Here is a 60,948-nt window from a genome sequence, read left to right as displayed (position 1 = left end):
CATCTTTCTCACGATTACAAAAAAAATGCTCCGAACGCTCACTTCGCATCTTGTTACATGAAATGTCTACTAGTTTGAGCTTGCGATTCGCGCTTTCAACATCTCACAAGGATCATTTCTCGTATTATTTTTATTTTTATTACCAGCAGAAGCTGTTATTAAAAATGACATCCCCTCCAATACAAATTATCTAGAGGTTGCTCGCACGCTTCCAACACACTTGATTCCCTGCATCTTTAATTAAACCATTTGCCTAGGCAGCAATTGCTCAGATAAAATCGAAATTAGCCTATATTGATCAGGGCGCCTATATTCTTAATGAAAAACATGCTTTGGCCCTAACACACGCATGTATCATCGATCGTTATTACTATCATTGCATAATATCGTTTAATCTTGTAATGACAGTGTTACCAAAATTAATTATTTTCATTTTCGGAAATTCGAACCTTATTTAATTTTCGGATTAACGAACCTTATTTCGTTTTCGGATTAACGAACCTTATTTCGTTTTCGGATTAACGAACCTTATTTCGTTTTCGGATTAACGAACCTTCGGAATTACGAACCTTATTTCGTTTTCGGATTAACGAACCTTCGGAATTACGAACCTTATTTTGTTTTCGGATTTACGAACCTTCGGAATTACGAACCTTATTTCGTTTTCGGATAAACGAACCTTCGGAATTACGAACCTTATTTCGTTTTCGGATTAACGAACCTTCGGAATTACGAACCTTATTTCGTTTTCGGATTAACGAACCTTCGGAATTACGAACCTTCGGAATAACCGAACCTTGGGAATTACGAAGCTTCGGAATTACGAATGTATGCGGATCCGGTTATGTCTATACTGTTTGTGATTTATGTAACAATTGGCTATCTATACTTAAACCCCAACTTTAAACCTGAGTTTAAGTTAAACCTGCTATGAGAATACGGGCCATGGAATTCAAAATGATTTCAACATTTTGTGGTTCAAGCAAGGGGGTCCTAATTGTCGAAGTTCGTAAAAATTGAAATATTGTATAATTCAAAAAGAAAAAAGGAAAAGGTGAGTGAGTGACATATTGTCTCTCATTTATCACTGAATTGAGCATAGAACTGTTTTGTGAAAAATAAGCGAAACTTTAAAATGTCATATCTATCTTATTTTACATCCGATTTTGATAAAGTTTCAGCGTTATTCATGTTTTATTTTTCTCTATTTATTTAAATCAACTTTTTTTCTGGGGTGAACTTGACTTTTAAGCCTATCTTCTTGTCAGTTTTTCTTTTCTTTTTTTTCAATATGTTTTTTTTTATTATTTCCTTCTATCTTCATCATATCATGATGGAGGGTGCACTGCTGCTGCTGCTGTGTAGCAGTGCTCTCCAAGTTTACCTCCGTGGACTTGATTAACACCTTAGATGTCATGACAATACTGTTACACCTTTTTATATAACCCTCAGGGAGTCTTTTGAAGATACTTTTATGTTTTGAACGTGCTTTTTCATGGATTATGTGACCGTTTTCGCATGAGGATATTTTGTGTTTCATGACTTTCATCTTGCTACCTACTCACTGTTGTTTGAGTACATGCAGCTACCTCTACAAGGCGCAGAACTTTGATGCCCACTCAGCCATGATATTGATTAATAACTTTTTTTTGCTACACAAAGGGAGTGTTTAGCACTAACAATTACAGTTATATAAAATACTTTCACTTCTGCACCACATATACTCAATCATCTACTTTTGGCGTTTGGATGTTCTCTCCTATTTTTGTCTACACTTTTCTGCACACATTTGTCTATGCACATTATTCCTCTCACTTCCCTGCTTACACTAGGACTATTAGCATTCCGTTATCTTGATGACCTCGTCGATATTGTTTTATTTTCTCTCGCTCTGTCTCTCTACACATGTGTGTTCATGGACCTACTATTCTGTGTCCTACAAGCTGTAGTCTTCCGCATCAGGCGCATTTCTTGTGTTTTTGAAGAGCATCAGATTGAATTGTATATACACTTGCTTATATAGCGCTTTATATCAGAAGTCTCTAAACTCTTCAGTAATGCAGCAGAACTACCCTGGTTTTGGCAGAGCAGCTGTTACGTGTTCAGCGTTCCAAGGAATAAATTCCTGCCAGCATGGTTACCCATTTACCTCACCTGGGTTGAGTGCAGCACACTGAATGTGGATAAATTTCTTGCTAATACAAAAATGCATTTATACCAGCTACAATTCTCACTTTTGGACATGGAAGATGCAGGCGTATACTATACAAGTGCTTCATGGACCCTCCAGGACATTATTTACTTTTGTTGAGTCAATGAATAAGATGTAGGCCTAGACTCGTTTGTGTGAGTGGGGAGTGGGGAGGGTTGTAAGGGGGTGTGTGTGTGTGCGTGGCTCATATTTATGTCATGAATTTTGTTTTCTATTATTTGTTAATTTCATTTTTATGTTCTTTCCATGTCTCATCTGGTTTTGAATATGTTACTATCAAATCCTTTAAGCGCGTAAAATACTTTCGCTCTCGGATTTTATATTATCATAATTCCGTGGCCACCTTTCAAACAGCAATATATCAGGAACATAATCAAGTCTTTTTTCGTGTTTTATTGTCTGGCGACGTTGAAACAAATCCCGGTCCAAACTATAAATTCCCTTGTGGTCATTGCGAGAAACCCGTTAAAAATAACCAAAATGGACTGTTGTGTACGACTTGTCAAAAGTGGTATCACACTAAATGTCTCGAGATCTCTTTAAATGAATATACTAGGCTGTATCAAAACCCAAATGAGAATTGGATATGTTTAACCTGTTCATTGCCGCCATTTTGTGACTCAATTTTTACACAATCCTTAATTGATGTTCAACACACCTCAACAGTTAATGCACCTCCTATCCCTGAATTTAACACACCTACTGGAATTGATAAGGCTATTTTATACAAATCATTTAATGATATATTTAAAGCAAAAGGGTTGCATTTCGTTCATTTAAATATCAGATCCATTTTACATAAAATTCCTGAACTACGCGTCCTTCTCTATGAAAGTAGAATTTCAGTAATTGCAATTACAGAAACATGGTTGAATTCGTCCATAAATAATGAAGAAATTTATATCGATGGTTATTCTATATTAAGACGAGATCGTGCAGGCGACCATGGTGGTGGGGTCTGCCTTTATATTAAAAATGATATTGCATTTAATCTAAGAGAAGATCTTACACCTGATGGTATTGAATCATTGTGGATCGACATTCTATTACCACATACAAAGCCTATTACTTTAGGTGTAGTCTACAGACCCCCCAGAGACAATCACTTTATTGATTCTCTCCATGATATATTGGACATATTAACAAAAGATGATGAGGTTATTCTTTTAGGGGACATGAATATTTGTCTATTACAACAATCAGCACTGACCAAAAGATACAAGAATATTTTGAATTTATATGGTTTTAGCCAACTTATAACAAAACCCACCCGAACTACACCTACCACTTCTTCATTAATAGACCATGTAATTTGTAGTAAAGAAGAAAATATTTGTCAAAGTGGTGTCTTTGAAATTGGCTTAAGTGATCACTTTTTAACGTATTGTTCAAGGAAACTTATCAGGCCTGTATTTGGGCAGCATAGAACTATAAGCATTCGATGTATGAAAAACTATTGTGAAAATGATTTTAATTTCGCTTTATCTCAAATCAATTGGTCTGTTATATTTGAATGTAATGAAGTGAATATTGCTTGGTCACACTTCAAAAGTATTTTCATGTCAGTAGTTGATAAGTGTGCACCTTTAAAACAAGTAAGAATTAAGCAAAGAACAGAAAGATGGATGACCAGTGAAATTATTGGTTTGATAAGACAACGAAATATAGCTTTCAGGAAAATGAAAAAAGATATTGGTAATTTAGAACTCGAAAGGAAATTTAAACTATTGCGAAATTCGGTACAAAGGAAAGTGAGGAAAGCTAAAGACGAATTTTTCCAAAATCAAATTGAAGACAATAAACATGATTCTAGGAAATTATGGAAAAATCTCAAAGAGTTAGGTGTAAAAAACAAACAAAAAAATATTCAGAAAAGTGTTATTAATATTAAAGGGGAACTTTGTCATGATAATCTAAAGATAGCCAACGAATTTAACAATTATTTCACAACAGTGGCCGATAAATTAGCTTGTGAGCTCCCCATTACGGACAGAAGTGAGTTTGGGGCCGACAGTCCTAATTTAAAAAAACTTTACGACAATAAAGGTATACAAAAAGGCTGTTTTAATTTTTCTCCTGTCACAGAAAAGTTTGTATTAAATGAATTATCCAAGTTGAAAATATCAAAAAGTACCGGACTTGACTTGGTTCCTGCTAGATTTTTAAAGGATGGTGCAAAAAACGTCTTTATTCCTTTAACTTACATTATTAACCTATCTATTTCAACTTGTACCTTCCCTGATGAAATGAAAATCGCTAAAGTCACACCATTACACAAAAAGAAAGACAAAACTCATGTTGGGAATTATAGACCTATTAGTGTGTTAAGCATAGTGTCGAAAATTTTGGAGAAATGCGTGTATTCTCAAATTGAGAAATACTTTAAAGAATACAAAATCATTTATGAATTTCAGTCTGGTTTTAGGAATGGTTATTCTACTGAAACATGTTTAATTCACTTGTTGGATTTTGTTAGGAATGAAATTTCCGAAGGCCGTTATGTTGGAATGGTTCTTCTTGACTTACAAAAAGCATTCGATACGGTTAATCATGAAATACTCTTAAAGAAATTAGAAGTGATGGGTTTGAATTTAGCATGTTTAAATTGGTTTAGGTCTTACTTGACAAATCGCCGCCAAGTGGTATCCATGCGAAATGTACTCTCATATTCTATGCCTATAAAGTGTGGAGTTCCTCAGGGGAGCATATTAGGTCCCATTCTTTTTATGTGCTATATCAATGATATGTGTATTTGTGTTAATGAAAGTAAATTACTTTTATATGCAGACGACAGTGTTTTACTCTATTCTGATACAAGTCCTAAGCTGATCGGTGAAAAACTTAGCTTAGAATTATCAAATTGTGTTAAATGGATGACAGATAATAAGCTTAGCTTACATGTTGGTAAGACCGAAAGTATTTTGTTTTGTTCGCGGGCTAGGTCTAAGCATACAGATGATTTCAATATATACTATAACAATCAATTAATTAAGAGACAGAATTCCGTGAAGTATTTAGGCCTGATATTAAATAGTGATCTCTCATGTACATCTATGGTTGACTCTATTGTCAAAAAAGCTAATGCTCGCTTGAAATTTCTATACCGGTATCAAAATTGCATGAATACGAAATCCAGACGCATTTTAAGCTTTTCATTAATACAGTGTTTATTTGATTATGCTAATGCAGCATGGTACTGCAGTCTTGGAAAGGTTGATCAAAAAAAGTTTAGAATTATTCAAAATAAGATTGTTAGATTTATTACTTGCTTACACCCAAGAACACATGTTGGGAAGAATGAAATCGAAAAAGCTGGCCTTCTTCGCATAGACTTGAGGTCGCAACAACTTATACTTCACCATGTTCATAAAATTTTCTATTCAAACGAATATCATTACATCTCAAAAAACTTTACACGGTCATCTAATATTCACGAGCATGAAACAAGAAATAGTCTGTTTAACTTTGTTGTACCTATGAGAAAAGGTCAAATTGGCAACACATTTTATTATAATGGTATACATTTTTGGAATTCCCTCCCTAATCATGTTAAATCGGTTAAGACTTTTACACAATTTAAAAGAGTATTGAAACAACACTTAAAAAATGTCCCCACTCTGTAATGTTAAATATTCTTTCTAATTTCATGTGTATCATGTAGTCTTATATATAACTATTTAGTTATGATTTATTTTAATAATCAACTTGTTTTACATTTTATCATCATCTTTTGTTGTTTGCGTGAAAGTTTGATGTCAAACTTATTTGTACTTTTTCATATCTTAGGTTTTACGATTCATGAATCTTGTATTAGTTACGATGCATTTAGCGCTATTTAAAAACTGATTATAGTATAATTTTCATATGTAACCTAGAAGTAATGATCGTTTACTCAACCTGTTTAAATTATTTTAATCATATTTTGCGTAAATGGTTTTCATGGCAAACTTATTTGTTTTTGTCTTTTCATATATTAAGTTTTACAATTCTTCGCGTAATTTCAGTGGTCTAGACTTAATTGATGTAGTTTGTAGATTTCTATAGGTGTTTTTCATATATGTACATTGTTGTCAATTACTGATGTAAGGACCCCATTGGAAATAAGCCATCTCGGCTTTCATGGGCAATCCTGTCAAGGTATACACTACTGTTCATATTTTTCATGTACTTGTTCACAGTTACCTGACAAATAAAATCAATCAATCAATCAATCTTTCATTTCTTTTTTATTTTCTTTCCACGTCTGATTAAAAAAAAACCAAGTACAAATTCATATGCAGTATGCAATAAAAAATACATTAAAATGAATCATATTCAGTTTGGAATCATAATAGTGGGAATCGACAAAGGCCAAAGGCCTATCAGGGTTATTCCCAAAGGTAATCAAATTTAGCATAAAATGTTTCTTAAATATATACAAAATATAACACAAAACAATAGAAAAAGAAATGGACATACATGGAATTTATTGTGACCAATGATTTGTGAATATGTCGATCGGACTGTATAAAGCCACTGTAAAACACACAATGAAAAAAATATCAGTTCCCGCATTTTTCTACACAGTTTTTTTTTGTGAGGACCTGTAAAGAAATTTATCAGTAAAAGTCACAAATTAATTTCATTAATTTGCACTATTCATTCAATAAAGGCCTTTCGAGATATGCTGTCCCCATTATTCCTCCCGACCGGTACACCTTTTTTCATAAAATCATGTGTTTCTTACGTCCGGGACCCGTCGCCCAGCGACAGTAGGGTAAACATTAGGGAGTTTTCGCATTTGCTCTGGAGAAATACTCTCTACGACGCATTGATTCCTTTGAGAATGCAATAAAAATCACAGTGGAGAGCTGAGAGGCTTTTCTCGAAAGTTGGTGGACTGCAGGCGGATCCAGGGGGATGGCTAATTATTGCCGGAGCAAAAAAAGGGGGGGGGGGAGGAAAAAAAAGAGAAAAGAGCTAGAGTATTAAAAAGAAGAGGAAGAAGGCGAGTGAGAAAAACTAAGATGAAGGGAAGAAATAAAAAAATCATGGATCTTACGTGTATAGGCCTAAACTTCCCGCTGAATTACATGAGATGAATGTATTTTGAAACCCATCTCGACAGGTTATATTGATATCTGGAAACACAAGACTGAGAGAAATCATTCGTCACTATCTTGGGGTCACTGACAATAGACCCTACTATAAATTTACAATAAATGTATTAAATCCCCTAAATCACAAAAATACTAGTAAATTGCCTCAGATATAGTTGATATTTATATTTTGTCTTTTTAATTTTGTAACTTAGAAACACCTTACAATATCTCCGAAATACAATTTAATCTAGATCCATGCGAATTTACCGGGAAAACTGCAGAAGAAATGTCAAGTTACGTTGGTGCTCGAATTCAAATTGAAACGAGGGAAGGAAAATATGAAGGTATACTTCATTCTATCGACCCTGTAACAAAACTTATTTCCCTTAAACAAGGTAAGTAAGCAATATATTATATACGAATTTCAACCAGCAGGTTGGTTTCCTTGCTTGTTTGTTGAATGGTCGTGGTCCCACGCCATTAAGATTCGTGTGTGTAAACTAGTTAAATGAAAGATGATCATGAAGAAGAGAGGAAACTACCGACCGTACTCCAACTTCCAAGACCAAGGAAGTAGTCAAGGCCCCCCGGCTCAGCAGTTGCAAGAAGAGGCACAGGAAAAGGAGGGATAGTTACGGAATCTACATCTACAACATAGTACAACATAGACAGCTGGCAGCCGTTTGCAATGCAAAATCCCCCCGTCGGGGCTCTTCAATTTTTGTCTTTAATAAATAAAAAAAATTGAAAATTAACGCTACCAAAATGCAAATTTATATTCCCTCTAGGCATTAATTGCCAAAAAAAACGGAGAAAAATGAAGTTAAAAGGAACAAAAACAGTGACTTACCTCGGCTGTCGCGCAAATCCACTTCCCTGTTTTATCCAATTTTAAGTACATAAACATATGGCCATTGAGTACCCTGTACAGATCGCGCTAGAACTTCGGTCTCTGTATTTGGTGAATGAAGCCAACAGAGTTCAGCTGAACAACCAACAAAACAGAGACCGAAGCTTTTGGTCTAAGTACAACATAGTTCTACAACAGGACATAAATACTCTGTGTAATTGGGAAGCTACATAGTACATGGCAAATGAGATTTAACACCGATAAGTGTCATGTTATGCACATCACTCATAAAATGAAACCCCTTCTAACCACCTATGATATGAACGGGAAACGTCTAAACGTTGTCACAAGTCACAATCACTTAGGTGTCGAGATAAATAGCAACTTAACCTGGTCCGACCATGTTAATACTACCATATTTAAAGCAAATAGGGTTTTAGGCCTCCTTCGAAGAAGCTTGTATAGTTGCCCCTGAAATGTAAAAGAAACGACCTATAAAGTGTTATTACGTCCAAAGTTGGAGTACTGTGCTTCTGTGTGGGACCCATACACGAAAGACCAGATTAGTAGACTAGAAGCAGTTCAACGAAGAGCCGCTAGATTTGCCTGTAAAGATCACAGAACGTGTTTCCCAGATGCTGAAGTTACTTGAATGGAAATCTCTCGAAAAATAGAAGGGCTATCTCAAGACTTACACTTTTATATAAATCTATAAATCACAGTGCTTCGGTCAACGTAGGTCGATACTTAACAGTTCCCTCTCAAAATTCTGTCAGGACACGGAAATCATCGTCAATCTCTTTTTCCCGACCAACAACAAAAAAAGACAGCTTCAAGTACTCTTTCCTTCCAAGGACCATGGCAGAATGGAATCTGCTACCAGTAGACATACGTGAAGCTAAATTGGTCGATGGTTTTAAGACTAGGCTAAACAAAATTCAAATGTCTACTTTCATCCGGGGGGCACATCATTAATTCAAATTCACCACTAGCCACACACGCCTGCAGCAATTATATCCCAATTTAGGAGTTTGCCTGCGCTGCAGTAACAGGAAGAAGAAGTAGTCACAAGCATTCGTGCGGACAGATCAGCTGGTGAGCTGGACGTAAAATTTTGCACTGCAGTGCAGTGAATGCCGAGCGTATATAACACACACTCACAGTTCGCTCCACTCGTCACTTCGGCTGAATGCTGGGGTAGCATTTGGAGAAGCTTGAAAAAAAAACAATCTGTTTCTTCCTTTACTTTTTATTCGGCTGATTTTAATTGGTAAAAAATTCTTGTGGTTGCTTCGTATTTTTGGTAAACATCAAAAATATACAACATGGAGTTGCACCTATCTTCATGCGATGGAAAGACCTAATATTAAGCTATTTCTTTTTCTTTGCTTGAAATCGCCTTATCGTAATGATCAGATGTTAGTAAACTCGTTGAGTAATGAAATTATATATTTAAGAACACTTTGTGAAAGTTTGATTGAATTTGATTTGTAAAGAGCCAGCGGTTATGAACTTCAATTTTGAGTGTTGTGAGGTGTTTGCGAATCTGACTCATCGATCTAGCAGGGTTGTTTTGACCATACGAGATGGTGTGAGTTACGTCATCCGACGGGCATGCCATGGAGATGTTTTTAAGCTACAATTTGAGCTCTGTTAATTATGAAATTTTAATTGTTCTTTTGAAAAAAAAATTGTAGAATTTGTGCGAAATAACTATTAAGAGGAAAACTGCAAGTAAAATTCAAGAATTTTGTTTGATAAGTGATTTTTTTTAGAATGCATCTGAATGTCTAGAACAAGGTATTGTTATTGGAAGTCGTATTCTTGAATGGCACAGAAAGCCCTGTTCATGAATTTGATTTAGATATAGGTCTACATGTTTGAGATATGTTTCATGAATTTGATATCTGATTATGGACCTTTGTTATTACTTATAGTGTTATTATTTTAAAGATGTTTTGAAATAATGAGGCAATAATGATAATGAGACAATGGTAATAACATTAATTGAGACAATAATGATTATTACTTTGATAATTATCATAAATATAATTATAATAAATATTATAATAATTATCATAAGAATTATTATGATTATGATGATTATAGTTGTTCAAATGTAATAATTATAAAATTTATAATTGTAATAATTGAGATAATGATGAGATAATAATTATTATTATGATAACAATAAGTATAATAATTGTAATTATAGTACTTATGATAATAATAATTATATTATAATTATAATAATAATGGGAAAACAATGAGACAAAAATTATTGATAATATTATTGAGACAACAATAACAATAATGAGATAATCATAATAGACAATCAAAATCTTTTTTTTGGGGGGGGTCTAAAAAACCTAAGATTATCATTTACTTCTCTTTCTTTGATTTTGAATTATATTCAATGAAAATTTAATTTCTAATGTTCAAGCAAAAGAAATCCATATCAATTCATGGGGAAATTGTCCAGGGGGGGGGGGAATCATCCAGGGGTAGTTTCCCTTGAACCAAAGAAATCATATGCCAATATGTCAAAGAAATCTGAGTAGTTTTAGGCCCCCCATTTTATTTAATTCTCCCTTTGAAAAGTAAATTAAAAGGCCATTTCTTAATTATGTCTTTTTGTCTTAATAGTAATTAATTAGTAATTATGAACATTAAGAGTCTGTAGACAAGTATAACTATGATGAACAATGACTAGGTAGACCATTAATATGTCAAAATCATTGCACAAAAAGGTTTTGGCAGATTAAATGAAAAGCATACATTTTCCATAAGCTATGTAGTGTGCCATGCCCAAAACAAAGAGAATAATAAGTTTACACAACTGTCTTTTTGTCCACAAAAAACCCTGTTTTGTATCACAAAGATAACAATAACTCGACTTCTGGATGTTGGAATTTGAAAATTCAAACAGTTTTGTGAATTGTAGATATTGAGCCTCATTGTGAGCATATAAAGCAACAGCCTTTCCTAATTTTCACCTGAAGTGCCTACTATAGGCTACCTCGGGCGATGGTTCATATAGGCTCATACAGGCTCATATACTCTCCGCTCCATCTATCCGAACCATCAGGGGAAAAAATACTCCTTTTTACTCGCTCTCAAAAACCAATGACAAATTGTGGCACTTTATGGTAACAAAGGCAACATATCATGACCAAAACATACATTCAGCTTACTCTACAGCGACTAAACTTACTATCGGACACAGACTCACTCCTTGTTCTTTCTTGTAAAGGTCTCAAAATTGGTGATTTGAAGCCGGTTCGCAGTACCCTACATGTATTATTCACCTCCAAATCCAAAATGGTGATCACAAACACAAATAATTGTCCCCGGGTCGCGTGCGCAATTCGCGTTCGCCATTTTGGATTCGCCGGTGAATTAATACGTGTAGGCTTAGTGTAGGGTACTTAATCCATCCATGATGATGCGAAGTATCTTGGAGTTGCTCTTCAAAGAAACCTCAGCTGGCAACCCCATATCAGCTCCATCTGCAAGAGAAGTAACAGCACTCTTAGCTTGCTTCAAGGCAACCTGAGGAAATGCCCAGGTAGCATAAAGGAGCGAGCTAATTAGTCCTATGTTCGTCCAATTGTTGAGTACTCTTCTTTTGTTTGGGACCCTCATACCAAAGAGCTTATCTCTAACACCAAAATTTGTCAGCAGCATGCCGCTAGATTTGAGAAAGGTGATTACAACCGACAGAGCAGTGTGACACAGATGAAGAAAGTATTACGGTGGCAGTCTCTTCGTGAACAACGAGTTCACAACAAAGTCGTCATGATGTATAGAATCATCAACGGTCTAATCACCATCCTAACTGCACCACCTTTCCTGTATGCTTCGTCTGAACCAACTAGAGGACAGCCCCTACAATTCAAATAAAAGCATTGTAGAATCCTCTCCTACCAACACAAGTACCATCTGCTTGTGGAACGTCCTGCCTGCATTAGTAGTTTTAGCTCCGTCAACTGAGTCTTTCAGGAGCCACCTGGGACCACTCACTCTCTGTTAGCTCTCTAGTCGAGATGCATTTTTTTTACATGCAATTTAGTTCAGTTTTATTCAACTGCACCAAATGTCATGTGTTCTTGTGATTGCGGCTTCATTCAAGTACAACTGTAGTCTACAAAGAGGACTGTACCCAACGGAACAAGAATTGCTCTTTGTTTGGATTCACAAACCATGATTTGAAACATACAATCTGACCTAATTTGATCGGTTAAATTCAGTTTATTGATAAAGACTAAAAATTCATGGCAAAATAGGAATTCAGTCAAATGTGAATTAAGATATCTCATTAACAGTTACTGTGTTGTTTATTCCTGTTTTTCTTTAGCCACTGCAGTGCCGTCTGGTCAAAAGTACTTAGGGCTTCTCAACTTCTATGGACAGGAAATTATTGAATGTAAGTTCAGTATTTTATGCCTCCACCTAGTGCTCCACCAAAGTTGGAGGCCATTTGCAAAATGTTTTCTGGCTGATAGGCTGACAGAGTGATTAAACTTTGAACTTGGCAAAAAAAAAAACAACTTCTAGATGTTTTAACTTCTGGGCTATTCCACGGTTACTCATGTTACATTTGGAGACACCTTGACTCATACTTGGAGCTGTAACTCCATTATTATTGATAGGAACTAATAATCTCCTTATCACAACAAAGTACACAGTCTGACTATCCTTCGTATAAAAACAAAACTTGGGAAATTCTATTATGCTCCTGGCAAATCTTTGGAATGTGTCGGTTACTCACGTTACATGATTTGGACATGCATAAAATTAAAAGTCAACATAAGTGAAAAGTCTCCTCATACAAGGCTTTTATGAAAGTTGATTATATCCATTTCAAAGAAGTGTATTAGGGAGACAAACTTTGTATATAATTAAAAAAATAAAGAACACATGGTTTTTACTTGGGGTGCAGATAATATGGTTACTCACGTTACGGTTACTCACGTTACATTTTCTCTATGTATGGTTGACAACACACATGTCATTACAAATTCAATAATGTGTGTAAAATTCATTGCTAGGAACATCTAAAAGAGATTTTATACCAAAAATTGGAACAATTGGAGCTTTATTAGGGAGTAGGAGGGAAAAGTATGATTTCGCTTACTAATTATGCATTAATTAGCATAATTGCTTAATACCAATTTGCATGAAATAAATTACTGTATAGTATTGTAGATTATGTCCAAGACAACCTGCACGCAAATTTTCGGCGTGATCGTGCGGCCAATGGCCGAGATCTCAAGGGGGGCCTGCACACCAGGGCTGCACAAATTGGTCCATGGTATATTGACTCTTAAGAACTTTTCAGCAATCATAATTTTAGTATTCCACACCAAAATATAGTCTTGAAATGCTATGACAACTAGACAGTACCCCCCAGTCCAAATTCAAACAAGTCTGAATCACCACAAAAATGTTGCCCCTAAGCAATATAAACCTGTCAGATCTGCTCATTGGTTTTATAGTCATATAATGGTATTTCAGCAGTTGATATGTGAAGTATGCAATATCATGCAACCCTATCAATCACATTTTACAGTTTAACAATAATATTATTTTGGTTGTGAGTTGATTTTATCAATGAAGGTTTTTTTTTTTTTACAGTATTGGTTTTGGAGGAGAATGAAACTCCACAAGTTGTGGAGAGCAGTCATGAACAGAAAGACATTGAGATCCCACAAGCCAGGAGCTATGATGATCCAGACATCCCAGAGATATTTGATGATTATCAACAAGGAAGTCAACAGGTGATGATTAATCTACACTTTACTTGTTAATTTCACCTCAATGCTCATCCTCTGTGTTTAGGCTAGTTGTCAAAGCAAGAGTGGGAGGATGATGGTCTAGATTTTTCTAAATCTTTTTGTTTAATTTATCATTTTCCTTTTTCCAATTACTTCTTCCAAGACAGCCAATGTATATTTCTTTTTAACTAAAGCTTAGTAGGCTGAGGAAGAAAGAATATGTATTCAACACAAAAACCTGTCATATTTTGTCTTTCAAATATTGTATATAATTTATGAAACAAAGTTTTTAAATCCTAGACTCATGATTTAAAGTTATGCAGTCTTTATTATTCCAATGTATCCCAAATTGTTAGCATGAAATTTATTTATTAAACTATTAATTCAATCTTTCTGAATATATTTTAGAATCTGGAAGATCAGGGGGTGTTTCACAAAGATTTAAGTATGACTTAGAGTCGCACTTAAATACCGAGTTGCGTACGGTATGAAAGGCTTGACGGTATTGGTCAGATCATGTCATGAGGACGCGCACAACTGCGTATCTATCAATAAGATTGCACGTTACATATCATGTACGCATCAGCATTTACATGTAAGTGCGATTTAAGTCATATATATGTACTTAAATCTTTGTGAAACACCCCCCAAGTCATGAAGCCAATTTTCATGGATGATTGTATTGAAGGAGCGGGGTAGATGGACTGGGAGAGTTGATAGATTGGCATACTTGGAACTTTGTGATGGGCTTAAAATTCAAGACAAGATTTTATATAATACTGAGAATTTTCTTCCAATTTGTTCCCTTTGATCTTTCCAATGTAGATAAACTCCTATGAAACAGGAGATTGGGGTTATGATCCTGGTCCTCCGTACAGCGAAGAAGTTACTCTTCCTCAAGAACCAGAAGATAGTAGGTATGTATCATGTCATCACCAAGAAGATCATTACTTTTCATCCACATATGACTTTACGTAGTCTATTATTATGAAGCTGGTATCATGAGTACAAACGCCCCTTTTGGCATTTTATACATTATCGCATAAACTGCTTGTTTTTTATAAATTGTTTATCTTCTAAGTAAACTCTGATAATATTTGATAACTGTGTTTGGAAATATTTCTAAGCTATTTGATATTCTAAAAAGTCCAGATTTACAGAACAGTATCCTTTTGATAATTGCTGTTTATGAACCACTGTTCTTCATTTTATTATTGCTCTATTTTTATGCTCTGTTTCTGCCTTAGGCTAGATGACTATTCTCAGGATCAGTCACACCAAGCTGTATGTGAAGGAATAAGTGATCTGAATCTAAACAAGATCAGTCCTTCCCAGCAGCCTCGGCATGAAACTGCACAATCCCCTACTCCAGCTAGACATCCAGGTAAGTACATTTGATACAGATGACTGCTTCACATATCTAGCTCCTTCAGATATTGTAGCTCAGCGAACCGTTTGTTCAGATATGATGAGATAAATCATAATACTTATGTTAATAAATGCGCAATATACTTTACAAGTTTAAGAGAGGGCCCACAGTTGTGCAGAAAAAAATTCTGACATGATAATGATTTCCTTATGATGTCATGACTCATGGAACATGATGTCATTACATACTCTGGAAAGCTTATATATTTTCTCTTTTTTTGGTCTTTTTAAAAAAGAAAATTTGATTGGTTCACAGGTTTTCTTGTCTTTAATAATAAATGAACTTTTCTGTCTATTTTGTTGATGCCTCATATCTTAACTTTGTACATGAAAATGTTTCTGAGTTTGTCATACCTTGTCATAACAAGCATTTATGATAGTAAAAAAGACGCTTCAATAGGAGGAAATTATAATTTGTAAACAAATTTTCGGCATTACTCCTGTATGTTTAAGATCACATGCTCGATCTGTAATGAAAATCATAAGTCAGAAAAAATTGGAACCAGTGGAATTTGAACCTGCCATCTACTGTTGCTGCCCGGAAAGCAGTAGATGGCAGGTTCGAATCCCACTGGTTCCAAATTTTTCTGACTTATGATTTTCATTACAGATCGAGCATGTGATCTTAAACGCATAGGAGTAATGCCGAAAATTTGTTTACAAAGCATTTATGAGTTAAGTAGTACTTGGAGGACAATGGAACAGCTCAGAACCCCTGCGCATGATCAGACCAATGTGATGATGTGCAGTATACATTGGACAGCATGTACCTAGGAATTTGATATAATTTGGAGTCTGCTGCATTGTTTGTGAAACACCCCCAGTTTAGATAAAATCACATGCCTTCACAAAATGTAAATAAGAATTGCTGACCAAGACATAATCTATGTCCAAAGCTTGTGGTCTACAAAAGCTAGAAAATTTCTCAAAGGTAATGATGGAAATACAGGGAAAGTGACCCAACACTAAATCATGTGTATGGTTTTCACCTTGTCTTATTTTCTCATCAGAAGTGACAACAGATAGTAATCAGAAAAATTATATTCTCATCAATAACCCTGGTGACGTCTTTGACCAAGCTGTGAGTATATATTTTCTTCTTGAATGAATTTTAAGTTTCTTTGCCATACACCGACCAACCCTAGTAAAACCTGTATATTGTTCTTTTTTTATTAGAATTTGACCACCCCCTAAAACAAATGTATTGTCTGACCCTAATTTAAAAAAAATCCTCCTCTTTCCCCCACCCCCCAAGAAAAAAGGGAATAATAATAATAATATAACTAGGGAATGGCCCAGAAGAAGATATTGTCAGCAGATGACACTTGACTGACCCTTGATCTCTGTTTTACTTGCATCTTGTGTTCATTTAATATGATAATTGCATGATTAATCTCGAGACATAGGATGATAGATATCATGTGCATTCTTATAATGATGTGATATTATCCATGCAGCACAAAATTATTTTTTTGCTGTCCTGCCACAAAGTAAAAGCCACTTACCTCTGCACCACTTTTTAGATAAAGCATATCCCATTTATTTTTTTACACTAAACTGTTACCAGGCCTTCAGTTTTGATATTTTAGGGGCAAGGCCACATTTCAATAGAACAGGGTCTTTTTATATTTCAGCATGAATAGGAAAAATAAAATAAGACTACCGGTATTTAAATCTCAAAGGCTAATGACAAGGGATCGAGGCTTCTCAAAATGGTATCCATGGATTGGCTTTCAATGATGTTGGATTAATTAAAGCCCTGTTTTATTGAGCTTTGTCATACCATAATAGAGACTTTAATTTGCTCATTTTCTGTATAGATTGCAGATATGGAGGAGCAGAGTGCTATAGGTTTAGTACTCAAAGGATCCAGACTAGGAAGAAAGGGAAAGCTCTCTCTTGTTCTGGTAAGCTAGATCATGCTGCTCTATGGATTAATTGATTTATCTATCAAAAGTATAACTATAAATGTGCAAATTTGATGTGCCATACACTTGACATTTTTTTGTACACTCTATATGATCACCTTTTTAGCCTCTTTACTACTCAGGCCTATACAAGTATGATCAACTTGGTATGGGTTTTTTAAGCAATCTGATTTGTTAATAAAAAAAAAACTGTTTTGCCTTTTATTAAATATAATCCATTCTTCCACTACAAACTTTGAATCACACAGTTATATAGTAAATTCTTATATTATAGAGACCCTTTTCTCATATTTTCATTTTCACTGCGATTATTCTTTGCTACCTCTGATATTTCTGATGACCTTTTAGCCTGTTTCTAGTGATTATCACATTTTTTCTTTTCAATTCTTCTCATTACCCTCCGATTTCAGGTATTATGTGAAGAGCAGGTATACATGTTCGATGTATTGGCAATTCCATCCCTTTTCACAAGAAAGTTCATTGACATTCTGCAAGCATATGACATCACCAAGGTTAGGAGATCTGCCACCTTTGGCAGAACAAATAAGCTCGATCAAACTTATTGATTTTCTTGTACAGTGTTAAACATCAAGAAACAAGTGGGGGGGGGGTAGTATTGTGGTATCATGCAGTGCTTAACACATCAGCAAGGTATCTCTACCATAGATATATCATGCCTCGAGCCATCAAATAATGGCTTGTCAACTTATAATGCATAGATATTCCTCTCTCAGGATATTATTTCAACATTAATGGAAGATAATACAGTATCGAGTAACTCTCGTTCTTTAAAGTTTAGTTAGTTACAAAACAAAGTAAAGTTCAGATATTAGAAAGTGAGAGTCACCCATCAGATGGAAGAGTATACTAGCTTAAAACATGATACTCATTCAGAGAATATCTTGAGAGCTTGGTAGTACGAAAGTCATCTTTCTTGTTCCATACTAAAGTGTATTTATCATATTTCGTACGTGCATCTATGGAAGTGCATTTTCTAATAGTTGCTTTTGAAATGAGGGATAAGCCTTTGTTCAAAGAAAGGTACCTACTTGAAGAATCAGAAACTAAATTATCATCAAAAGTAGATGCAGTATGCAATGGAATTGAGCTCATTGGTTAACATCTTATCTACTGTTTTTTTTTTACGATTAATTTCAGGTGATTCATGATTGTAGATTTGTATCGGACCTCCTGTATCATCACTATGGAATACAACTAAACAGTGTCTTTGATACACAGGTAGGAGTAAAACTCATGGAGGGGTCAATGTTTGAAGTAGTTTTATGAAAATAAAGTCAATAAATTGTTTATCATGAAATTTATGCCATGTTTGTTTGCAATTGGATCGCCATTTTGATTTTAAAATGGCACAGCCTACTCTTCATTTGGTCTAACACCCGCTTAGTCAAATTCTCACTTAATCTAATGCCTGGTTTGTCTAACTTCCTCCTCATCTAATAATTAATTTTTCTTTGTAAAATGAAATTATGGTTTTATGAATAGTTTATCAATTGTATTGACTAAGTGGTGTCAGACTAAATGGATATTAGTTGAAATGGGTTCCCCTAACTGTCCATTGAGACAATATTGTTAATTATTTGCCCGCCATTGACGTAATCCCTCAAGGGCTTTGCATGGACTATGGTAATCAACTAACAATATATTTTGATGGGCTAATTGTAAAGAAAAGCTTTGTACATGTATGTACACTATACAAGTGGATGCATGCATCACTACTTTGTATGAGTGTATGTACAATAAACCTAATGCACTCCAAATGTATTGAACATGAATGTTACTTGGGTCGAAGTTGGCACTCAGCTTTATGTTACTCTTGTCGAACAAAGCGAGCAAAGAATTAATGGTGTAATTGAAATTAGACCAAATGGTTAGTAAAGGGACTGGTCGTAGACAGAGTTTGATTAGACCATGTGGACTTACCATTTTAATGCCTATGCGTAGTGATTCACTCCCCCCTCTTTTGACCAAAAGATTGTGATTTTCTTCAATGCTGATGGGTTTAAAGGTCACTTGACAAATATCTTATTTTTTTGTTATTTCTATTCTCAGGTAGGAGACATACTGATCAAGAAAAGACAGTATATGGGAGACTTTCCTCGCCATGTTAGCGGAACAACCCAATGCATCCTAGAGTACCTTGAGATTAGTATCCATGACATCGCTATGCACCTCGAACAGACAGAACGTATTGCAGTGAGTTACAAGTTCTTGGTTTAGTGGTTTTAAAGACATGATATAATCAAATGAATTGCAACAATAAATTTCTCTGGATTACTTTCATATTTTTCCCAGGAGTAGAGGCCAGGGGGATAGTTTAAATGAAAAATGGGTTTTGTAAATTTACCAGTCCCAAACCAAACACACCTTTTTTCTCTCTTTATTGTTTTTCCTGTGTTTTTTTTATCTCCTTTTCCCTTTTCCCCTTTTCTCTCTTAAGATATCCTATTGATGGTAGTTGCTGTCCTGCCACTCCCTGATTGGTATTAGCATTCACTTATTTACAGATTATTGATCAATACATGAATACAAATAAATGGTTTAAGATCTGAATATCAGTGATATCTACACATTATTTTTATAATTATTTTTCCTTAAATGTTACTCTAAGATTTATGATGTTTGTTGATGTCCGAAACCTTGATAGCATACTTGATGTATTTTTTTTTTCAGGAAAATGAATCGTCATGGTTTGAGCGCCCTCTTTCTAAAGGAAACATCCGATGTGCTCTTCTGGATACTGTATACTTGTTGCGTCTCCGGGAGGCTATCACAGAACAGCTGATGGCTGAAGTCACTTGTGCTATAGATATCTACCTGACAGTGGAGCGTGACAGGCTTGAAGTCGATCCAAAGAAGGTATTTGGGAACTTGTTTCACACAATTCTCTTGATATATGCAGGTTTTAGGTGTATTGGTTTTATTTATATATTTCTGGTATTCATTATTTTAGATGTCTTAGAATGTATTCTTATATCTTAGAGTGATTCTATAAATAGAATTACAAGAAGAATGGGAGACAGTTGATTACATATTAAGCAACATTTCACTGCATCAATGTCAAGCTGGTGTATGAAACATTTTACGTGTATTAAAAGTGAATTAGTCATTGTGGCCAACCTTATAGATGACAGGAATTACTCTCTGGCCATTTTTTGGTTATGGCCAAAGAGGGATTCAAACTCACAATCATGAGCCCAATACTCGAACCACTAGACCATACAACCCTGAAATAGAAACAAGTATCCTTGAAATGAAGCAGAAGTATTTGTATGTTATTATCTATGTATCTTTTATTCTTAGTATTTTGGGCAAGAGTAATGCTAATTTAGAGAAAAGTAGTGATTATGGTGCATGTCATTGTGAGATTTTCCTCAAATTATTTAACCCTTATACATGACATCTTGAAATGAAATGATATAAACCACAAATATATGAATTAGTAATGAAGTTTATAGGAAAAATTTGCATAGAATAAAGAATAATTTGTAAAGATTAAAAAGCCAATTAGAAGCCAAAGTAGCATGTGAAAATGAAAAGCATGGTTCAAATCATCTCCTTGTCTTAACTTTGCAGACATCTTCCAATGCTCCCTATGTCCCGAGAGAGTTGATCAATGATCTTCATCGAAGGGTCGCTCAGGTTGGAATGATAAACAAGAGGGTTAAACCCAAGGAACTGTCTTTCCCTCATCGTCCTCATTCATCCACCAGTCAAGAAACGGTTCATTCTCCTCCCAAGGTCCATTCTCCTCCTAAGAGACCATCAGGTAGAGGTGTGTATCTGGATAATCGAGGTCAAGATACCTACAGGGGATACCAGAAGACCTCACCAGGAAGGACAGGTAATGCATCACATTCAGATTTTTTTCACAGACAGGTGTAATAGTGTACTGAAATCTTGCATCTGATTGGCTGAGGACAATCTTATTAGCAAAAAAATTATTTGAAAAAAATAATGGAAGGCTTTATGAAAGGCTTATCCAGGGCAGCAACCAGTATGGTTACAAATTCATGATAATGGAATTAAAATGAAGTTCCATCAATTTTACACTTTAATTATTTTCTTTGATAAGTGGTACACCATGAAGCATTGGTGTATTAATTCTTAATATGCCAGAGAAATCTCTATAGAATGTTTGTATTTTATGTGGTTCGATTTGAAGATAACTTGTAAAATTATTGTAACGGGAAAAAAAACTTTTCGTAAATTGTAAAAGCAATATCAATTATTATATGATAAAAATATACCAATGCTCTTGTATGATCTGCTACTTAATTTGTAAAATTCATTGTTAAATAGATCTGCATTCATGGTTTTATTGATGTAACTTTTCCTCTCTGAACCAGCCAAACCTCTGGGACATGAACCTCCAAGACCACCTTTAATGATGGGAATGTCAGAGACAGAAGAAGACAAAGAGGACATAGAAGAAGTGTCGAGTGTGAGTTCTGAAGACTCTGATGAGGCTTTCGCAGACAGTAACGAGAAGGAGCTGTGGCAACAGAGATATTCAAAGAATGTTAAACCTGTGACTCTGAGAGAAGCTTTGTCTGCCAAAGAAAAACATGAGGACATGGTTCCAGGATATCATGATGAAACACAGTCCACCAGTGATCATCAGAGTCCTGGACATCAGCAACCAAAGGACAGTTCTGCTACTTCAACAGTGCCTTCTAGAACAGATCATAACAACACAAACGTTTCTATTGCAAGTGATGCCAGTGGAACAGGTGAGACAAATCTAAAATCATCATCAGAAGACAAATCAAGATCAACCATTGGTGGTTCAAGAACTGCTGATTTGAGTGATCATTCATATTCACAACATCCAGGTTCTACAGCATCTCTAAAGCTAACAGATCTTCGGCAAAGTGATGCATCTCGGAGACAAGGTTCAGAAGTGCCAAAGACGTCATCCAACAGGCAGCCTGGAGGTGTCATTCAGAGGAAGCCTAGTAGTGACACAGGAACAATCAGTGGACAGGTGTCTTATGCCAATGCCTTAGCAGGGAAAAAGAAGAAGGACGAAGAAGAGCTAAAAATGAAAGCAAAGAGGACATTGAAGGCTATTGGTAAAGCTTTGGCAGCAGGAGAAATTTTCAGTGATGATACTGATGATAGTAAGGATAAAGATAATGATGTTGATCCTCACAATGGATACGGTGGACACTCATCCTATGAGCAAGGTAAATGTTTCATGTCTGCAGTACCTGTTTATGTAGACTAAAGTTCCCATTTTTCTCCTATCCAGAAAAAACCCTAACCCTAAATTGCTGAATTTTACAAAAACAATTAAGAAAACAACTTGGAATATGAAAAAGGCAGTGAAAAAACACACAAAAAAGCAATATCTAATAAAACAAGACTGGGCATCAGTGAAAAATCTGCCTGTCAAACCTTTTTATAGTGTTCAGCATGTGTTTGTAAGTCTGCATATTGCAGTACAAACTTAGGTTTCTTTAAGATTTTCTCAATTTACGATTGTTTTTTTTTCATATGTTTTGTGCATTTCATGAAATGATACAGACTTTGAATTTTAGAAAATAAAAAACTGATGACTTATGTGTAAATATTGTAGAAGATAACGAAGGAATGAATTGTAGTTTGTACATATAAATTGTGAAATGTTTTGGATTTTGTTTGTCAACATGTTTTCAGGCTACTCTGGATACAGCAGTAGGAAGAAGCATGTACCTAGCAAGGGCATTTCAGATCAGCGTTCATCCCCATCAACAGGGAGAGGCAGAGCATCTCTTGTTAACCATCAAACACAAGGCTTGAATGCAAGACAATCACAGGTCAGATATGCTTTGTGTTTTACCCTAATAGTCTTGAGGGAGGTGGGGGGGGACATTTCTTGTTAACCATCAAACACAAGGCTTGAATGCAAGACAATCACAGGTCAGATATGCTTTGTGTTTTACCCTAATAGTCTTGAGGGAGGTGGGGGGGACATTTCTTGTTAACCATCAAACACAAGGCTTGAATGCAAGACAACCACAGGTCAGATATGCTTTGTGTTTTACCATAATAGTCTTGAGGGGGGGGGGGGGACATTTCTTGTTAACCATCAAACACAAGGCTTGAATGCAAGACAATCACAGGTCAGATATGCTTTGTGTTTTGCCATGATAGTCTTGAGGGGGGGGGGATCTCTTGTTAACCATCAAACACAAGGCTTGAATGCAAGACAATCACAGATCAGATATGCTTTGTGTTTTGCCATGATAGTCTTGAGGGGGGGATCTCTTGTTAACCATCAAACACAAGGCTTGAATGCAAGACAATCACAGGTCAGATATGCTTTGTGTTTTACTATAATAGTCTTGAGGGGGGGGATCTCTTGTTAACCATCAAACACAAGGCTTGAATGCAAGATAATCACAGGTCAGATATGCTTTGTGTTTTGCCGTGATAGTCTTGAGGGAGGTGGGGGGGACATTTCTTGTTAACCATCAAATACAAGGCTTGAATGCAAGACAATCACAGGTCAGATATGCTTTGTGTTTTACCATAATAGTCTTGAGGGGGGGGGGGCATTTCTTGTTAACCATCAAACACAAGGCTTAAATGCAAGACAGTCACAGGTCAGATATGCTTTGTGTTTTACCATAATAGTCTTGAGGGGGGGGAATCTCTTGTTAACCATCAAACACCAGGCTCGAATGCAAGACAGTCACAGGTCAGATATGCTTTGTGTTTGTGTTTAGAAAATGAAGACAGATTAGAAAAAAAGTGAAAGTTTAAAGTTCTGACATAAGTAGCATCATTTGTTTTTTTTGCTGAGATATAGTTCTCTACAGGAATTAGGAGATTATTTTCAGACAATATGAGGTTGCCATATTTTCAAAATACAGCTTTTACAGAAGTGTCCTTTAAAGCTTATGACTTTTTTGAGGGAAACGGCTTTAACGTCCCAGCAACGATAGGCACTTTCTTTAAAGGTCAAGCTCACAGCAACAGCAAAAAAAAAATGAAATGAAAGAACGATTTGAAGAAAAATGAGACAAATAATAGAAAGTGTCAACTATTTAGCATAGCATCAGAATTGAATCAAAGTTGGATGTTAGGTACAAGGTTGTAACATAAGTATTACATATTTTCACTAGAAAAAACGTACACAACTGAGTGAATGGTTAATGTCACTCACACTTAAATTATTCATTTTGTATTTATCTTAGGAAATAATATGCATTTTTGAAATGAAGTGTTGGAAGACACACGAAGAGCTCATGTTTGTTTATCTTGCACCAAGTGAACCAAGGCATTAACCCCATGTGACATAACCAAAGATGTATTCTTTTGCAAATGCTGTTTCCTCTTTGTTTTTTTATCCGCTTTGATTTCTGATCTTGATTCATCTTTTTTTTTTCAACAGCACCAGAGTAGAATTCCAGGAGGTTTAGGAATGAGAGGTCAAGGTCGCACAGTTCAAGTTGATTTTCCTACAGCTGAAGATATGGAGTCTGCTCCAGAAAGTGTACCTGTACCTGTTGGAAGTACCTTCTTATCACAAAGGGCAATATAGATCCTCAAATACCTGTTCCTCCTGTTCCGTTTCACAAATTGCTACAATCAATCGTACGGTTGACCATAATCAATGATGTGATCTTCTATTACTCAGACATTCATGGTTTAGTGACCTATCTTTGAAAATTTGAGCCTGGCCCAAGCACTGCAATACGGTCCCCTCCAAAGATCTGGTTCCAGTTAATATTAAAATCATACCTTTTTCCAATATCCGGGGCCCGTAACACAAAGGTTAGCGGTCACTAAATGTAATGGCCTATCAAGATCAGTGTTGCATGCGCATTTTACTTGGTAGACTGATGAGGAGCCAATAAGAATTGTTCTTTCAAATTTGTGATCAATGGCTTACCTTTGTGTAACTGGACCCTGATGCCCAGGCAAGCATTGGGATCAGGACCCTTCAAACTTCTCAAACTAGTAGCTCATCATCAGAATGGGGCACTTGTCACTCTCATTATGACACTGCTTGTTGTTATACAGTTATTGTCTACTACGATTGACAGTCACTGTAACAGATTTTATTGGACTCACAGAATTCAGAAGTCAACAGGTTAACCCATTGCCCACTGGAACTTGATGGTCTTGTCCAAAGCCTATGTAGATTACAGAATTCAGTAATCAACAGTTCAACCCCATTGTCTACTAAAACTAGGTGGCCACTGTTCAAAACCTATGGGAATTACAGAATTCAGAAGTCAACAGGTTTATTTGTTACCTTCTAGAACCAGATGGTCCTTGTACAAAATCTGGTTCGTGTGTCATCAACACCGTTCGTCTAACAAGTTGTCAGATCTCACAATGTCCTGTAGTTTTGGTTGGATGAGAAGCGCGGATCTTCGACTGTTTCGTTGTAAACTGTTTGATAAGGATACCATTTCATTGCTGACAACTTGCATGAGATGGTCCCATATAGTCAAGAGGTTATCCATTTCCTACTAGAACGATATGGTCCTTGTACAATACAAAGGGAAATCACTGAATTCAGTAGTTGAAGGATAAAAGACTCACAGATGCTTACATCAACTAAAGTTGAATAATTGATTAATTAGCCATTCACCTCACCTGGGTTGAGTGCAGCACAATGTGGATAAATTTCTTGCTGAAGGAAAACATGCAATGGCTGGGATTCAAACCCATGACCCTCTGATTAAAACACTAGAGACAGACCATGATGGTCCTACTTTCTGTTTGGGTGTTTAAACAATTGTTTATTGTCAAAGCTTTTGGGAAATTGTTTAATTGACTATCTACATTTTGTAAAAGTGTCATGTTTCATATTGAATGTTATAACACCTGTCTATGTTATAAGCGTTATATTTCAGTTTGAGTTTGAAAGCGTCATGTTTCAGTTTGAGTTTTTAAACTATGTTTTAAGTGTCATGATTCAGTTTGAGTGTTTAAACAAGTGTCATGTTTGTGTAACTGTCTGCATTGATAAAAGTTGTGTTTCATTGTGAATCATTAAAAAGTTTGTTATAAGCATCATGATTCCATTTGAGTGTTTAAACAACTTTCTGACTTGTAAAGTGCCATGTTTCAGATAAAGGGGTAATTTAGACCTGATATGAGATTTAAAGCCTTAAAAAATTCTTAGTATCTTGGAATTTACAAATTTTAAGGAAAAAAAGTTCAACTGCTCATTTCCAAGAGCTCAAGTCAACTCTCATTTATGAGGTAGCAGCACATTTTAGGCTACATGCATATTTTGTTTCCATTTTGTTATTACATTAATAACCAGAGCTATTATTATTATTATTCAATGCCATGCAAGGTGTATGATACTTTATGGTAGCTTTTGTTTAACAATTATCCCTGTAAATAGTTAAGATTTATTTATTGTCTGGGTCACCACAAAAAGACATCATGCTAAAGGCTTGTGCAGACATTGTGCAATATATACTTTTTGTTAGCAACCACCCCAATAACTTGCCAGTAAAGGTTCTCTTTGAATAGCCAAAGTAGTAATCTGGTCTTCAAAACACAAAAATTAGCTTTAAGGACAAGTCCACCCCAACGAAAAATTGATTTGAAAAATAGGAGAAAAATCAAACAAGGAAAATACAAAAAATTTCATCAAAATCGGATGTAAAATAAGAAAGTTATGATATTTTAAAGTTTCGCTTAATTTCTCAAAACAGTTATATGCACCTCCTGGTCGGTATGCAAATTGGCTGGTGACGTCATCCACTCACTATTTCTTTTGTATTTTATTGTTTGAAATATGAAATATTCTAATTTTCTCCTCCTTGTCAAGTAAAACAGATTTATTTCTCTTTGAACATGTGGAATTACCATTATTTTAACAGTTTATGTTAAGTTAAGTTGGTCCTCATTGTCAAATCTGTAGAAATTTAAATATTGTATTATTCAAACAATAAAAAAAAAAAGAGTGATGGACATCATTGACTCTGTCATTTGCATATCGCTGAGTTGTGCATTTAACTGTTTTGTGAAAAATAAGCGAAACTTTAAAATGTCATAACTTTCTTATTTTACATCCGATTTCGATGAAATTTGCAGCGTTATGTTTGTTTGATTTTTCTCTATTATTCAAATCAACAAGTTTCTGGGGTGGACTTGACCTTTAATATCTGAAAGAGTAATTCTTCACTCTGTCTAAATCTGAAGTTGTAAAGATGAATAAAAAAACAAGATACAGGGGTTTCTTTGACACCATTTTTTGCTGAATGCTTGAAAGTTTTCAAGAGATTGCTCAGTGTGCACATTTCATGTTTGCAAGATCTCTAAATTTCACACCTTATGTTTTCCTTATTTTTTGAAGTTCTTGTGGAAATTCTTCTGCTTTCAATCAAGTATTTGCGTGGGTAATTGTTGACTAATTTGGCAAGTTAAATATTATTTTAATGCTTTGGATGTGTCTTTTCAAGCGCAATGAAAACCTCAAAATTCATTTTGGGCAACTTGTTGGTTTTGGGGTGGCTGGTTATATACATGTATGTAATAAAAGTCAAATAAAATAAAAAGTGACCTCCCCCCCCAAAAAAAAAATCTACTGTCAAAGCAAGAGACATTTCTATTTGCTCCATGCGGCTAGAAGTTTTGGATCATTTACAATATGTCATGAGTTTGTGATTTTGGACAAAACTTCTTATATAGAGAGTTGATGCCCGAGTGATACATGTTAGTCTCACCGTGTCATGTGATTAGCCTGTCATGACCCTGACATTCATTTATGAAAATTAGTTCACTTCTCCTGTTTGTGTTGTAGATATGGATATATTTCTTTTGCTTTTTCATTTCTTTCCGAATCCAATTTATTTATTTCCAATCTCCAGTTCTTTTAAAACACATTCAAATGCAGTCGATGTATACAAAAAGGGCATATCAATATAAAAGACACAATATGGGGGATTCAGCAGAGGCCATTTGTTTGTATGTGTGCCTAAAGAAGAGTTGTGAACAAAGCAGAAGAGACAGATTTAATTCAAGAATAGATGTACCTATGTACCCTGGGTTGATATATGACAGGTGACAACTTGTTGCCCAAGATCTATTGGAGAACTATTACAATACCACTAAATCAGTATCCAGGATTGACACCTTTAACCCTAAAAAGACTGGGCTATTTTGGAGGCTAGAAAAACTGGGGGGGGGGCCTTTTGGGCCCCCCCCTAAGATCTCGGCCGTTGGTCGTCCGATCGCAACCAAATTTGGCACACACATCCTTTGTCATGTCCTCTAAAAGAAAACATAGTCAAAATACTGATATTCATTGTATTTTTTAATATATGCATAATTAATTATGCGAATATGCAAATTTTTATCAAAAAATTGAATTTTTCATATTTTGGTACTTATTGCGGTCCATAAATTCCTGTTTCAAGGTTTTCAGCTGTAAGAAGAGGTTGTTTATCATGGAATTGTGTTGTTTCATGCTTGAATTATTAGATATGCTTATGCAAATTAGTAATTACTAAATATAGTTGTGCAAGCGATTCTGGTATTTTGCACTACTTTTCTTATGTTTTTCTTTGATTTTAATTTCTTATGTATTTCTTTATTTTGCATTTCTTATGTATTTCTTTATTTTTTTATGCAATGTTTTTCATTATTTTCATATCCTAGAACTGCTACTTGAATTCACAAGTGACATGATATAGAAAGAAACAAATAAAAATGTAGTTAGAAAACAATGTGTATAACATTCATTCAAATACCATACACTTTACACACAAACGAATACAAATTTCAATTTCTTACGTGACATGTGATACGAAAATGTTACGTAACTCCGCAACCGCGGCATGGGGGTATACAAATTTGGTATCAAAAGTTGCGCAAAACTCAAGAGAAAAAAGTCATGAAATGGCGGCGCGAACGCTTCATGCGCAAAAAAGTTATCGCGATTTATGTACAGGGGGGGCCTAAAAGGCCCCCCCCCAGTCTTTTTAGGGTTAAAGATTCTGTCCTGTATTTTGCTGTATCAAGATTACATTTTGAATATGTTCAGTGAATGAACTACATGTAAATGCTTTAACAATATCATTAGAAAAATAGTTTTTGATACGATTATTTTGGGCATCACTAAAAACAGAGAGATTCCATGGGTTATGCTGAATTATAAAGAGATAGCCAATGAAATGTGTTGGTATATGAAATAATTGTGAAATGATGTGAGTTTCAGGGCTATCATCATCTGTAAGTTTCACTGCATATTTTGTTGGCACACTGCCCAGGGAGTGTAGAAAGAGCATAAATTGAGGGTGGGCAAGACAGGATCAAATGACTGGTAATTTGGGACTGTAATGGCCCACCTCCCTGGGTATGACAATACTCAAAATATCCTAAGAATATGATACATGTACAACACCGAATGCATGTGTGTATTTCAATATTACAGTCATTTATATCAATTATATTCAAGTAACTTGACCATCAAATCTTTTGGAACGACAAACCTTTTTGACTTTTTTGTTATTGACTTTTTGCAAGTCAAGATGATTTTTTTTTTCAACTGTGTTTTAAGTCTGCATGAAAAATATAAAATACCATTGACGTCTGCATTTCTTTGACAAATTTATACGAACTTTTCTTTTTGTAAATAAATCATTTTTCTATTGAAGTTTTTCTCAAAGATCTTGTTTCCAATGACTTTAATTTACCTTCATGTTTTTACCTAACAAGCCCTTTGATTTTCAAATAGGCAATATGTGATGCAAAGTTGATGTATAGAGCTTGATCAAACAACATGCAACTAACATTTCATTAGAACATCGTCATTATTCATTTCAGTCAGCATTTCCCCCTCACAAAAGGTTGCAAGTTTCAATTCTCATGCCATGATGACACTCCCTATTCTCTTTAGGAAACTCCTCATTCAGACCAACCATTTCCTTCTTCATCCGATATTATTTGGTTAATGAAATCATTAACAGGTGCTAGCATTTTAATGAGTACATTGAATACACTACAAAACTAACCCATTTTCAAAGCAATCCAAGACAAGATCTAATCAGGTAACATGTACTCAGAGAAATCTCATTGACAAGTGTGTCCCATGTGTATAAATAATTTGATCAATTTGATGTGTTATTTGTCACTCACAACTGGGAATTTAGGTGTGGCTAGTTTTAGTTGAAATATCTATTCTATATTTCTACACTTCTGATTTTGTCTTCAAGTTTTTTTTCTCATTTGTCCCATCTTCATATGTAGAGCATTATCAGAATCCTGAAACCAGTTTCTCAACCTTCAACTCTTATTTTTTTTGCATTTGTTTAGGAATTTAATTTATAGTTATTCTAGCTAACCCTGCTGCACTCTGTAAATCTCTCTCCTTCTGTCATTCTTTACATGTTTGATATTTCCTAAAACGTTTTTCCCGTTTAAGCTTCTCAGGCCCCTTCACACTGCCCCCTTCCCCCTCTCTCTCTGCTTCTTTTTCTCTTACATCTCCCTCCAGCTTCAGATCTGCCATACAATTAAAATGAATTATTTTATTCTGCCTATCCAATCATGTTCTCAGAAAGTCACATCACTATAATGTACATGCGCATGTGTATCACAAAGGAAGCCGAACAAGGATAATTCATTTCGCAACATTTTATGCAAAATCTGAACATACACATTCGAAAACAAAGATAAAAATGTAAAGACTGAATACCGCAAACTAAAAAACATTTTTTTAAAAGAATGTAATTTAACTAGCAACAAATCAAGGCCTCGTTCATAAAGAATTTTGCTGTTATGGTTGTTTTCTACAATGGGAACTCTCTGTGATTGCCTGTTGTCATGGTAGTACCATAAAAGCTAAATTCTTTACGATCTGGGCAAAGTTAACGTACATGTAATATTCGTAAGTCTTTTTGAAACCGGGTCCTAAACTGCATTTGTGGTAAACACTAGAAGAACTTTTATTTCATAAATGGGATTCATCTGAGGAAATCAGGAAAATGGCAACATAATTAAACTACAAATTTATTCAACAATACTAGTGGAACTTTTAAGAGACTGCTATAACAAAATGATTATTTCATGAGAAAAAAATCCAATGCTGATATTGACCCAAATTCCTTACATAATTCTGATTCTTGAAAATACATGTAATAGCAAACATACCGGTAAATTGACTTGGATTCAATTACAAGTGAAAATTGGGCCACATGGATCACTTTAATAATAATAGCAACTATTAGCAAGTAGAAAAGTTCATTAATGTACACGTACATATTTTCATAGTTTTGTTTCACCAATTTTATGTACAGTGCATCCCACAAAAAATGAAACCCGAGATTTAGCGATGATTTATCAACCTACGGTAATCATAAATAGAATAGACAAATGACCTTCCAATGAAAATCTTAGAATCTCCTCTTTCTTCTGATATTACTTTGATTATTCCTCATTGTGAGCAAAAACAATTTGAATAAATGATACCAAAAACTCATTTGGCGGGGGGCATCTGAATTTCAAAAGAAAATCACATGCCTTGAAAGTTCAAAAATCTGCTCTTTTATTTAATACCTCAATCACAGAAAATTTTCAAGAAGTAAACAAGTCATGTTTCCTTGAAACAATGCTTGTTTTTCTGTAATGTCATTCATTAAACTTAAAATATTGAACTTTTGGAAATGTGGTTTTCTTTTGAAACCCAGATACAGCCAGCCAAGTGACTATTTGGTATGCCCTCTTGAAATTGTGTTTGCTCACTCATGCGTGAATGAAAAATAATCTTAGTAATTTCAGATGAAAGAGGAGATTCTAAGCTTTACAATGGTAGGTTATTTGTCTATTGTACATGTATTTGTGATTAAGTTATGATAAATCATGGATATATCTTGGTTTCTTTTTTTGTGGGACGCATTATACATCTACACTGAAGTTACAGGTAGTGTAATAAGGTGGTTTCAGCCCTTGCTAGACAAAAAATGAATGACCCCGTCCGTACTTCCTACTTAGTTAATGAAAATAACACATACATTTGTATCAGACTACTTGGTGAAAAAAAAATCAAGTTAATATTAAGAAATTCTTTGGTAAGAAACTCAGAACCATAAGCATTGGGTAATCCAAAATAGAAATGTTGGTAAATCCATGAGAATTATACATCAAACAATGTTAAAAGTAAAAGCAGTTGATTTCTATAAACCCACCAATCTAATCAAAGTACCAGTACATGCAGTTCAGACATTTCTGAAAAAAGACCCACCTAACAATCAATACAGGGATCTTGCGATTGTTTTTACTTTACAGAATTAAAAGGCACAATGACTATAAATAGAAGAACACACTTGGGTGTCTTGATTATTGAAACATTACATGTACATATGTGTTTACATGGACTGAATATTACAAGACTATTTATTTGGAACAGCAAATCCTCTACTAAAGCTTACATTGGTGGACCATGTAACTGATAGCCACCCATACTACCACCTTTCTCTTCAACTGCTTGAACCAAGTTACCAACATTCCACTTTCTACCTATGATCAGATATCTTGATTCATTCTTACCCCTTGACTTGCTCTTTAATCCAAGCTTTAAAGCTATGCTATGTAACTTTTTTCTGTCATCTTTACTTAGCTCAGAGCTAAAGACTAGTTCATCTTCCCGCTCTGAATGGGCAAAATCTTGCAGGAATCTGAAAACCTTGCGGTCATCCAGGTTGTTTGTCTGTGGGTTTCGCAAGGAGTCTGTGTCACAACCCAGCCCTTTCTTGGATCTCGAGCCAGAACCAGTAGCTTCAACAGGAATTGCCCTTCCATCTTCTCTTTTCCCTAAACCAGCCCCATCCCCCTTCCAACCCATCATCTTCAAGAGCTTGTGACCAACGTTGGTTTCTGGAAGCATTTCTCCTTTGGATGCAGATGCACCGCCCCCTCCTGCTAACTCGTCCCTCTCAATGGATGTACCATCTCCTGTAGATGTCTTCACCAGGACAGGGTTGGTCATCTTTAGAGCCTTGATAGCATTGTGAGCAGCAAGATGCTTAGCATGCCGTACCGTAAAGGCAAGGCCCGTGGCAATATTCTCATGACAGATGAACACTGTACAAACAATTCCCTCAATGCCTCGACTAATTTCACACCTTTTTGACATAAACTCACAAGGTACTTTACACATAGAGCACGAGTTGACAACTTTACAAACAGGATTACTAGTATGATCACCAAGCTTCTCTTCATCTTCTCTTGACTCATACAAGACAAAGCCAGGTATCTTGGGAGCTGGGTTGATGAAGGAATTCAGACTATGGTTTGCAAATTGATGTGGCAAAGATTCTAGGATGGATTCTGCAGATATGACCTTCCTATCGTCTTTCTCAATATCTTCAACGGTAGAAGAAGTTGAATCTACACTCTGTTCTTGATTGAGATCTTGGGCTATGCTTGTTGTACACATCTGTAATGGCCGTTCATCCATAAAAATCAATTCATACACAATTCCATGCTCATTAGCTTCCTTACAGCAACTTTTTTGAAGTGCTATAAATTGGTGATATTTCACTAATGTTTCAAACAATGTCAATGCCTTTTCCTTGCTTGCTTTCTTTGAACTATCAACACCAGTTGAACAAAGTACCTCACCTAAAATGAAAAAGGCCCTCCATCCCTTCTCTTTCTGTTTTCCAACAACTTGACAAAATTCATATCTGCTGTGATGCTGTGGTTTACAAAGGAAATTTAAGAGTGCTGCTCTAATCTGCTTATCTGTTCTACCTTTCAAATCTATCTCTTTAAGTCTGCTACATATTCTAATCAACTGGTGGAATTGTTGATCACCACTTGGACAGATTGGAATGAGAGGTGTGTCTTTGCTGATGGTGATATCATTTCCGCTGACATCCTTGCCTTTTGCAAGCTTCTGTAATCCTGTCTCAGAAGTGCTTCTACCACCTTCAATACCAGATAGTGAAAAAGGATGTTGGCTCGCAGCACTGTTGGGCGAGTGTTTCTCATTTGGATCTTGCATTGGACATGATGATCCTATTACGAGTGAAGGCCCTTGAGGTCTTACGTTGGACGATGACCTCCTAGATGCAATTGTAGGTTGATCAGAGATGCCTGCCGCCATGTCCTGCACCCTGTCCATGAGTTCAGGGGAGTATCTTTGAGAAATGAGACAAGACAAACCATTGCATCAGTCCTGTGTCAAGTCGTTAATACCATGATTAATGAAATATCAAGGGAGATCATCAACTAATTTGAAGTTGACATCGCGTGACAAATCCAAATTTTAAGCATAAAGGTGTTCCAAATTTGACATGATTACGTGATTTTGATACAACTTCCTGTACATTCTGATAATTGGCATTTTTCTTTCAAGTCTGTGACTGTGATGGAATTTGTCATGTTTATGTTGGTTGGTACACTCCTAGCATGCACCGTCCAGGCCTTATGACATCAATGTGAAGCTGTCACTTCAATTCCTGCAGAAAGCTCTCGAACCCTATCCATAAGGTCAGGATTATACCTATGGGTTGAAACAAAGGGGAATTTGGAATCATAGTTATTACTCGTTTCTGAATTACATACTATTTCAAATAATGTTGAAACAAAATATTCTTAATAAAAGGCCACTTGTCTTGTAATGCTATCACCTGCAGTGAGTGACTGTGCTATACAGTGCGTATCGAAAAAAAAGTTTACACTTTGAAAAAGCCCTGGGAATTAAAAAATATTCAACATGTGGGTAATTTTTTCACATATATTCTTGGGTTTGGGTCTCATCTATCCAAAACTAAAAGTTTTGACAGAATGTTACACTTGAGTGAGCACTGTCCATTAATGTAAAGCTCGCAGAAATGCTCGTTTTCATGTTGTGTCAAGTGGAAAAGGCGAAATCAAACTTACATGTACCCTGCGAAACATTTCTCATACATTTCCCTTGCACTTTTAGTCAATTGAAATAAAACAGATACATTCAATCATTTTGTAACAATTTCAACACATAGTAAGCACATTTGCAATTTTTGTGCCAGCTGGATCTGAGGACAAAACTTAATCTGAACAAAAGTTTATTTCAGACATTTCCAGCATTTTCACTAATTTCTTATTTAAAGTGGGTTTACATTTCATTTTTCATTTATTACTTGTTTCTCCATGTGCACTTTTCCCAAGCTCGATAATGATTAACAAAATAAAAATCATGCCAAAGCCATGTCATGTAAATGTTTTGCTCAGTGTAAAGCAAATATTGTCACGATGGCCACCGTGTGTGAGGGAGTGGGGTGGGGTGCAATTCACTCTTTGAAAGTTTTGGGCAAGAAAACAAGATAAAAAAGGTAAAAGATATCTTCAAATCAATTTTACTAGCTAAATTCCACGTGTTCTTCATGATTAAGGTCTACTTTTCTTCACATAACTATTTCAAAATTCTGCGCAAATCATTTTTCACTATCTTTTCAAAAGTAAATGGTGCTCAGTGCTCACTCAAGTGTAAATATTTTTCGACAGTTTTATCGTCATTTGCTTAAATGGATCTGTACTACTACTTTTAAATGTGGAAAAATCTTTACTTTAGGATATTACAAATGTATAATTTTACAGGATTTTTTCTAAGTGTTAATTTTTTTTTGACACACACTGTATAATGTCAACAAAGACACCTCAAGTCATTGAATACTAGACAACATGTGATTACAGTGTACCAGTAGGCCTAGATCCTGTTACTTCAAACTTAATCTAATTTATAGTAAATGTAGCCTATAAACTTTGTATCAGGTATAAATTCACATTGAAAAGTGCTGTACTAGAGTTGATCTGGTAAGTATAATTGACACTATTGCCAATACTATTGATGTGAACCAGACTCTACTTTGTCTTCGATTTTGGCTTTTTGGGGGAAATCGGCGTGCGGAGGTACCAACTTCCGGTGCTTCAACACGGAATAGGCCAATCAGCGTTATTGTTCCCATCCAGATAGGGGAGAGATCAGTGGCAAAGACCCTTTCGTGCAATCGGCCCCTGGGGCCCGTTTCCCAACATCGTCATAAGTCTAACTTCTTGACTAAATCGGAGATAGTGAGTTACTTGTCCGCTAACCGTTTCACGAAGCCCTCTTTACCAAGATCGGTTACAACAACCTCACTAAATATTTATGACACCTCCGAACCTGTCATAACTTCTTTCTTAATGACGTATGGCATCACGTGGTATAGACTATGACATGCAAAAGTGCCTAGAAATGTGAAAATTATAATCTTACGTAATCAATCAAAGATGTTAAAATTACATCAAAAAACAAGTTGGATAATGCATTCTATGATCATGGTAATACAAAGAATCTACAAAAATTGTTGGTAATACTCCACAAAACCATTCATTTTGAAATAGTAAAATAATTTATTTGATAAAGATTCTACCACGTCAGGCCATCCATAAATGGACTCGTATTTGTCGTTTTCAGACCCCTATTAACATTTTGATAAATTCTATCTCTAATTTATGCATAGAATTTGTCAAATAGTAAGTTTCAGTATCTAAGATTTAAAAGAAAATTGTTATATATAACTATATTTTGATGATGTTTGGAATCGTAAAATACCGTATAATTATCATCATTTTACAACGAAAACCGTTATGGTTTTACTTTCGTAAACTATTAAAATTGGATATCTCGGGGGTACCCATCTCAACGTCCACATGTGATTTTTTAGTCATGAGATCAATTATTCATAATTCCATTTTCTCAGCAATTGAATGTTCAAGTCTTCATGGTCTAAGTATTTATGGTGCATAATATACCTGTGCTATTATTCTTAAAAGATGAAATTCCCAATTCATCACAATATTTGCAATTTTGTTATAATTTTTCTTTTTGAAAATTATGCTATTTTGTGACTAAGGCCTAAGGGAGTAAGGCTACGTCTCGTCTGCTCTTTTTACCGATAATATCGATATCAATTAGTTAGGAAGCCTTTCGAGAAACGGGTTTAGTAGATTGGAACTAACTCCGTGGTTGGTTGATAAAGATATGACTAACTTGTCCAGGTGTTGAGAAACGGGCCCTGCGGCTGCGTCTCTAACTTAGGCTAACGATAAGGCACTTGTGCGCTTTCGCATCGACCGACAAAATAAATCGCTCATCCACGCAATCAACCTGCCCAGGCCGCGCGTTTCCGTTTTACACCCTGGCGAAGGCATTTTCCGGAAAAGTAGCCAAAAAGCGACTAGTGAAGAGTCTACGTCTACGTTTGTTTACATTATCAGCTGGCGCGCGATCCAAAGTCCGCACCGAATGTTTGCCTAGATCATTTGCCTTTGCCGATTTGCTGATGTCTGTCTTTCTCTCTATATCTGTCTATATATCTATCTCTCAAATTCTATCTCTATCTATCTATGTAACTGCAGTATCTATCTAATAATCTTCTCTGTCTCTCTCATTCTTTATCTAACATCTATCTATCTCAAATTCTCTATCTCTCTCTATCTATCCATCCATCTGTCTGTCTTTCTCTATTTCTCTCTCTCTACCTACCTATGTAACTACAGTATCTGTTAATTTGTCGCTCTACTCTCTCATTCTTGATCTATCTGACATCTATCTATCTCTCTATCCATCTATCTATCCATCTGTCTGTCTTTCTCTATTATTTTCTCTCTATCTATTTATCTATTTTTTTAACTAGAGTATCTATCTATCTGTTAATTTGTTAATAATCTTCTCTGTCTCTCTCATTCTTTAATTATCTATTTAATATCTCTATCTATCTATCTATCCATCTGTCTGTCTTTCTCTTATTCTCTCTATTTTTTTAACTTATCTATCTGTTAATTTGTTAATATTCTTGTCTCTCTCCCTCTTTATCTATCTAACATCTATCTATCTCTCATCTATCTATCTCTATCTATCCATCTGTCTGTCTTTCTCTATTTCTCTCTATCTATATATCTATCTATGTATCTATCTATCTGTTAATTTGTCTATCTTCTCTGTCTCTCTCTTTCTTTATCTTTCTATCAGGCTATCTAACATCTATCTGTCTCTCAAATTCTCTATCTCTCTCTATCTATCTATCTATCTATCTATCCTTCTCTCTCCCTTTCTCTCTCTCCCCCTCTCCCTCTATATATCGACCTCTCTGTCTCTCCCCCTCTCTCTATCTATCCATCCATCTCTCCCTCTTTCTCTCTCTCTCTATCTATCCACCTCTCTCTCTCTCTCCCTCTCTATTTCTATCTATCTATCTGTCTATCTTGTCTCTATCTATTTATCAGTCTTCTATATCTATCTTTCGGCAGCTTCTAAGTGTATCAATCCATCAAACTTCAATTTGTCTTTCCATTATAAGTATCTGTTTATTTTGATTTTGTCTGTCATTCTATTCATTTAGTTAATAATTTATTTTTAGAAAAAAAACTATCATAAACAACGCGACTGCAAAAGCATGTTCGGATTTCACTCCTGACTGCCGCTCTCTCTGTACATGAAGTGCCGAGGAACTCTGTGCTCTGATCAGTAACATGCGGTGGTGGACTCGCCTGTGTCGCACGCTGCATGCAACCAGCGACTTGTGTAGACTCTTCACTAGTCGCTTTTTGGCTACTTTTCCGGAAAATGCCTTCGCCAGGGTGTAAAACGGAAACGCGCGCCCAGGCCAACTAAAGCCAGGTCATAGAGTTATATAAACCTTAGTACGTATTTAACTCTATGAGCCAGCCACGCTTGCTGGCGAACGAAAATTGTCGAGAGATGCGAAAGCGCACTCGCAAAAATGAAAAGTAAACTTACTTGCAGCCATCAAACTGCATATTAGCCCAAACCATAGACAATGAAACTAACTGCATTTCAGGGTAATCATCCCAGTTATTCAACAAGAACTTTTTCCTGGCATCCCAATGGTTTGTGGGCTCATTGATAAGCCGAAATTGCTCGATGTACGCAGAGACGTCTTCTGATCCGCCCGCCATGTTGCTTCTCTGATAGCCGAGCCCTCAATTGGTTGGCCGAGTCGAGTAGTCGAGTCTAGTCGTCGCGCGTTGCGTATCCCAGATCAGGTGATAATGCACGTGACTTCTCCAGCTGACAAATTGCACTCACAAGTTCCATCAGCACATCTCTTTTCAATACTGGCAATAGAATTGCAAAGCTTACAAGCTTGTGAGATGGCGACTTCATCATCGGCGATACAGGGTTCAAAAGGTAATTAGACCCCCACAACAGAACATGTAGAAGTGGCTTTTTTACCATAAATCCAATTCCAAAATCAAATTCCTCTTGTTCCTATTCTAGTTGTCAGAACTGAACAATTGATCATTGATGGATTTCCTATAATATAGGCTCAGTCATCATGGTCATTAATGTTTATGATGCATGGTGATGATTAGACAGGAATAACCATCGTTTCTGGGGATTTATTCAACAATTTCTGACATTTTACTATAATAATATTATGTATTGGTGAGTGAGCCAACTCAGTTCAGCGGAACAACCAAAAATTGGTCTAGGCCTAGGTGCAGGTGATGATGAACTTGATAAAGATAATGTTGTCCACAATGCACTTTGCTAATCAGAGAGCTTAAGTTAAATAGGCTAAGTAAATCTAGTGGTTTACTTTTTGAGCTAATCTGTTAAGTACTAGGCCAATGATTTTATGAATATAGCAGGCTTTTGATATTTCAAGACTCCTTACTGAGTCCTGTACAGTGGTAGTAATGAAATGGTGGTGACAATGATTGATGGTGAGGGAAGAGTTCCTTTTGCGACAGATACCCAGGCCAAAGTGAGAAAAAAATTATTTAGGGTATTCGGGGGGGGGGGGGCACACTGACATTGACGAGTGGATACCATGCGCAACCAAAAAAAAACACGTAAAAAGGATGTCTTTTTCAAGATAGGGCACGTTACGTACGTAACATGAAAAGGGTGTCAGAAACAAAAAAATGAAAAGAAGGGTATCTATTTCGCTAGGAAAGTTACGTGCTTAGGGTCAAATCTGTGGAGATGATAAAAAAAATTAAAATGTCTTATAAAGGATGTCCTTTTTGCCCCAACACTACGTGTTTAGAGTCCGATTTGCGCGAGGTGATCAACTTGAAGGTGGGGTCGTACTAAACCGTGTAAAGGTAAAACCGAAGAACAAGTTTAATTAGGACCCGTGACATAACAATAAAATATGGCTGTACCTGTTTAGGGGTTCATTTCAGGGAATATTTGCCAAGAGTATCGTTTTGTTTCCAATACTTGTTAAGGGTAGGGTTTACACACCAATACCTGTTAAGGGGTGCATTTTCGGTATATGGAAAATACGTGTTTAGGGTGGTTTTCGAGACCCCATGGTCACGCATGGTATCCACTCGTAAATGGAAGTGGCCCCCTGGGAGGGTAGGGTGATCAGGTGAAGATGGCTGTCTCAAAAGGACCTTTCTGATGATGAATGATGATCGTGATAAAATGTTGATGTAATAATAGTGACGGTGATGGTCTTGATGGTCAATGATGCTGTATGAATTTGGTGTAAATAGGAAAATAATTATACGAGCATTAAGGCATTGGGAAAGACAGGAGGATTACATTTTTCATCTGTTATTTAAATATATTGTTTGATTCTGAATTATAGAGCTCCTTCAAGGAAAGGTTGCCATAGTAACAGGAGCCTCCAATGGTATTGGTGTTGGCATTGCTTTGGAGCTAGCCAAAGCTGGTGTATCAGTGTGCCTGGCAGCCAGACGAGAAGAAAAATTACAAAGCGTGAAAAATCAGATCGAAGAAGTTGGAGGGAAATCCATGTATGTGAAAACTGACGTCACAGTTAGACAACAGGTACAGTTTTGTTTAAACTCCTCATCCTAGTCACTGTTTAATTATATTCATTACTAATGTCAATCATGTTTAATGACTTTTTTATTACTTCTGTGTAGATCTAGTAAAATGAAATTAATTTTACAACCTCGGTGTTTTACATAGAACTAATACGCAATCCCATAATTGCTGTTCTCATGAGTGAGCATACTACACTGCAGACCAAAACTTGTCTGACTTTGATTTGAACAAGTTCAAATTCAATGCAGGAACTCATGACGAAAAACTTCCATTTGAGAACACTATACCCCAGTTCCCCTTCTCATCAATTCTCTTCTCCAGCCGTAACTGCCTCAAGAAAGCAATTTAAGTATCAAAACACCTGTCTCTTGATGTTGGTCCGAAGATAAAACAACAGCCCGGCATATACAGTCACAGCAGGGGGCCAGACACGATGGGATGCATGCACAGCGCTGAGTGTGGTCCCTGTAAGCATGCCGTCATTTTTATTCGCTTACTTTCCTTATTTCGAGGTCGATTTTCTTCGTTCAAAATTGAACATTGGGTTACTGAATACAATATGCCTTTGAAAATGTGATTAAATATGGAATACAATAATTTCATTCCGAAGGTCCTACTGCAGGCAGAGAAGTCTTACGTAATAGCGCAGCTGTTGTCTATCTTTTTGTCCTTTGCTCAACGCTCATATACTGGCCTGTGGGGGTGAAATTGAGACAGCGGGGATTTCCCCTGGATTACTTGGCCAAGCGCGGTTGATAAGGGCTTGGAAATGATTTTTTAGGAGATCCAAATGGAAAATGGGGTACAACACCGCAGTTCGCAATCCGAACTGCGGTATTGTTTCAAAGGGAAGTTTCACGTAATGTATTTTGGGTTTTGAGGGGGCTGATGGTGAATTCAAATCATTACACAACCCACCAGCTTTCTTTTTAAATGTGTATCATTGTTTGATTGTTTCCTACATGAATTAACTTCTATTGGTTATCAGTACAGGTTATTTTTATGAAATATTCAGCCTTGCCATTTAAAAGATAATGACACCTGTGATAGAAATGTGCTTTATACTGTTATGTTGTTTCCCCCCCCCCACCATTAGGTTAAAGATTTAGTCAAGAAGACAGAAGAAGAATTTGGTGCTGTAGATATCCTGGTCAACAATGCTGGAGTAGGATATATCACATACATGAAGAATCTACATGAAGATGCATGGGAGAAAATGGTTGATGTTAACTGCAAAGTAAGTGAGTGTATCATAATTCCATGCAGAATGTAAGACATTCATTGACCCTGTTCCATAAACAAAAGTTTCATTAATTGTAATTTTTCCATTCAACAGTGGTAACATTCAAAATCAAGGATTCCAAGAAAGGGTTTCAACCCCTGGACATTGACAAATGGATACCATGGATGACCAAAAAAACATGTCAAAAGGTTGTCTTTTTCAAGATAGGGCACATTACATAACATAGTAAGGGTGTCAAAAACACTAAAATAATGAAAAAAACAGTATCTATTTTGCTAGGAAAGCTACGTGTTTAGGGTCAAATTTGCAAGGGTATAAAAATTAAGAGTAAAATGTTTTATGAAGGATGTAATTTTTGCCCAAGCAGTCAAGAATACATGTTTAGAGTAAGATTTGCGTGAGGTGTGTGAGGTGGGACTGTACTAAACCCAATGATGTAGGTAAAGGTAAAACTGACTACCGATGTCCTTGACAACAATTAAAATATCGCTGTACTTTTTTCGGGGTTCAATTCAGGGAATACTTGCCAAGAGTACCGTTTTGTTTCCAATACTTGTTAAGGGGTGCGTTTTCAGAATGGGAAATGCTTGTTTAGGGAGCAAGCGGCTCGTGCACAGTGCGACATCTATCTAAAGAAACCTTGAGTGCTCTGCATTTCCACTAACGCACTCGGCTGCATGCATTATTTGTATACTATCTAATTTACTTTATTACATTTCAGGTTAATTACTCAAAGTTTGATATATTATGAATAATATTTTTTTCATATAATAGGGAGTATTGAATGGGATAGGAGCAGTTCTTCCAGGAATGATTGAAAGACAGAGAGGACATATTGTTAATATATCATCTAATGCAGGCAGAGTGGTGAGTATAACAGCCTGCCTGTATCTTTGTAATTCCCCTTTTAATGAAAATCAACAACAGGTGTTTTATCAATCAACTTTTACCTTGTATTTGTTATAATTAGTTTTGTCTTGCTAATTATAATGAATGATCTTTACAATATTTCATCATTTTGATAATTGATATGCAAGGTATATTTTCTTACTGTTAAGGGCCTTTCTTTGTTAGATTATATCTTCAATGTGATATTTCTTTTTCTATTGTTGTTAAGTATTCTCTAAATCTACAATCAAGTTACATGTTCGAGAAAACAAATGATAATTTAGTATGTCACGCAAAGTTAATGGCTTGTTAATAAAATTAAACACACATATTTTTTTCCTGTAGTTCACATATTCCTTTCATTCTTCTATTTATTCTAGGCCTTTCCGTTAACTCACCATGTTTACCTATTGTTTGATTCTTTACACTAGGCATTCCCATTACTAGCAGTATACACAGGAAGTAAATTCTTTGTTGAGGGTGTGTCAAGGTCATTACGTATGGAGGTCAAAGATCAGGGCATTAAGGTCACATGCATTCAGGCGGGAGATGTGGTAACAGACTTTGGAGATGTGTCCTTTGATAAAGAGGTTAGTTATATGGATGATAACATGGTGGTGATTCACAAAGATTTTATTCTTACTAGAATACTGTACTTAAATTTCTAATTGTGTGAGGCATATCACCACATTGGTCAGATCATGATGAGTGGTAGTGCATTATTATGTGTTGTCCAGTGTGGCAGTGAGCTGAATAATGACATGAAGTCACATTGAACTTTTGTGAAACACCGCAGTCATCTAAGAAAAGAGGAGATGATCGTTAAGGTGGTGTTGCAGTCTTCTATTAAAGGTGATCAGGATGTAGCTTTTGTGCAAAATCTAATGCTGAGGAAAGGGGGCCTGATTTTCATTTTAGCTCGATGTCTTGTCTCCTGAAACCAAAAGGTGATTATTTGCTTTATAATGTAATCAAATCTTACAACTGCCTTAAAAAAAGTATATAGATTAATGTCAAGTAATCTCAAATTGAGAATGATTGTCTGTCTTACAGTTTGATATGGAATCAATCCCAGTTCTTTGTCAGATAGTTCATGAAATATAGGGCTATAGAAACAATAAGGCCTAATTAGTTCTCATGTTCACTCTGTTTATTATGTGTATTGCACTTTTCAAAGAAAGTATTTTGAGAAATGAATGGGGGGGGCACTGTTATTACAAGGTGGATATCATGATTGTTCTTGGATTTTCAAAATTGACCCTAAGAAAGTATTGTCTGTACATCTCGGGCCCAATCTTGGAATACCGTAAACAAGTGTTTTTCATGTTTTCTCCACCATAACTTATGCCCCAAATATTCATGATAGGGTGATACCGTTATACCCTTTTTCTGATTCTGACAATTTTGATACCCTTTTCAAATGTGTTTTCCACCTTATAATAACACTGGCCACCTGCCCCAGTGAAATGAAAAATATGAGCACTTTATTGGCAGAATCTTAACTTCTTTTCTTCTTCCTGTCTTGGTTTTAGGCATTGGAGGCATATGGTGTAGTAGATGAGAAGAAATGCATGAAGCCAGAAGATATAGGTAGAGCCATAGTCTATGCAGTCAGTCAACCACAATGTGTAGGTGTAAATGAAATCTTGATAGAACCAACTCAGTTACCTTATGTATAGGTCTTTCTAAATTACATTCTGAAGTCCACTACACTGCCAAACTTGATCTAAGCTAAAATTTAATAGTGAAATAAGTTGGTAAAAATAGAAGCCTTGACTTCAAGAGAAATGCCAGTAACTGCAGTAAACACTGATTTCATGAGAAAGTCTGTAAAGCCAGGCTTAATTGTCAGTATATCATCGAGGATCTAGATCTGGTACAGTTACATAAAGTGAACTTTGTGAAATCTTGAAATCTACGCTGAAAAATGTTCACACTGAAGATCACCAACACAGATAGGCACACGTGGGACACTGTATTATTATTGCTGGAATAAAGACCCGACGGAAGTTACCAAATCCGCGCTTAATTTGCTTATTTCTCAGCAATTACACAATTTCTTCCAGAATCCTTTGGCACATATTTCTTATTCATACAAACAGACACTTGGGTGGTCATTATATTAGATTCTGTAAAAAGTCATTTTGAGATCGTTACCAATACTGAAATTTTAGTAGTTATGATGACAGACAATGGAATTACACAAGTATGTATCATGTCTGAACTCTTGAAAATGTAATAGAGCAGGTTAAATGTCTAATTGTACATGATATTCAACAGGCTTAATGTTATTGGGGAATATGCCCCTAAATGTATTCCACTCAGGTGATTGCTTTGTGGGTGCAAACATACCAACCCAATGGTCCAATCAGGTTGGGTATAGTATGACTGTTATAGAACATCCCTGGTGCGGTGTGTGATCCACTTTGTCCATCCAAAAGTCTCTACCTCTCCTATTATTTTAATATATTAAAATTATTTGGGTCTTGTAGGGGAGTACCCCCTATACTTTTATCCTGGGGGGGGTCACTCTCCACATGGCCTGCTACGCTTCCTCGTCCAGAAAAAGCGTCTAAAATGGTCCTGTTTCAGGCATTCGGGCATCGTCAAAGTCTTTGGCTAAAAGGGATACATTTCAGCACCATTCGCTGGTATATCGCCTATTAGGGTAGCCTTTTCTCTCACTTCACGCCATTCAGGGTTGCTAATTTGGTAATGAAGATTATGCCATTTAGGGGTGCAAACTAGAGTACCGGTAGATCTACGTCATTTGGGGTTGCAAATACTCCCTGACATTAACACTATATAGCCCGGCTCGACATTTTTCGCGATAATTTCTAAATGCAAAAAATAATACGCTGAAATTTCATGACTTTTTTCTTTCACATCTCCCGCACATTTTGAGACCCTGTTTGCAAAAATCAAGGGTACACTTGCGAAGATTAGCACATATTCGTGACCAATGTCACCGAAAATGGCAATTTCCATTGACTTTTGTGTGTACAATGTATGGGTTTTACAAGAAGTGTTGTCACATGAATGTTTTTTTTCTGTTTTTCCTCACATAACTTTCTTGTGGGCTATCACCAACTATTCTAGATTTAAAAAAACAATAAAAATAGAGATTTCAAAACAAAGAAATACATAAGAATTTGGAAACACGGAAGGAAACAAGAATATTATCCAACATCTAATAAATTAACTTTGAAACATTCAACTTTCTGGCTGCTAATGAATATTCATTTATCTCTAATTTGCATAAGTATTTTCACTTTTGGATGATATAATGTCAAAATATAAAGTAAATATCACCTTTCTTCAGTACACAACAAGAAAAAAAAAATTAATGCCCAGACGTGGTAATCAAAATGTGAAAAATGAGAAAAATTAGCATATGCGCATAATTAATTACTATTATAGTCTAATAATTATACAATTTCAATTCAGTTGAGTGAGCTGTCTTTTAGATTACATGACTGGCTACTAACATGCTTGATTCCATTGCATTTTCTCAAAAAATGGTGGGAAAACTACAAAAAAATGAAAATTCCTTGAAAAAATTTGAATATTTGCATAATTAATTAGATGAATAAAAAATGATCATAAATATCACAAATTTGACCATGCATTCTTGTAAAATACATAATGAGACACCCACACACCAAATTTGGTCGCAATCGGTCGATAAACAGCCGAGATCTGGGGGGCCAAAATAGCCTGGGCTATATAGGGTTAATCCTCGATCGTTCAGCCTATTTGAGTGCAGGAAGCCAGACCAAGGAGTTTACTTTAATAAAGATAACCTGTGAAAATATGGGGGAAATGTATTTTGTTGATAATGCTGGGTTTTTGTCTTTGTTTTTTTTTTGTTAGTTTGATTCATATATTGATTTGTTTTTATCATCAATAAAGAACTTCAAAAAAGAAGCGGGTCGCGCGATATTTTCGCCGTGCGAAATTTTTTGACCGCGCAGCTCGCTGACTTTTTACTTTCAAGTCTTGCGCAACTTTTGAGACCAATTTTGCGTCACCTGGGTATGCGGTTCCGAAGTTGCGCAACGTTATGTATGTGCATGTCAGACCAAAAATTGCTCAAAAACCTGATTTCGTGTACAAAGTCAAATGTAAATTGTGTTTTCAACCAAAAATCATAAATATATGATAATTTTTAGTTTTGCTGGCCTAAATGTATATATTTTATGCTGTTTATGATCTTAGAAGAGTCCCAAATGAATTTCATTGAAAAAACAATGAAAAACAAAAGGTTAAAAAAAAAACAAATGCATAAGAAGTTGCAAAAACAATATACCGGTAATACATAAGAAATTGATCTGATATCACAATTTTTTTCATGTACACTTGCTAAGAACATCACAAAGAGTTTCTATGCCAAAAATTAGAACATTTGGAGCTTTATTTATGGAGTTAGAAGAAAAAGTATGATTTTGCATACTAATTACGCATAAATTAGCATAATTACGTAATAACGATTCGCATGAAATAAATTACTATACAATTTTGTAGATTATATCCCAGACAACCTGCGTGCCAATTTTCGGTGCGATCGCGCAGTCAACGGCCGAGTTCTCAAGGGGGGCCTGGGAGGCCCCCCCCCCCCCGGCCATATGAACTCCCAAATACCCCGGCCTAGATAGGGTTAATTAACGCATGTATTTTTCAACACATTAATTGGTTAGATTCCATTTTTTCATTCATTAATTTAGGCTAAAATATGGCTATCCAAATTGGCTAAGAGAAGTGTTCTTGGGAGTTATCATGTTGGCCTTACTTTTGATATTTTAATAAATTTAAAAAATGGAATTTATACCTGTTGTATTTAACATCAATTTAATATCAGTCATCTACAAGGTATCAAAGTAATTGATTTCAATGTTTACGCCACTTAGGGTGGCTTTTCTCATTGGTTAAGCCATTTAGGGTTGCAAATTTAATGAATGAAGTTACACTATTTAGGGTGCATTTCTGAGGTTGTCAGACGCGGGTGGGCAGCAGTCTATGTGGAGAGTAACCCACCCCCCCCCAGACTTTTATCAGTATTCTAATCATTTCCTCTTTGTTAATTAAGGGGAAGTGTTGTATATAGTCAAGCCCAACACTGTTTGAACATTAGAAAAACTAGTTTTAGTTTCAGCTGTAAACATGAATATGATTAGCTCGGTACATGATTTTGAAATTATTAATCTCATCCAATTCTCTTGGAAAGTTAACAATTGTCAATTTTTTGTGAAAATACAGTTTGGTATAAGCTCTATACGGTGAGTGGGAAAGTAATCATTCACTATTGTTACGAGACATGTATGTCCAATAAATGTTTATGAATTGTGAACAATTGGGAACTGAAATCGCATTACGATCCTGGGGTGGTATTCTGGAACTCTGTCATAACTTTTGTCATAAATTTTTTCATTTCTCTCCGAGATGTGATACCGCTATGATTGTCACAAATCGGTATTCTGAACATTGTCTTTTCCCCGTCATATCTCTCAAAGTTCCCACCCATCTTTTCGGAAGCAAACCAATCAAAATCATCGCTAGTTCCCAGTTAGAGCCCTTCTAGCCAATAGGAAAGCTCCGTGGCAAGTAGGGCGTATCCCCAAAGCAGTTGCTGGCATCGCGCAATTACGCGTATATTGATGCGCTTAATTACAAAGAGAGACAGGGAGCTGTGAAGAATTTTAGAGGAGAAGTAGAAAAATAAGGAAAACAGAGAAAAAGAGGAGGAATGAATATGTAGGGCCTAACTGATTGTAGCATGAAAAAATAATTTTGAAAATTGTTATGGAAGATGAGTGAAACTAATACAGCAATCTAATCTAAATAATATAATTATTTGCTTGACATTCAGTCGGCAGGGTATCGGGATATTTGGTACTAAAAGATAATGACAAAATTTATGACTGCTACCCCCCTGTCATAACTTTTGTCATATCTTTTGCTTGTATAAAAGGATTACGCGCATTTCAAGCCGCGTATTTTTGCTGCGCGCTAAAGAGAAGAGACAAAATTTATGACAATTTTTGTGACAAAAGTTATGACATCCACCAGAATACCGATTTTGTCATATCTCTGAGATAAGATGAAATATGGAGAAAAGACAATGTTTAGAATACCGCCCCTGATGTTCATAATGATGATAATATGATGCACATATGTTGCACATACCCCATTAACATACATGTATAGCGCCTGTATGCACTTCCAAAGTGCAATTACCCTTACTTTAGCTGAGCTAGCCTTTACATGCATTTCAGAGAATTGTCTGCTTAATAAATGAAGAAGGATGGCGGAACCAGGCTTGAAATTTTATCAGTTAATTAATAACAAGCATTTTATGAGTCCTTTAAAGCGCAGTAGAATATATACGTTATGGAATAGTTTCTGTGCTCTATAAATTCATATATTATTATTATTATTAATTTCTGTAAATACTAGACTGAAGTGGAAAGTTGTTGATATGTTTAAAAATATACTAATTGTATGATATATTGTTATTCCATCTGCATTCCATTCTCACATTTTCTGCTTAAAGCTTCACTATGGTACAAAAGAGTGATTCATAAGATCATAGTTTCGATATTCAGTGCAAAGTGCATTTCTAATACATGTAAACTTGCATACCTTTTTTTTCATGTCAAATATTTTGGTTATACCATGCACTTCCTAGTCAAAGTTTTCTTGAGTCAAACCAATTTCTGTGGTCATTACATTTATGTATTAATAATAATAATAATAACGCAGTTCTTGTATAGCGCATATTACATTATGTCATAACGTCCCTATGCGCTTCTAAAGGACTTGGATATTATTAAGGTTACCCTTAGTATATTTTTAGATTGTATGAGTAGCCTAATTAGCAGGGTTTCTTCATTGGTATTATATCATTTCAACTGATGCATATTATTATAGTTTTTCATGCTGCAAATATTTGTTTTCAAATCCCATGTTCTAACATTTTGTTTAGAACATGGACAGATTTTGTGGTCAATGGTAAGTACCTTTTTATTTTTTTTTTAGCAAAATATACAAAGTGAAGAACAGGGTTCGTGGTTCATTCAATACATAAAAACAGACAAGGTATTGCATTATAAAAATAAACACAAATACATTATAAAAGAGATAAAGTAGTATTATTTTTGTTTATCCTTTCATTCAAAGGTATCTCAAGTATTTTCTAGCATAGCAGGGTAGTTCTTGATCCCATACATCATTGTGTATTGCAGTATTTCAGCCCTCATTACACATTGAAGCTTGGTTGGTTGATCAATGTTATTATCATAATCAGTAGTATGATGTGCACTATTACATTCCACATTTCCATGTGTAGAAATATATACAGAGCAACACAAAAGGTAACAGTCTAAGATAGATATGGAACATAGTAAAAGTATATTGACCATGTATGTCCAGACTGCCGGGGGAGTCCAGTACGACAATACACCAGACGGTGGACTGTACTGTTTCCAGAAGAAGGAGGGGGTCAGTTGTAATACTTGATTATACGTGCATGATCTTTTTATTTGTACATACATTTTAGTTTTAATAAGTCAACATCAAATGTGCCTTTATTTGAGATTTTATTCCTCATGAAATTATTATGATATGTGATGTGATTGTCTCTTTATTGTCTTTATTAGTGTCAAATATCTGGAGTTAAGTTATTTTGGATTGTAGAAGGTGGACCATGTTTGCATGATTTTTTTTTAAGATGGTGTTGATAAATAGCCTTGAAGATAAAATGAAGATTCAGAGAATAGATATAGAGAAGATATCAAAGGAAAAAATATGTATAAAAGGAAAGAATGGAGGAGGAGATAGCGAAAGAAAGGCAGAGAGATATTTTCAGAAAGAAAGGAGCAGAGAGGAATAATCATTCATGGAGAAAGGCCTCTTTCATATTTTGTTTATCTTCATATTCAGTCTTATTATTTTTCAGATGGCCTAATTTCCTCGATCCATGATATTTGCTCTCAAATTTCCCTTTATAATATTGCTTTACCCTTACTGTTTTGACAGAATAGTCTATACATATTTTCTTATCATAATCATCACCATAATACTACCATTACTAATTATTGTGCGATGAAGAGTAAAACGCCATCGACAGTTTTGCCAAGTGTCAAACACAGAAACATTCCACTGGAATTTTGAAGACTACAAAATACTAGAAACTGAATTTATATGTATTACAAAATGCATTTATTAATAATCACCTCCAAAACATGGGTTCGAAAAAGAAATGCTCAAATTTCATTATAGTCGAACACCCTAAGGTATTTCATGACAATCATTACAAGACTGTAAGATAAGATGACCTCAGAAATCTTTTTCGGTTTTATATTCATACGATGAATTTTATTTTCATCTTCAAGTATTTTGATATGGGGCAAGAACCATATCCTGAAAACATGATTGATGCCCAAGATATGTAAAATTCATGACGCGTGAACTCTTAACGTTATTCAATTACGTGGTTTGCTGAAATGGAAATTTTCCCCTTTTTTGGCAAATTGACCAACATGAGAGATAACTTAGAGCTGTCTCTCAGTCTATCTTCAATTATATTGGAGGTAATACGCTGAGAAATAAATTATTGACGAAATCTGGATGGGCAATTATTTTTTGAAATGGCAACCGAAAAATATTTAAGATATAGGACCGTAATAATAATAAGGCCCGTAGCAGTAGGCCAATTAAAATGATGCGTCGATGAATCACGTGTTAGAGCATGATTCTGGGAAAAAAAATTCGTATGTTTTGTGGTAATGCAATCGATAATGTAAATTTATTCTGAGTTTCTTTTTTATTAATTTTGCGTGTATCATAACGACTTCAAATATCCTTTAGGCGAATTAAAGGTAATCTCATATGCACCTGCATGGGACGTTATCAATACAAAAAAAGAAAACAAATGGTTAGCCACATAGACATTATGGAAAGAACAAAGTTTGAGGAAGAACTGAACGGAGAGAGAATAAAAGAGGGGCGGATTAAAAGAGTGAAGAATACCAAGATTTAATACGTAAAAAAAAACGGATCGGATATTGATTTTGAAATAGCGTTTTATATCATTCCAAAGGTAATAGGCCTGTTTATCATATAACTTGCGATATTACACTTTAACACAAGCTTTGACTGAGCCCCATGGTATAATAGATGTCTGTCTTTTCTGTAATGTTTTATATTATATATTAACCCTGACGTAAGAAACATACAAGTTGTAATTACATAGATGGTAAAAAATAGATATCGAGTATGTTCAATGTACATTACTATATTCCGTTCTTAAGGAAAATGAAGTCATTTACTTGTAGTCGATTTGACAGTCTCATAGGCTCAATACACCAACCTAGAAATGTTCTTTCCGATGAAGTTTTTTTCTTGATTCGTGTTCCTAAGGGGTCCTAGAACAAATTCAGCTTGGTTGCCAAAAGTTGCCGTTTGGGCAATTTTGCTAATTTGCATAAATCCAAAATGGCCGCCAGATGCCATCTTGAAAACCTAACTTTTGAACCCCTGTCCACAAAATGATGAGTAATGACTCGTTTTAGGGGTTTAGAGATGTGTAGAACTGATTTCTGTAATCATTTTTGCAATATAAGGTCATCTTCAGGTCAAATCCAAGATGGCCGCCATATGCAATCTTGAAAAATTGACTTTTGTTCCCCTTGCCCAAGAATGACGAGTAATACCTCTACTTAGGGGTTTTGGGGTGTGCAGAATCCATTTCTGCTTTCTATTTTGCAATATGTCATCTTCAGGTCAAATCCAAGATGGCCGCCATATGACACCATCTTGAAATATCAATTTTTGAACCCTTTGCCCCAGAATCATGCATAATAACTCTATTCATGAGTCATTAGGTATTGATTCAATTCATGTAGTTGTTTTGCACAAAGGATAATCTTCAGATAAAATCCAAGATGGCCGCCAACCGCCATCTTGAAAAATTACTGTCTGAGGCTTATACGTGTTAGAACTAATGTAAAGGGATTTCAGTAAGATACTCATTTCTTTTATTAATTCTCAAGTTTTTGTCCCAGAATCATGAATAATATCCCTCTTTTCGTGAGTTATTTGGTATGTTTATTCAATTTCTGTTCATAATTTTGCAATGTAGGATCATCTCCAGGTCAAAATAATCCAACATGACCACTAAACGCCATATTAAGATAAAAAAACTACTTCCGAGACTATTGAACCTTGAAGAAGTGCTGTCCCTAATAAGGTTGTTGTTATGTATTGGAGCTCATGTAAGGGGATTTCAGTGAGAATGATTCATTTCTTTTAATCACTCCATTTTTAGTTCGAGGTCAAGTCATGTCTAAGATGGTCATATGGTTGATAGATTTCGTCATTAACCGCTAACTTTAGAATTAAACCATTCAAGGTTTGGGCTATGATTTCTGGAGTTTTGATCCCGTTTTTATTTCTGTGCAACCATACTTTTCCAGTGAAATGACTTTAAAATATTATTAGAATTAAAAAGTGATTTCTCCGTATTTTTTTTTCAAAAAAATTGATTTAATTATTAACTTCCTTTATAATTATTATTGGACTTTTCCTCCTGACAAGAGCCATTGACTTGGTCAGCAGGAGTGCACTATTTAGCCTCCTGCAGAAGATAGGCTCCCCAAGACTGTTCCACGGTCAGGATTGTTCTCATTCGTGAAATGTTTTACGGAAACGATGTCGCCCCTGCCTCTCAAGAAGTGGGAGTACAAGACCTAGTCATACATAACAGCTGCCTGTGTTGTGCATGTAAGGGGTTTGGACCATCCATCAGACTTTGAGACAGTCAGAAATCCTGATAGACTCAAGACACCGACTGTCCTCCAGATATGTATATCAACAGCACACTCTCGTCTGGTTATGGTGGACTCCTCACCTACCTTGGACCGACTATATGTCTCTTGTCCCCTTTCACAGGACAAGCATATAAGCATCAGGATTGTAAAATCTGTCACAGTCATGGCCAAGCTCCTGCACGGAAGTAAGTCCTGGAAAACGTACGCCGACCAAGAAAAGTGGCTAAACACCTTCCATGTCAGCTGCCTCGGACGTATCATGCACGTTAAATGGCAGGACAAAGTGAAAAATACAGAGGCCCTTAAGCGTACGTGCTGGCATCAAAAGCTTATTCTCGCTCCTTAGTCAGAGGCACCTCGGGTGGTTGGGGCATGTTTGCCCCATGAAACCTTGGCGAATCCCTTCTTGGATTCGCCAAGGTAAGGTAAGCTGTGTGATTGGTCTCACTCCATCGATAGATCACACCTCCGTTTTAAAGACACATGCAAATATGACATAAAACTTGCCGGCATAGACACTAACACTTATGAAGTTGTAGATGATAGTCGCCATCCATTCTATGGAGAGCTATTAAGTACAGGGGTCAAGACGTCAGAAAATAATCGGAATGCTAAATTGGCAGACCAAAGGCCTAGGAGGAAGGCTAGGGCAGCATATCTATAATTATAAACGTGTCTCAGCGCCATCCTCCTTCATCTGTAAAAATTTGCTCTAGAGACTGCCACTCTAGAGTGGAGCTCTATAGTCACTCTCGAAAATGTAAGGCCTAGCGCTACACCATCGTCTTTTAAGGCGAACTGATGCCTACCAATCATTGGACACATTGATTTAGAAAAATAGTATTGATAAAACACTTTCAAATTGAAATAAGACCCTAAAAGCCTCTTCAGTACAATGGTATGAATGGACCTTAAAAAAATACACTCGAAATGGATAGCCCAAACCTAAAGAGGATTCATTCTAAGTTGAGCAATTAATGTTGAAATGAGCTTGAGAATTAATAAAAGAAATGAGTATTCTTACTGAAATCCCTTTACATTAGTTCTAACACTTATAAGCCTCAGACAGTAATTTTTCAAGATGGTGGTTGGCGGCCATCTTGGATTTGATCTGAAGATTATCTTTTGTGCAAAATAACTACATGAATTGAATGAACATACCTAATGACTCATGAATAGAGTTATTATTCATGATTCTGGGGCAAAGGGTTCAACAATTGATATTTCAAGATGGCGTCATATGGCGGCCATGTTGGATTTGACCTGAAGATGACATTATATTGCAAAATAGAAAGCAGAAATGGATTCTGCACACCCCAAAACCCCTAAATAGAGGTATTACTCGTCATTCTGGGGCAAGGGGAACACAAGTCAATTTTTCAAGATTGCATATGGCGGCCATCTTGGATTTGACCTAAAGATGACCTTATATTGCAAAAATGATTACAGAAATCAGTTCTACACATCTCTAAACCCCTAAAACGAGTCATTACTCATCATTTTGTGGACAGGGGTTCAAAAGTTAGGTTTTCAAGATGGCATCTGGCGGCCATTTTGGATTTATGCAAATTAGCAAAATTGCCCAAACGGCAACTTTTGGCAACCAAGCTGAATTTGTTCTAGGACCCCATAGGAACACGAATCAAGAAAAAAACTTCATCGGAAAGAACATTTCTAGGTTCGGAAAATGTCAAATCGACTATTGTGCTTGACTGTAGAACTAAAGCTCACGCACGCATCTACCGCCATCTACGGTAGATGTGAACAAACTTATGTTTTGTTGCTTTTTTTATCTTTCTACCATTCAGAAAAGTCCCTTTTTTATACCTAATTATGATTTTTCTCGGTAACCAGAAGGTTTTTAGAGACTTTCGAAATAAATCATATGTGAGATAAATCAAATTCGCCGGGGTGTTTTGAGGGTGTCATGTTAAAAAGGTCATTTTGGTACTTAACATTTTTTTTACATATAAGGTTCCATCAAGAGAGTTACTATTAATTGACAATATCCCCATCCAAAGGTCATAAAAATGATCGCACTTTAATAAAAAAAATTAAACAGTCGATAGAAGTTACAATTTAACGGCAAAGATATTATGTTTAGCAGTTACTTTTATACAACATGACCCCGATTTGAAAGGATATGTCAATTTCTTATTTTTCTTCATTATTGCACTTTTATGACTGGGAGAAGCAGACGAAAAAAATACGAGAAGGGGAGGAGGTAATGGGAGATCAAGATAGGGGTAGTTGATACTGGAACCGGAGGGATAATTATGACTGAGGAGAATTGTGAGGAGAAATGTGAAGTTGAGCTAATGTAATAGAAAGTGAAAAGGGGGTAGGCATTGTAGAGGCGAGCAGCAGCCTATATATACTGGAGATAAACAGGTTGAATGAACGGTCATACGTGTTGAAAGAAAAGGCACATTCGTCGATTGAAATTGATCACCCAGGCTTGGCAGGCTTGATTTCAACCTTTTTCTTAATCCTTTGAACCGTTGAAGATTGATTAGTGAGGACCTTGAATGGGTCGTTCTGTCCATCATGTCTCTTTCATGAACCATCTTTGTTGAATGGAAGAGAGAAGGTGTGGGTCGAAAGAGTTCATATTAAATCCATCTGTAAAGTAAAGTGGCATCACTGTTCAGGGAGAAAGCATTTGAGTAAAGTGGGCAGGGATTTCGATTTAGGGACGGAGCAGCCGATATTAGGAATGATTTTAATTCATCTTCATATTCATGTCAGGTGAGCTGTAAAGCGCGTCCGGACATACCCCGGAGGGGCTTCATTTCCATATCTCTACGAACCATTGGCATGCATCTTATTTGTGCTGGATGATTAAATCCTCCTACACTTTGAAATCAGATGCGATAGACGAGTACATTGTCGACGGTGTTGCGATTGGAGTTTAATCACATCGATCACCATGTTATAAGAGGTAGTCATTGGAGGGAGTGAATGTACTTTACGCTTGGGGTACGACTACACTTTCCACTTGATGAACTGACTGGAGTAATGTATTATGAAGACGGGTAATCGCTTCTGATTAAGTGGGTGTGGTATAAGAGACATGGTTCAAAATGGAACCCAGGAGAGCTATTCTATATTTCTCAGGAGAGACCATAACGAGCAGGATCAATAAAGAGAGAGAGGGTGGAAAGGGGGGAGGGGTATCGAAGAACGAAAACAAGAAAATTAAAGTCTGGCGTTCAGAGAGAGGTAAGAAACAATTCCATTAAGAAGAAAAAAAGGAAGACGAATAAGGAGAAGAAATAAGAAAAAGGAAATGAAGTAAGAAAGAAAGGAAGAATGAAATGAACAAAGAAAGAAAGAAAGAAAGAAAGAGAGAGAGAGAAGATAGAAAGAAAAAGAATAAAAACGGAAAATGAGAAGAATTATTTAATTCCTTTTGACGTTTGATTGCGTATTATCCTCAACAACACGAAAATATGATGACAGCTGACGCGTTTTATGAGAGTATTGGACAATCCCTGTAAATCTTTAATTTGAGATATTGATGTGGTCTTCTAACAATGATTCTCCATTACCCAAACTGACAAGGGTCTCTAAATACTTCTTTGGAAAACAGGTAATAACAATTCTATGAAAATGCTGGTAAGTAGCCAAAGCAAAAATAGCGCCACGAGCAAAGTTGACCTGTAAAAGAAAATCGTTTGCAAATCTCCATCGACATGGAAATATGATTGACATTTTTAATTATGCCATGAAATAATGTGAAAGGCTCAAGGGCATAAAGATAATGAATGGTATTCCCGAAGAGGCAGAGAAGTGATTTATAGCCACTAAAAATGAGTAAAGCTCTATTCTTTGAAGGTTTTTAAAGATGATAATAATGGTAATATAGCGCTTAATACTTTATGTTTATTTGCACTTTTCATTTTAATCATTATTATTCCTGTCATCGGATCTTGGCAGCCCCCCCCCCTCGAAAAAAAGTTTAATCTTTCTGTAACTTTCTGATCCATCGTTCTCTATATACATGTGGTTGATACATTTTTTTTCTTTGTGAAAGTATTAATCAATTCTCATTTATTATTATTCCTTTATAAATGCCACTTTTGATAAACAGCAATTTTCTTTTATTTCTCTTTTCTTTTGAAGTGGACCATTGATTTTTTTCTATAGAAATATTGATGAGAAAAACATGTACACACTAATATGATATTAAGAACAAACTGAAATTTCCATCTAGTTATTTTCAACGAACTTTTTTTCAGGATATAAGATTAATATTCGACAAAATGATCGGCTTCATTATATAACGACAAAAGATTACAATCACTATCTTTACATTTTCTTGAATTGAGATCAAGAGTGTAACCCCACAATTTCAAGTGGAAAAAAAACAATTATTTTAATAAAGTTTTTAGATAGGAATCTATTGAGAGTATCGGATGTGCGTCACTACCAACTGTGACAGACCCTAATGATGAACAGAATCTAATTCTGTTAAATATGTTGAAAATGCCCGGGGTTACTATCGAAACTGATGAACTTCAACTGTATCAATCTTTTGAAGTTTGATTGATGAAGCTTAGACCCTTCTGTCTACCTGTATAAACTTGAGAGTGTTTTTGCAAAATTTCTTAGAAATGCTTGACTAGAAATCGATTGCAAAAGAAATGATATAATCAAGTGTTAAGAAGTTTTAGTTGGCATAAGAAGGTTTTACATAAGAATTTATATAATAGGAAATTGGATATTTTAATTTAAGTGATAAATATAAAGTTAACTACTGATATTTTGAGTACCATTGTGAAACTCATAAATGCAACTGCCCATACTTTCATATCCATTTCAAATGAAAGCCACTCAAGTTCTTATCTGTGATCACTTACAATATTTTTGGAGTATTGCTCGTTACGAAATTCATTGAGAATAAATCTCATTGTCAGCCTTTATATTATTTCTCAAGAATCACTTGTACTGGAAGAATAATCAGAGTTGAAAGGGTGTGTAGTCAGATAAGTGAATGACATCCAAACTTGAATATGCCTATAACTTTTATAAGATATTTATTGAGAAAAATGACAGCTCTTGAGTATTAAAGAAATTAATATTCTAAGGTGCTTAGCATTGTAACATCTTCTTCAAAGTTTAAAAGGAACTACGCCCTTGGTATCCTTACATGACTATGTAATTGCATAAAGCTCACCATTTAACCTCGAAAAAGCATCCATTTTATCTCTTATACTAAAGTTATTATAAAATCAATGAATTGAGCAATACATTTCAATTTAGTAGTTTCCCCGTTGTTATGACGATTGTACTATATATTCAAGTCTTTTCTTCTCGTTTTATTCAATTTCTTTCATTGTTTTCAATATGAGAAAGCCTATTCTGAATAAGTTATTTATCTGAAATTATTAAGATGATATATACACAAAGAATATAAATTGTTTAATCACGAAAAATAGATTTTCCTTAGTTGATTGAAACATTGTCTTATGTTGCATGCTTTACTTCCCATTTCAACCTAACAAAATAGCAGTTTTAGAATATGATTCTACAAATTTTGTGTAGGGTATCAGAATATAAAGCTATCCAATATTTCAATAGAGAGTCTCGTCTTTTTGACATAAAGTTGTTTTCGCAAAGGCTAAACAAGCTTAGCAAAAAGGTTAAAATGGCTTTGAAATTGGAATCTGAATACCTAAAATACTGAATGAAGTAAATTTAACATCGAATTACATGTGACAATTGCTTGTGATGACAGATTTGGGGCTCCATTTAGAATCGATGAAATTAGATTTGAGTTTAAAAATTAGGCCGATCCTTCACCAAGGTATCACACTATTCTGTGTTAAACCTACGTCCTGCCCCCTCAAACATTTTGAGGGGGCAGGACGTGGCATAAGGAGGCGGTTTTCTAAATATTTGCGAGTGAGCGAAGCAAGTTGGCAGTAATATTTGACCTATTTATCATGGAAATCTCATTTTGTGACATATTCTAGCATGATATCCAGTAAATCATTGAATAATTTTATATTTCTTCTTATTTTTTTATTTCGGTGGTGGTGCCTTATTGTTTTTGGAAGGGACAGCAGAGCCCCATCTGTGCGCGTCTGATAGCCAAGGAAAAGCAGGGCAAACGTGGCAAAGAAACTGAGGAATATGTTTTGAGTGACGTATGCAGGTATAACAACACAATTACCGTGATTAAGCAGACGGTAATTCATGGTGTTAATGCCTGAAAGCAAATAAGGCCGTGTTATGCCGGTCTGTTGAATCCTCATGATTTAGAAATAAGCTTCTGAAATCAATGTCATTAGTCTCGCAGTGATGTAGGTCTTTATCAATAAGTTATTATAATATAATATCATTTCATAATATTAGAAGCCCCATATAGAATAAATAGCGTTAAACGCATGCCGAAAAATAAAGTGCAATGACTACACAATGCGCGATTTGATTGGTCGAAAATTGCTCGTGGTTTTGAGAGTCTTAACTGTAACCCTCTGTGCGTGCAGCGAGAAGAAGAAGATGATGATGGTGTTTATAATAATGATGTAAAAATAATAATTATTTCGATGAAAATGATTTCTAGCCGAAAGATTTTTTTATTAGGGCCCCATTATCATTTCAATTAATGTAAACCTATTATCATCCATTGTGACTATCGCATTAACAGCAAATTTGAACTTCATGTTTCGCAATAGTTTCATTTTTATAGACCATAATGGACCCACCCATTTTATCTTATTAATGGAAATAGCTATCATGACCTTTCACAAGGAGGATAGAGATGTGATATTTTTTGTTGAATATAATAATTTTGAAATATACTTCCAGTTAAAAGATCTATTTTCTTCAAATAGCTCATCTCTTCTAAAGCTCTTTAATGATTGCAATTACAGCAATTACGGTGCAATGAACTCATTTGTTAAACTGACTTCATCACTCTTCTACCGAGGT

General features: G+C 35.6%; 3 protein-coding genes across 3 annotated transcripts; 2 read left to right on the top strand and 1 right to left on the bottom strand.

Moving 5' to 3' along the window:
• The first annotated feature begins 7,513 nt into the window (after positions 1 to 7,513).
• LOC121408354 lies at positions 7,514 to 26,798 on the top strand. The gene is made up of 15 exons (XM_041599800.1): positions 7,514 to 7,688; positions 12,501 to 12,569; positions 13,781 to 13,923; positions 14,746 to 14,837; positions 15,168 to 15,304; positions 16,359 to 16,429; positions 17,169 to 17,255; positions 17,687 to 17,788; positions 18,435 to 18,515; positions 19,347 to 19,490; positions 19,968 to 20,153; positions 20,871 to 21,138; positions 21,644 to 22,483; positions 22,956 to 23,095; positions 24,676 to 26,798. Exons 1-15 carry the CDS (start codon positions 7,580 to 7,582, stop codon positions 24,823 to 24,825), a joined length of 2,619 nt encoding a protein of 872 aa, XP_041455734.1. The 5' UTR covers positions 7,514 to 7,579; the 3' UTR covers positions 24,826 to 26,798.
• A 4,077-nt stretch (positions 26,799 to 30,875) lies between these two features.
• LOC121408338 lies at positions 30,876 to 39,236 on the bottom strand. The gene is made up of 2 exons (XM_041599774.1): positions 39,022 to 39,236; positions 30,876 to 34,396 (listed from the first exon to the last, which is right to left on the bottom strand). Exons 1-2 carry the CDS (start codon positions 39,198 to 39,200, stop codon positions 32,680 to 32,682), a joined length of 1,896 nt encoding a protein of 631 aa, XP_041455708.1. The 5' UTR covers positions 39,201 to 39,236; the 3' UTR covers positions 30,876 to 32,679.
• A 57-nt stretch (positions 39,237 to 39,293) lies between these two features.
• Positions 39,294 to 44,999, top strand: LOC121408345 (uncharacterized oxidoreductase SAUSA300_2422-like). Its single transcript, XM_041599787.1, has 6 exons — positions 39,294 to 39,432; positions 40,850 to 41,052; positions 42,149 to 42,289; positions 43,070 to 43,162; positions 43,615 to 43,773; positions 44,716 to 44,999. Exons 1-6 carry the CDS (start codon positions 39,294 to 39,296, stop codon positions 44,860 to 44,862), a joined length of 882 nt encoding a protein of 293 aa, XP_041455721.1. The 3' UTR covers positions 44,863 to 44,999.
• The last annotated feature ends 15,949 nt before the right edge of the window (positions 45,000 to 60,948 follow it).

The sequence above is a fragment of the Lytechinus variegatus genome, chromosome 1 (assembly GCF_018143015.1).
Source record: "Lytechinus variegatus isolate NC3 chromosome 1, Lvar_3.0, whole genome shotgun sequence".
NCBI lineage: Eukaryota > Metazoa > Echinodermata > Echinoidea > Temnopleuroida > Toxopneustidae > Lytechinus > Lytechinus variegatus.
This window is presented reverse-complemented; position numbering and strand designations above follow the sequence as displayed.

Coding starts and splice junctions, on each gene's coding strand:
- LOC121408354 (XM_041599800.1), top strand. CDS start 7,580: ATGTCAAGTTACGTTGGTGCTCGAATTCAAATTGAAACGAGGGAAGGA. Junction 19,491..19,967: donor AACAGACAGAACGTATTGCA/GTGAGTTACAAG, acceptor TTTTTTTTTCAG/GAAAATGAATCGTCATGGTT. Junction 23,096..24,675: donor TGAATGCAAGACAATCACAG/GTCAGATATGCT, acceptor TTTTTTCAACAG/CACCAGAGTAGAATTCCAGG.
- LOC121408338 (XM_041599774.1), bottom strand. CDS start 39,200: ATGGCGGGCGGATCAGAAGACGTCTCTGCGTACATCGAGCAATTTCGG. Junction 34,397..39,021: donor ATGCAGTTTGATGGCTGCAA/GTAAGTTTACTT, acceptor CATTTCTCAAAG/ATACTCCCCTGAACTCATGG.
- LOC121408345 (XM_041599787.1), top strand. CDS start 39,294: ATGCACGTGACTTCTCCAGCTGACAAATTGCACTCACAAGTTCCATCA. Junction 42,290..43,069: donor TGGTTGATGTTAACTGCAAA/GTAAGTGAGTGT, acceptor TTCATATAATAG/GGAGTATTGAATGGGATAGG. Junction 43,774..44,715: donor ATGTGTCCTTTGATAAAGAG/GTTAGTTATATG, acceptor TCTTGGTTTTAG/GCATTGGAGGCATATGGTGT.